The 65,998-nt window shown below is 41.5% G+C and overlaps 1 protein-coding gene across 2 annotated transcripts; it reads left to right on the top strand.

Moving 5' to 3' along the window:
• The first annotated feature begins 6,343 nt into the window (after positions 1-6,343).
• On the top strand, positions 6,344-43,832 carry LOC111151096 (UDP-N-acetylglucosamine pyrophosphorylase 1). Of its 2 annotated transcripts, none has more exons than XM_022508867.1 (11): positions 6,344-7,022; positions 16,224-16,560; positions 25,405-25,609; positions 27,901-28,076; positions 29,474-29,646; positions 34,828-35,021; positions 36,115-36,255; positions 37,062-37,250; positions 38,290-38,340; positions 42,094-42,160; positions 43,256-43,832. In XM_022508867.1, exons 1-11 carry the CDS (start codon positions 7,008-7,010, stop codon positions 43,346-43,348), a joined length of 1,641 nt encoding a protein of 546 aa, XP_022364575.1. In that variant the 5' UTR covers positions 6,344-7,007; the 3' UTR covers positions 43,349-43,832. The 2 variants fall into 2 exon arrangements, with proteins under 2 accessions (XP_022364575.1, XP_022364576.1); XM_022508868.1 differs by lacking the exon at positions 6,344-7,022 and adding an exon at positions 8,730-8,806.
• Positions 43,833-65,998: the final 22,166 nt, after the last annotated feature.

The raw sequence follows: 65,998 nt of genomic DNA, 5'->3' as shown, positions 1-65,998 counted from the left end.
GAGGGGAGAATTCGAGAGATAAGTGACACCATAAGACGAAACAACATTAGAATAATTGGGATTCGAGAAGAAGAGGAAACAGAGAGGGGAGCAGAAGGTATATTGGAGAGAATTATTGGAGAGAATTTCCCCAGTATGGCAAAGGGAACAAGCACCAAAATCCAGGAGGTTCAGAGAACCCCCCTCAAAATCAATAAGAATAGGTCCACACCCCGTCACCTAATAGTAAAATTTACAAGTCTTAGTGACAAAGAGAAGATCCTGAAAGCAGCCCGGGAAAAGAAGTCTGTAACATACAATGGTAAAAATATTAGATTGGCAGCAGACTTATCCACAGAGACCTGGCAGGCCAGAAAGAGCTGGCATGATATATTCAGAGTACTAAACGAGAAAAACATGCAGCCAAGAATACTATATCCAGCTAGGCTATCATTGAAAATAGAAGGAGAGATTAAAAGCTTCCAGGACAAACAAAAACTGAAAGAATTTGCAAACACCAAACCAGCTCTACAGGAAATATTGAAAGGGGTCCTCTAAGCAAAGAGAGACCCTAAAAGTAGTAGATCAGAAAGGAACAGAGACAATATACAATAACAGTCACCTTACAGGCAATACAATGGCACTAAATTCATATCTCTCAATAGGTACCCTGAATGTTAATGGGCTAAATGCCCCAATCAAAAGACACAGGGTATCAGAATGGATAAAAAAAACAAAACCCATCTATATGTTGCCTACAAGAAACTCATCTTAAACCCGAAGACACCTCCAGATTTAAAGTGAGGGGGTGGAAAAGAATTTACCATGCTAATGGACATCAGAAGAAAGCAGGAGTGGCAATCCTTATATCAGAGCAATTAGATTTTAAGCCAAAGACTACAATAAGAGATGAGGAAGGACACTATATCATACTCAAAGGAACTGTCCAACAAGAAGATCTAACAATTTTAAATATCTATGCCCCTAACGTGGGAGCAGCCAACTATATAAACCAATTAATAACAAAATCAAAGAAACACATCGACAATAATACAATAATCGTAGGGGACTTTAACACTCCCCTCACTGAAATGGACAGATCATCCAAGCAAAAGATCAACAAGGAAATCAAGGCCTTAAATGACACACTGGACCAGATGGACATCACAGATATATTCAGAACATTTCATCCCAAAGCAACAGAATACACATTCTTCTCTAGTGTGCATGGAACATTCTCCAGAATAGATCACATTCTTGGTCCTAAATCAGGTCTCAACCGTTATCAAAAGATTGGAATCATTCTCTGCATATTTTCAGACCACAATGCTCTGAAGCTAGAACTCAATCACAAGAGGAAATTTGGAAAGAACCCAAATACATGGAGGCTAAACAGCATCCTTCTAAAGAATGAATGGGTCGACCCGGAAATTAAAGAAGAATTGAAAAAATTCATGGAAACAAATGATAATGAAAACACAGCGGTTCAAAATCTGTGGGACACAACAAAGGCAGTCCTGAGAGGAAAATATATAGAGGTACAAGCCTTTCTCAAGAAACAAGAAAGGTCTCAGGTACACAACCTAACCCTACACCTAAAAGAGCTGGAGAAAGAACAAGAAAGAAAGCCTAAACCCAGTAGGAGAAGAGAAATCATAAAGATCAGAGCAGAAATCAATGAAATAGAAACAAACAAAAAAAAAACAATAGAACAAATCAACGAAACTAGGAGCTGGTTCTTTGAAAGAATTAATAAGACCGATAAACCCCTGGCCAGACTTATCAAAAAGAAAAGAGAAAGGACCCAAATAAATAAAATCATGAATGAAAGAGGAGAGATCACAACGAACACCAAAGAAATACAGATAATTATAAGAACATACTATGAGCAACTCTACACCAACAAATTTGACAATCTGGAAGAAATGGATGCATTCCTAGAGACATATAAACTACCACAACTGAACCAGGAAGAAATAGAAAGCCTAAACAGACCCATAACCAGTAAGGAGATTGAAACAGTCATCAAAAATCTCCAAACAAACAAAAGCCCAGGGCCAGATGGCTTCCCGGGAGAATTCTACCAAACATTTAAAGAAGAACTAATTCCTATTCTCCTGAAACTGTTCCAAAAAATAGAAATGGAAGGAAAACTTCCACACTCATTTTATGAGGCCAGCATCACCTTGATCCCAAAACCAGACAAGGATCCCATCAAAAAAGAGAACTACAGACCAATATCCTTGATGAACACAGATGCAAAAATTCTCGCCAAAATACTAGCCAATAGGATTCAACAGTACATTAAAAGGATTATTCGCCACGACCAAGTGGGATTTATTCCAGGGCTGCAAGGTTGGTTCAACATCTGCAAATCAATCAATGTGATACAACACATTAATAAAAGAAAGAACAAGAACCATATGATACTCTCCATAGATGCTGAAAAAGCATTTGACAAAGTAGAGCATCCCTTCCTGATCAAAACTCTTCAAAGTGTAGGGATAGAGGGCACATACCTCAATATTATCAAAGCCATCTATGAAAAACCCACCACAAATATCATTCTCAATGGAGAAAAACTGAAAGCTTTTCCGCTAAGGTCAGGAACACGGCAGGGATGTCCATTATCACCACTGCTATTCAACATAGTACTAGAAGTCCTAGCCTCAGCAATCAGACAACAAAAGGAAATTAAAGGCATCCAAATCGGCAAAGAAGAAGTCAAACTATCACTCTTTGCGGATGATATGATACTATATGTGGAAAACCCAAAAGACTCCACTCCAAAACTGCTAGAACTTGTACAGGAATTCAGTAAAGTGTCAGGATATAAAATCAATGCCCAGAAATCAGTTGCATTTCTCTACACCAACAACAAGACAGAAGAAAGAGAAATTAGGGAGTCAATCCCATTTACAATTGCACTCAAAACTATAAGATACCTAGGAATAAACCTAACCAAAGAGACTAAGAATCTATACACAGAAAACTATAAAGTACTCATGAAAGAAATTGAGGAAGACACAAAGAAATGGAAAAATGTTCCATGCTCCCGGATTGGAAGAATAAATATTGTGAAAATGTCTATGCTACCTAAAGCAATCTACACATTTAATGCAATTCCTATCAAAGTACCATCCATGTTTTTCAAAGAAATGGAACAAATAATCCTAAAATTTATATGGAACCAGAAAAGACCTCGAATAGCCAAAGCAATATTGAAAAAGAAAGCCAAAGTTGGTGGCATCACAATTCCGGACTTCAAGCTCTATTACAAAGCTGTCATCATCAAGACAGCATGGTACTGGCACAAAAACAGACACATAGATCAATGGAACAGAATAGAGAGCCCAGAAATAGACCCTCAACTCTATGGTCAACTAATCTTCGACAAAGCAGGAAAGAATATCCAATGGAAAAAAGACAGCCTCTTCAACAAATGGTGTTGGGAAAATTGGACAGCCACATGCAGAAAAATGAAATTGGATCATTTCCTTACACCACACACGAAAATAGACCCAAAATGGATGAAGGACCTCAATGTGAGAAAGGAATCCATCAAAATCCTTGAGGAGAACACAGGCAGCAACATCTTCCTAGGAACATCGCCAAAGGCAAGGGAAGCAAGGGCAAAAATGAACTATTGGGATTTCATCAAGATCAAAAGCTTTTGCACAGCAAAGGAAACAGTTAACAAAACCAAAAGACAACTGACAGAATGGGAGAAGATATTTGCAAATGACATATCAGATAAAGGGCTAGTGTCCAAAATCTATAAAGAACTTAGCAAACTCAACACCCAAAGAACAAATAATCCAATCAAGAAATGGGCAGAGGACATGAACAGACATTTCTGCAAAGAAGACATCCAGATGGCCAACAGACACATGAAAAAGTGCTCCATATCGCTCAGCATCAGGGAAATACAAATCAAAAGCACAATGAGATATCACCTCACACCAGTCAGAATGGCTAAAATTAACAAGTCAGGAAATGACAGATGCTGGCGAGGATGTGGAGAAAGGGGAACCCTCCTACACTGTTGGTGGGAATGCAAGCTGGTGCAACCACTCTGGAAAACAGCATGGAGGTTCCTCAAAATGTTGAAAATAGAACTACCCTATGACCCAGCAATTGCACTGCTGGGTATTTACCCTAAAGATACAAACGTAGTGATCCGAAGGGGCACGTGCACCCGAATGTTTATAGCAGCAATGTCTACAATAGCCAAACTATGGAAAGAACCTAGATGTCCATCAACAGATGAATGGATAAAGAAGATGTGGTATATATACACAATGGAATACTTTACAGCCATCAAAAAAATGACATCTTGCCATTTGCGACGACATGGATGGAACTAGAGGGTATCATGCTTAGTGAAATAAGTCAATCGGAGAAAGACAACTATCATATGATCTCCCTGATATGAGGGAGAGGAGATGCAACATGGGGGGGTTAAGGGGATAGGAGAAGAGTAAATGAAACAAGATGGGATTGGGAGGGAGACAAACCATAAGTGACTCTTAATCTCACAAAACAAACTGAGGGTTGATGGGGGGAGGGGGGTTGGGAGAGGGGCGGTGGGGTTATGGACATTGGGGATGGTATGTGCTATGGTGAGTGCTGTGAAGTGTGTAAACCTGGCGATTCACAGACCTGTACCCCTGGGGATAAAAATATATTATATGTTTATAAAAAATAAAATTTAAAAAAAAATTAAAAAAAATGTAGGACAACGGCACAAATGCTGGGACTGGAGATGTGCAAAAGCACTATTGCAAAGAAAAAAGAAAACAACAACAAACCCCAAACCAAAACCAAATAAACAAAAATAAACATTTCTTATTTCTCCTTTCATCTATGTATACTCATGTAGGACATGTTCCTTTTTTTTTTTTTTTTTTTGGTCTTCTTCATGTAACAGTATATCCTTAAAGTTATTCCGTATCAGTCTTTTTTTTCTTCTTTAGGGGCAGCTTTAGAGTAGCAGTCCCTTCCTGTAGAACTTGTATGGTTTCATGCTTTCTGTTTAGATTTCTGATGTATTTGCACTTTATTCTTGTGACTGAGATAAAGTATGGGATCTCGTTTTATCTTTTTCCAAGTGGCTACTCAGTTGTGTCATTTACTGAAATATTGACTTTTTGCTCCAGTGGTCTGAGCCGTGCTGCTCTATGATGCAGTCCTGGGGTCTGTTCTGGACTGTCCAATCTATTCCACTAGTCAGTATGTCCACGTGCTACGACCTCATGGTTTTATTTATGGAGGCTTCACACCATTGTTTAATACGGGAGGTGGGCTTCTTACTGTAGCTTTTCTTCCTCTGTGTTTCAAGCTCTTCTTTCACCTTTCTTTTTCCATGAGAACTCAAGCTGAACTTTTGTATCAACTTGTCTAATTTATAAATGTATAATTTAACCAGGGTGCTTTCCCATTTGATCAAGTATCTTTTGTGGCTTTTGTGTAGGAATATTTTCCAGTTTCTGTCCTACAGGTTTTGCACATTTTGTGTTAGATTTATACCTAATTATCCAATATTCTTTGTTACTATTAAAATGGTATTCTCTCTGCCATCATGTCATCTGTCTGGTTATTGTTTGTGTATATTAGAAACTGTGGACTTCTGTCTGTTCATTTTATGGCCGGTTACCTTACCTAGTTTATGATTTAGCCTAATTGATTCCAGTAGGTTGAGTAAGTCTTGCCATTGGTTCTCTAGGGTTGTCCACGTATATCCTCATCCCAAAGTAGTTCTACTAATTTTCTAATTCTTTTTTTTTCTCTTTTTAAAATTCTGAAGCCTCTTGTGAGTTCTCCTGTCTCATTGGATTAACTCATATTTTCAGTGTGATGTTAAATAATCATGGATAGAGTGGGCATCCTTGCCTTGCTCTCTGCCACTGTCTCTTGAATGACTATATACAGTGGAACCTTGAACAACAGAGGTCTGAACTGCACAGGTCTGCTTATACACTTTTTTTTAAAAAATAAATCCAGTATAGTAGTGTAAATGTATTTTCCCTTACTTATGATTTTTTTAAAGATTTTATTTATTTATTTGAGACAGAGAAAGAAAGCATGAGAGGGGAGAGTATCAGAAGGAGAAGCAGACTCCCTGCTGAGCAGGGAGCCCCATGTGGGACCCAATCCCAGGACTCCAGGACCATGACTTAAGCCAAAGGCAGATGCTTAACTAACTGAGCCATCTGGGCGCCCCATTATTGATTTTCTTAGTAACATTTTCTTTAGCTTTATTATAAGAATATAGTCTGTAATTCACGTAAATACAAAATATGTGTTAATTGACTGTTTATGTAATCAGCAAGGCTTCAGGTCAGTCATGGGCTACTAGTTAAGTTTCTGGGGAGTCAAAAGTTATATATGTGGATTTTTGACTGTGTCTGGTGTCTGTGCTCCTAAGCACCTCGATGTTCAAGGGTCAACTGCGTATGAAAAATACCTTAAAGGACAGAAATACTTCTTCAGTATAAGAAGTTTCTGGATGTTAGTTGGCAAGATGAGATTAAGGCCCTTCTTATGCCTGGTAACTATAAAAAAAAACTAGCAAATGGTAAAAGTAAAAATTTGATTTTATAATAGTTCATTGGAAACACTTGTGCTGGGCCCTGGTGTGACCTTTTATATTTAAAGTCCTCTTTAATTATATTCAGTTCTTCATTCATTCATTGGTGTAAGATTTATGGAATGCCTCCAATACTCCAGATACTCTCTTAGATTCTTTTTCATTTAATTTGTACTATACCCATTGAAGTAGGTATTACCCTCATTTTATATGGAGAATATTGAGGGTAAGAGTTCAGTGGACACACAGTCTCTAAGGCTGAACTCTAATTTTGAATCTGCATCTCCTGGTTTGAATTTTTCTAAAATCTCATATATTTCTTTGTCAGGGAGTAGAAACACAGAAGAGTAACAACCAAGAATGACCCACCCAGAGTTTTCAAACACCCAACCTGTGGGAGGCCAGGCTCCAGCAAAGGAATCCTCCTTTCCTTGTCTGAATGAGGGAGCCTCAGGTAGGTCATGAGCTTCTAAAAGGACACAGACAGGTTCCTTCCCAGAAGCACATCTGATCACCCGGAGAAACTGGCCCAGTAGGAGGTTCCGTAAAGCAGGCCTGAGCCTTCATGAGATCACTGTTTCCAAGACACAAACAGATGGGTGGTAGAGGAACTTGGGCTTTGGCTTCCTGGGACATGAGTACTTTTTCCAGATGGTGATAAGTATGTCAAAGTATCCAGGACCTAGAAGAGCATCTGACATAGAGTAAGCACTCAAATAACAGTAATTAAAGTTTTTTAGTTTTCATTGTTCTACATTCTTGTATTAACTGGTTTCATCCTCATAACAACACTAAGGGCATTTATATTATTGCTGGTATTTTATAGATGAGAAAACTTATACATGAGTTAATTAACTTACCAAGGATCATACTCAATAGAAAAGCAGGAATTCTGTCTTCAGATCCCTTGCTCTTAACCACTACACTATAAATCTTTCAAATAAGTGGATGAAGTTCTGGGATCGTGAAAACAGAATATTCTACCTCCTGAATATGAATCTACCGGCGTTACTTACCAAGTGTACGTTATTTCTGTTACTTAATGTGGTGGGTGATTTTGCAGTCGATTAAGTAAATGAAAAGGCTGTTCTATTTAAGGGAGAGGAAAGGCACCTAAGTGCCTGAAATTCTTTATGTCACGTGCTTTGTTAAAGCTAGGTGTATTTTGGTGTTTCAACATATTGGACTTCTTGCAAAATTGCAAAGCCCAACGCAGCTCAGAACGCAAACCCAGCTTGTACGGGCCCGCACCGAGGATATAACCTGCTCGTGCACACCCACACAAGGCATGTAACAGGGCTGACAGTATGCAACAGGCAATTATTAACACTGGGCCGTGCAAGGGCCATGGAGGTCATCGGGTCCAACCACCAGTTTCGTGTCAAATACTGAGGCGGTAACACAGTCACACAAAACGATCTCTGGGCTCTTTCTCACTGGCGCGCTTTTCATTACCTAAAACCTTTGCTTGTCTTTCTTTGCCTGCCTGTTTGTGCAAAAGTAAACGGGCCTGGCTCCCCGCGTTTGGAACCAAAAACGCCATAAAGCTGAAGATCGGGCCAACCAGACACGAAACCGCCAGCCCAAGGTCAGACGGCGGCCCAGATCCGCCCTCCGGAGTCGGTGCGCAGGCACCGCCGCATTTCGCAACCCTCCGCGCGGCGGGTCGGGAATCCATCAGCCGGACGACGCAGCAGCCCGCCCAGCTCCGCGGTGCGCTTCCGCTGACGGGGCGCTGGGCCAGGGTACGACGAGGAGCCTGGGCTGGCACCTGGCGGGGCCAGCTGTGACGCCAGGGCTCACAGGGGCGGGCCACGGCCACCAGCGAGCCGCTGCGGCCTCACCCCCCCACCCCAGCTGACGCAGCGCACACCTCTCTCGTGCCGCACCGCGCCTGGGGGCGGGGCCCCCGCGGACCGGACCCCCAGAGCCGTCCCCATTGGGCCAGGGAATGAGTGACGCGCCCCGCCCCGCCCCTCGGCGTCCGCCTCGCCGCCGGCGCTCGCGGCGCTGACGTGGCCGGGCGGGAGGTGGCGGCTCCTCCCGGCGCGGATAGCTACTCGTCCCTGCGAGAGAGGGGCGGGGTGGCCGGGGCCGTGTCCCCGGGCCAGCTCGCGGCCCGCCCCGCCACCCCGGCCCCCCGGATGAGGGTATATATTCGGAGCAGGCGCGGGACGCCAAGGAGTGGCCGCGCGCTGGGAGCCGGAGCCGGGCGTAGTCGCCGTTGCACCGAGGGAGGTGAGGGCCTCCCCGCCCAGTCGTGTCTCCTTCCCATGCCACCCGCCAGCCCGGAGGGGACGCCGGGGCCCGGTCCCGCCACGCGCACGCTCCCACGGCCACGTTGGTGCTCGGCGCCCGAGCCTGGCTCTGGCCGAGGAGCCGCCCCGCGCGCCCCGCAGGCGCTTCCCGTGCTCGGAGACCCCGTTGGGGAGAGCGCCCCAGCCGGCCGGGGGCTTTGGGGAGGACTCGAACAGGGCAGTGTGTGCAATCGGGGGTTTGTCGAATGGCTGGGGGTGGGCCTCACCTGGATTGGGCGGGGGACAGGGCCTTGCGGACAGTTTGGGCGAGCTCGGGGGCGTCCGGTGGGGACAAGTGGTCGTTGGAAGTGTCCGCTGGGATCGGGGTGGGCCGTCTGGCACAGAAGGGGGAGAGAATTCTGAGGGCGTCGGCAGGGAGGAGTGGACATAACTGCGGGGGACGTGCGAGGGGGCAAAGCCCCTTTGCCCTTTTTTGTCGGTTGGTTGGTTTTAACCGTGGTGGTGGGAGAGGGTTGAGATTGCGGGGTTTCGCCTGCCTTGGCCACGCAGGAGAATGGGATTGGAGGGCTGAGAGAGCGCCCATGTGCTGAACATATGGCTTCCTGAAGATTGTATTAAGTTTGACCTGATGCTGTTCTGTTTACTTGTGCATTGTTTATGAAATCTGAAATTAGGTAGTCGTGATTAAAATACGAAGGTGTCATTACGTAGTTCTTTTAGTTTAAGGTCTTTTAGGGTGAAATTCTTTAGGTGTGGACAGAAGGGTTTACAGGAAGCTGAAGGCAGTTTCTATTCACTCAGTTGGATCCCTTAGCTAGGATTATGAAAGACTGAAGAAGGCTGTGCTGACAAACATTTATAGGATCCAGTGGTTATGGGTCAACTCCAAGACTGTTTTTCCAAAGTTCTAAGAAGTTTTATCAATTTTGTGGGCATAATATTAGCAGCAGAAAGGGGGGCAGGAGGGAGACCAGGAAAGGAGGGGAAACACTGGAATTCTTTCCTACTGGCGTTTAAATTCTAATAAAGGTATATTTGATCGTGGTGGGCTTCTACTTAGCTTGTCATTGTTTTTGGTGCGGATGTATTAGGCTACGGGCGCGTACGGAATTCTGTCCGCATTTCTAGAGCAGATCCTTGACTTCTTCGGACTTTGCTTGTCAGAATAAAAATCCTGCTCTAACTCTTGTATTCACTGTTGCTTGCTGTTACACATACATGCAGACCTCTTACCAGAATTAACTCAGCATGCGCGACCTTGTCAATCTTGGCAGACCACCAGTGGTCTAAGGCCAAGTATCAGAGTTTAACCTATGTAGGGAAAAATTTAGCATATGAGTTGTCCTATTTGCATGGATCCATTTTCCCAAGCATGTGAAGGTGGATGGGTATCTAATGACTTCTTAGGAAAAGATTGATTTTTATCTTACATGTTACAATACCACATTTGCATTTGTGTTTTAGTAGGTAGGGACTCTCCACCCTTGACTCTCATTTGAGGATGTGTCAGGAAGGCTGGTTGTATTGTCTTTATGAGGAAATGTGTACAGAGGGAGGTGGAATGATTTGTGCCAGGTCAGTTGATGGGGAGCGGGATGGAGAACTAGACTGCCAGTTTTTCAGTTACCTGTTTGCCTGATGATCTTCCTGCTGTAGTATTCTCCTTTAAATCTGGGCAAAAACAGTAATATAGAATGAGACCTTAGGAAAGACCCAATTCTTTGGAAAGTAGTTAATAGAAAACTTTCTCAACTATTTTTTTTACATGATGTATTTTTGTAATTAATGGTATCATATCTCTCTCTTTTTTTTTTAAGGTTTTATTTATTTATTTGACAGAGAGAGATCACAAGTAGGCAGAGAGGCAGACGAGAGAGAGGAAGGGAAGCAGGCTCCCCGCTGAGCAGAGAGCCCGGCTTGGGACTCAATCCCAGGACCTTGAGATCATGACCTGAGCCGAAGGCAGCGGCTTAACCCACTGAGCCACCCAGGTGCCCCAGTGGTGTCATATCTCTTGAAATCTATATAAATCAATAGAAATACCTTTTAATATCCTAATGTGTGTACAAGGCTCAGTCTTCTAACGTCTTTGCTTTTTTATCCATGGGGCTCTCATTAAGTTCATAACTTAATATTATGTATGCTGATGACCTTGAAAGTTTTCTCTTTCGCTCCAGTATCCCCTTTGAACTTTGGACTACTACATCCTGCCTCTGCTTGCATGTCTAATAGGCCCCTCCAATTTAACATGTCCAGAAGTGGAGTGTTGATTCCCCCACTGTCCGTGCGTTTTTCTAAGTCTCCTGTCCTAATGTTTCCCCACCTCAGTAAACGGCACCACCTCTTTGCTTGATTCCTATCTTTCTCTCTGTCTCCCCGTCCCACACATAGGATTAGGGTCCACATCCACCCCCGCTCTAAGCCAGTATCATCTCATCTGGACTACAGTACTTCCCCAACTGCTGGCCTCCATGTTTCCCTTCATTACAGAATTTTTTCCAGACAACAACAAATGTTCCTTCTGAAACCTAAATCATACCGTGAAGCTCCTCTGGTCCACATTCTCCAGGGGCTTCCCAAACCCCAGAGTCTTAGACCGAAAGCCCTACTTGATCTGCTCAGTGGGTGCCTCAGTTGTAGTCCCGCAGGTGCAGTCACTCTGATCCAGCTGTGTTGGTCTTGCACATCCCTGTGTCAGAACTGCTGCACTTGGAGCATCCTGGTCCTAGAATGTTCGTCTCTGAGATACTGACTTGCTTGCTTGGGATGGATTGTCACATGTCTCAGAGGCCCCACCTGACCACCACTTTTAAAATATCCACCATCCCCCGCCCCATTGCACATTCACCGCTTCGCCCACTTTCTTCTTCTCCTTGACATTTTATGTGTTTGCCTGTCTCTGGTACGGAATGTGGGCATGCGTGTTGTCACTTTGTGCATTGCTGTGTCTGTGTCCCCAGCATCAGCACCTGGCAGGCAGTAGGTGCTCATTAAATGTCAAATGGATTAATGGCATGTGAAAGTTAAATAATGTTCCTTAATAAATTGTCTATTGATGTATCTCTGCATGTGAAGAGGAAACTTTGAGCAGGAACCTATTGGCAAGAGTGAGGTTGTGGGCTCATTTGTCTTAAAACCCAAGTAGCAGCACGGAAACACAACCAACCTCCTCTGTGTCCACTTGCGCCCAATTCCCAGCACTACAACTTATTTCTTGAATATATTTCTTTACCTGAACCATTTTTGGTGCCGTTCCCACTGACTGGGTTTTCTTTTACTTCTTGTACCTTTGGCACACTTATTTTCATCCTCAATTGCCTGACTCAGGTAGTGGCTCTTCTTGTGTTCTGGAGGCTGTAACTCAGTGGTCTGAAGCACAGATTTCACTTTTACAGTAGTAGCTGATAACATTCCTGGCGGGGATTTTTATGTGCCAGGTACTGTTTTAAATGCTTTTCATTTTAATTCAGTAATCCTCTTACCCTTAGAGGTAGTACTGTTTTTATCCTCATTTTACAGAAGACAAAAATTGAGGCATAGAAAGGTTAATTAACTTGTTCAAGGTCACAGAATTAGGAAAAAGTGGTCCTGGGGTCTTAGCCCAGCCGGGCTGGCTCTGGAGCCTTATGGTGACTTCCATCAGTTCTCCTGCCTCTTAAATGAGATGTTGGGTTGAATTCTTAGTATTTCTTCTGCTTATGAGAGTTATTGTTTGATGCAAAGATCATAGGCATCAGAGTCAGGTTTATCTGGGTTAAAATTCCTGTTTTTCTGTCTACTAGGTACATAGCCTTGGGCAAATTGCTGAATCGCTTTGAGCGTCCTTTTCTCATTGGATGTAGTTTCTCTTATGCCTCAGAATCTGGTGAAGAAAATTTTATTGTTGCCGTTTTGCAGATGAAATTAACAGAGTTGGAGGTATCTATGACTTGGCCCAAGGATTAGAGCCAGAAATAAAAGTTCTGTTTGATTCCTAAGCCAATAAAGATTCAATTGAAGCTAGAGTGTGGGAGGCAGGCCTTTAAGGGTGAATGGCATTTCAGTGGATAGGAGGGGTTAAAGGAAGTGCTTGGAGGAAAGGACGGGGGCCTTAGGTGACAGCAAGGTAGAACTGTGTCCCACCCTGATAATAAGGTTTCATTTTTGTTTCATATGGAAGCCTTAATTTTGTTAGGAATCATCAGTAACTCATAAAAGGGATTTCATAAGTCCTACCGTTGGATTCACACTTGAAGCATTACGTCCCTGAAGTAAATCTAAATAACAAACCAAAAATAAAAGTTGAGAATATAACACACTGGCTCTTGTGTGCTCATCTAATTTGAAGTTGATTTTATAAGAATAATCGTGAATCCAGTCCATCCCTTCAGTTCTAGAGAGCACCTTACTTAAAGAAAACAATTATAGAAGCTGTGTGCCTGTCTCTATTGTTTAATACCTTTCCTGAATTTATTTTTGAGTGGATGTTAGTTAAAGTTATTTCTGAGCAGTATCTGATTTGGATCAATATGCCCAGTACCAAAGAAAAAGTAGTAATGCATTTTAAAATGAAGTATTTACTCATCCTATGAAGTTCCTCCCCAGCCTATCCTGTGCGTTTTCTTTCTTTCTCCATTCTGTTGGCGTGTGAGCTCATTTCTGCGAAGTGAGTCAGGTGTCAGAATATCAGTTGTGTCTCTATTTCTGAATAAAGTATAAATAATGTGCTCTCTGTCACTGCTCCTTTCTTTTACACACTCACACATCCACCCACACCCACAGCCTTTCCTCCTGAGAGCCAGTGTAGCGTAATGGGTAAGCGTATGACTCTTAGAGTCAGGTTGTTAGGGTTCGAATCCAGGCTTTGTCACTTCACTAGTTTGGGACCTTGGGTGGTATCTCTGCGGTGCACTATCTTCCTCTGCGAAGTAATCCCAGCAGCAGGACCTTAGCATCGTTTTAAGGATTACCTGAACAAGTATCTGTAAAGCAGTTAGAGTCATACTTTGTCATACACAGTGATGCGGAAGAGATAGGTCTTCTTATTGCTGCCTCAGGGAGCAGATGTAGGTTCTCTTAACCCGAGTTTGTAAGTGGTGTTTGATGGTTAGTAGTCCTGATGAGATGCATGCTGTTACGAATCCCACTTTACAGGTGAGCCACAGAGAACTCCGGAGTATTGCTCCCAACTGCCATGTCTGTTACTTCCCACTATTCTTATGGTAGGAGATAGCAGGCCATTTCTTTGGTTCCTTTTTTGCCTGTCCTTCACATCTAAACAGTTAGAACGCGGTGGTGAATCTTTACAGTGACCCTCAAATTTCTCCCTTCCATGCTATTTCCTTTGCAACTAATCTGATTCAGAACTTTGGCTTTTCATACCTGCAATTGTCTTTGAACTTGTTTTCCTGCTCCTGATTGTGCCTCCTTACCATCTACGTTATACCATTGCTCCTTCTCTCATCTCTCTAAAGCATGGTGACATGGCCCTGTTGAGTAATCTGCTGTGGCCTTCTTATTACTCTCTTAGGTCTAAATTCCTTGGCTTGGTTTTCAAGGCTCTTCCTGGTCAAGTCCTACCCTATATCACTTCCCATCATGCTACATAGAACTTCAACTTGCTGAACTGCGCTGAGTCCGCAGGCCAACTGTGCTTGTTTTCTGATCTTATCTGTGTAATCCGCTCAACCCTTGCGGCACACACACCGCTCTATCATGCTTCCTTTGTGATCTCTTTCTAGACAGCCCTACCTTCTCCTGCAGTTACCTAGAGTAGACAAGTAGATTTAATATTTCCCTCTTTCTCTTATTTTTGAAATGTAGCAGTTTAACATTTTGCTGTATTGTCTTATCTGTTGATTGTTCTGTGTGAATTGCTTGTTCCTTTAGGGTTCAATTCTTGGTAAAGGTAATAGATACTTTTTTATTGCTTCTCTGTAGAAGTCGCTATTGAAATAAAATGTATTTTTCTGGGTTATAGGTGTTCCTGTCTTTTTGTATTTTGTTTTATTCCGCATACAACATGATCATTTTCATCATTAGCACTAAAAGGAGAACGGTTGTTACTAAGAAGTCAAGTGTTCTTTCAGTGGTAGCTCATGGCCGGAGGAGTACTACAGAGGCAGCAAAGTGGGGTAGTCAGATGTGAGCCCCTGAATTGGACCGCCTGGTGGGCTCACATCCTAGCTCCTCCAGGTGGCCTGGTTTTGTTGCCTCTCTGTGCCTCAGTCTCCTCAGAGTAAAGTAAGGAAATTAATATTACTTATGTTGCAGAGTTGGTGAACATTAAATGAGACCTTGTAGGTCAAGTCCTTAGTGCAGTGCCTGGTTTATAATGCTAATTAGTATTACAATTAGGAATATTAATTGTCTTACCCATTTATTTTTTAATTTTTATTTATTTTTACTTTTTAAAATCTTAATTCTGGGATATTTAACTGACGGTGTTATAGTAGTTTCAGGTGTACAGTACGGTGATTCAGCAGCTCTGTACATTGTCCTGTGCTCCTTGTGGTGAGTCTTCTTTATCCCCATCACCTATTTCCCTCTGGTAACCATCAGTTTGTTCTGTGTAGTTAAGAAGAAGTCTGCTTCTTGGTTTGTCTCTTTTTTTTTCTTTTGCTATTTGTTTTGTTTCTTCATTTCCACGAGTGAAATCATATGATATTTGCCTTTCCCTGATTGACTTATTTCAGTCTTATTTTAGCATAGTACGCTCTGGTTCTATCTGTGTTGTTGGAAATGGCAAGATTTCATTCTTTTCTATGGCTGAATAATATTTCATTGTGTACACACACACACACACACACACACACACACACCCCTTTACCCATTCGTCAGTTGATGGACACTTGTGTGGCTTCCTGACTTGGCTATTGTAAATAATGCTGCAGTAAACATAAAGGCGCATGTATCCCTTTGAATTAGTGTTTTTTGGAAGGAGGGTAAATGGCCAGTAGTGCAATTACTGGGTCATAGGACAGCTCTATTTTTAGCTTTTTGAGGAACCTCCATACGGTCTTCCACAGTGGCTGTACCAGTCTGCATTCCCACCAACAGTGCATGACGGGTCTCCTCATCCTCGCCAATAGGTGGTGTTTCTTGTTTTTTATTCTAGACATTCAGACAGATGAAAGATGATCTCTCATTCTGATTTCGATTTGCATTTTCCTGATGATCTGTGATGTCGAGCATCTTTTCATATGTCTCTTGACCATCTGGATGTCTTCTTTGGAGAAACTTTCTTTTTATGTCTTTACAAGTTGGATCTCTCACAGATCTTGTGAGGGGAAAGGCAGAAGTTAATTTCCTTAACATCAGGTTTTTAAAAAAGTGTACTTATTTGTAGTAGGTAAAGCTCAGGTTTTGAGGTTGGAATTTGACCTGCTGTTGATTACTTTTTTTTTTTTTTTTTTAAGGTTTACAAGTGCAGAAACTACACCTCTGTTTTCACAGAGCTTGGCTACCAGAGCATTATGAATGTTAACGATCTCAAACTCAGGTTGTCCAGCTCTGGACAGGAACACCTGCTGCAGTTCTGGAATGAGCTGGATGAAGCCCAGCAGGCAGAACTACATGCAGAGCTCCAGGCCATGAATTTTGAGGAGCTGAACTTCTTTTTCCAGAAGGCCATTGAAAATTTTAACCAGTCCTCTCAGCAAGAGAAAATGGATGCACGAATGGAGCCTGTCCCTCGAGAGGTGTTGGGCAGTGCCACCAGGGACCAAGATCGGCTGCAAGCCTGGGAGAGTGAAGGTACCGAGCATGGGATGTTCATTTTGAAGTTTGTGGTGAGATGTACTGGAGGTATTAAAGGAGCTGGACCATGTGATGGGTATTTGGACCCTCATACCTTAAACCAGGTGCCTGATCAGAAAGCGACAGATGATGGCGTCGGAGCTTCTGCAGCATCTCCCTTGCCGGTCCCTACGTGCTCTTTTCATCTGTTCTCCAGTCAAGGTTCTTCTCATTTAAGTCTTCTGTAGTCTCTTTCCTCGCTCATTGCCGTACTTCTGCCAGATTTCCCACCCTGAAGCCCAAGTTAAATATTTCAGTTTATGCTGGCTTCATGGAAAAACCTTCCCTAGCCTGTATTTCCAGTCTGGTCTCCTCCGTTTCCCTCCAGTCCTACGGTCTGTCCCATGCATTTTTGCGGGACCAAATAACTCACCCTTCCCTGAACATTACGTCTTTCCTGCCTTTGCTCATGCTTATCCTGGGCTTGGACTGGCTTTTGCCTCTTCCCTGCCTAGCCTGGGTCACTTTGAAAGGCGATCTCCCAGGGTTGTGCTCTGTAGTGCAGTGGGGCTTGTGGGGAACGTATCCTCATTTCTTAAGGTTCTTTGATCATGATCTTTTCTTCAGTGTCCCAAGCTGGAGTTACTTGTCCATGCGTGGCTTCCATTCTTTCTTAGAAAAAGAGCCGTGTCTGTCTTCATCATGACATTGTGGACTCCTGAAGAGCGGCCCATGGCCTGTGTTCTGTGTCACAGGGCATTTGGAACAGGGTTTTGCAGATCAATGTTGAATTGCCCCCATGTTTTTTCTTCTAATGTATCATAAAATCTGTCCCCATGACCAGTTGTAATTAGTGCCTTTGAGAATAGCAGGATAGCTCATATGTACCTTTTCTGGTGGATTTCAGAGCTGTGGTTTGATAACCCACTACTTCTCTGTAAGTAATAGTGACTAAATAATTGCAGCTCAGGCCATTGAGTGTTTGTACATGGTCCTTGTCTATCTGGACCTCATGTCCTCAACCATAGAATGAACAGATCTGACTAATACTTTTCTTCCCTTTGTAAAAAATGTTACTTTATTATAGAAATAACATCAAAGTAACAGAAAAACTACAGAGAAGTTGCCCTTAACCAAGTCATATCTTTTTATTTGCTCACATTGCCACCTATTACTTGATTTTATGTATATTTACTTTTATGAATGTGTAATAATAATGATATAGAAGTAACCTTAGTCTATTTTTGTACCACGCTATTGCTGTTTTTATTTTGTCTTTCATTCTTTGGCTTCCCTGTCCCCACAAAAAGGACAGATAATTGCCATTATCAGCCTTCTGTATGCTGATGTCTTTCTCTGGGCATACAAATTTGATGATTTTCAAACTGTGTTCCAAGGAACCCTAGGGGTTCCACTACTGGGGAGACAGTCTGTCTCACCTAGGGAGGAGGGATAGATACTAAACATCTTTGCCTCTAACTACAAGAGCAGTGCTGGTTTGACATGCTTTATGTATTTGATCTTTACATGAGGTTTTATTTAAAAGGTTTTTATTTGAAAGATTAAAAAATGTCAAAAATAATTAGATGATCTCTAGGAAGTGCCCTTTTAGATCTCAAGTGCTTGATAGAAGCTAATCTAGCTTCTTAGAATAGGGCTTTGCCATTAAACTGTGAGAGATCCAGATGGATCCTTTTGAGTGTAGAGCTGTGGTGATACTCGGACCCTTGCTAACTTTTGATTCATTAGTCCTCCCCTCTATCCCTGGGATTCAAAAAGGCTACTACAATACAGCAAAAGTCACACAGGGCTCTTCATACCCTCAGGTATCCCGGCTGCCTGTATTTCTCCTTGTGATTTTATGTGAGGAAGTCTTCGAGTGAACTCTTAGGGAAAGCCGAAGCTTTGACCTTGTATAATGGGGACCATGGGCAACAGTCAGAACCTCCTATAATTGGAGTCTTGATGGCCTTTTTTTGAAATTCGTGGAACTAGTCTACCTTCATGACTTTTCATTTAAACTGAAATCTTGAACTGTTAGAACCAAGAACACTACAAGAGTGTACAAAACAAACTTCCTTTTGGCTTATTGTCAAGGGAGCAATAATATTTGTGGCTTAAACAGTAGGGATGAAGGAGACTTTGTAACTTGTCATTTGCTTAGCCAGAAACTTCCGTGTGTATGCAAATTCACAACAAAATGAGGTTTTTCAGTAAGTTATCAAGGGGAAGAGATTGCCATTGTGAAGATTCTAATTGTTATATTTCAGATAGGAGGACAGTCCCCAGAGTTCTATCAAAGACAGTGCCCCCCCGCAGCCCCCTCCTCAGGAGGGGGGAAATGAAAGCATTGTATGTTTTTTTTAGAATGTCTGGTGGCTGTTGACACTAAAATGGACATTTTCATTCCTAGGGTGGAAAATTATTTCTGAAGGGTAAATGTGTAAGTGACCACTGTGCTCCTTGTTCTGGAGAAATCTTAATTTGATTTTTTTTTTTAAAGATTTTATTTTTAAGTAATCTCTACACCCAGTGTGAGGCTCAAACTTACACAATGCTGAGGTCAAGAGTTGTATGCTCTACCCACTGTCCCTTAGTGCCTGCCCCTGCGAGTGGGGTGTTGGGAGGAGGTAGAGGGAGAGAGAGAATCTCAAGCAGACTCTGCGCCCAGGGGGGAGCCCGTTGTTGGGCTCGATCCCACAACCCTGCGGTCATGACCTGAGCCCAGATCAGGAGTCTGATGCTCAACTGACTGAGCCACCTAGGCGTCCCTAATTTAATTCTTAATGTGTTCTGGCAAGTTGTAGAAAATGGAATGCAGGGGAACAACTGAAAAATTTCTATCTTACAAAGCTGAAATCTAGAGAGAGAAGTAATTAGAAGCTTTTATGAGAATATCATTTTAGAAACTTCTATGAGACTATCATTTTAAACACCATCTTTAGCAAAGAAAGGCATGCTTACACCAATTATAAAATAGTCTTCCAATTTTATAATAACATATTAATATCCAGTATTAGGTTCTTTTGTCTATGAGACATTTATAAAATTAATTTGAATGTGCTTCTCTACCATATAACACTGGTAGAAAAGTAAGTGGATTGCTTAGAAAAAATGTATTCAGGGCGCCTGGGTGGCTCAGTGGGTTAAGCCGCTGCCTTCGGCTCAGGTCTGATCTCAGGGTCCTGGGATCAAGTCCCACATCGGGCTCTCTGCTCGGCAGGGAGCCTGCTTCCCTCTCTCTCTCTCTGCCTGCCTCTCCATCTACTTGTGATCTCTCTCTGTCAAATAAATAAATAAAATCCTTAAAAAAAAAAAAAGAAAAAATGTATTCATAACATTATCTCCTGTACATTTTCTGGGATCTAGTACAGTGGTTTTTTTTTTTTAATTTTTTAAGATTTTATTTATTTATTTGACAGAGATCCCAAGTAGGCAGAGAGGCAGGGAGAGAGAGGAGGAAGCAGGCTCCCTGCTGAGCAGAGAGCCCAATGTGGGGCTCTATCCCAGGACCCTGGGATCATGACCTGAGCCGAAGGCAGACACTTAACTGACTGAGCCACCCAGGCATCCCGTACAGTGGTATTTTTAATAGATTTGTTTTATTTTAAAAGTAACACATATTTTAGAAAAATTGGAAAAATAACTGGAAATTACAAAGGAAAAAAAAATCTCTAGTATCCCACATTTCAGAGATAAATACTCAGTAGTAATATAGTATTTTCTTAGATACACGTACACTCTGGGATTATGGTTTGTGTATAATTTTGTAGCCTACTTATGAATTTGTTATGAAAAATTTCAAGTGTATTTTGAAACAAATATTTAGAGATAAAAACAGTATAATGAATCCTACATATATATCACCTTGTTAAATATCAAAATTTTGCTACTTTTGCTTCCCCTGTCCCTTCTTTTCTTTTTCTCTGCTGTAGTACTTTAAGATAAATCTCAAACATCATGTTATTTTTACCTTTTTTGAGTTCAGTATTCATCTCTACACATATGGATATTTTCTTACCATTCAAAGTGCTATTATTATACCTCATGAAATTCACAGTAATCCTCCAGTATCTAAAACTGGTTCAAATAGTGATTTCCCTTATAGTCTGCTTTTTGTACTTGGCATTTTTGAGAGATAATAATAGTTTTACCTGTACAATAGGGTTAAACGTTAAAGACTTAAAATAACTTTTCTGACTAACTTTCTTGGATAGTCTTCATTTCCACCAGTTTAATAGCTGGTTTACTTGACTCAGGGTCCTGGGAGTGCTGACAGTTTAAATTGAAAGTTCTGGCAGAGCTGTACTTCAAACGCACCTGTGCCATCCTTCCTGTGTCCAGCACACGCCCAAGTCAGAGTGTGTGAGAGGCACTAGTCCAAGCAGGAAGTTATCCAGGAAGCATTTGACCTATTTTAGGCCACTGTAGACTCTTCTCTTTGTTTCTTATAAATGTTATCAGGAAAAGTTCACAGACACTGTTGGTCCTATGATACATGACTCTCCAAGGGGAGAAATGTTCTCCAGCCCTGGAAACTGCTCACTCTGGCTTGATTTTTTTTTTTTTAAACCTTTGATTTGGCCTCTGTTCGGCCGCTCTGTAAGTAAGCTGTGAGCTGTGAACTCTCCCTCAGTGGAAGGATGGAAAGGGTGAGAATAGTGCTGTACTTTCCATTTTTTTTTTTTAAAGATTTTATTTATTTATTTGTCAGAGAGAGAGGGAGAGAGAGCGAGCACAGGCAGACAGAGAGGCAGGCAGAGGCAGAGGGAGAAGCAGGCTCCCTGCTGAGCAAGGAGCCCGATGTGGGACTCGATCCCAGGACGCTGGGATCATGACCTGAGCCGAAGGCAGCTGCTTAACCAACTGAGCCACCCAGGCGTCCCTGTACTTTCCATTTTTATTTCTTATATTTTTGCAGAAGTTTTGGAATAGGAGTAGCCTATAATTTCCTAATTGCCACATGGGTTAAGTACATTTATAAGTAGTTAACATTTTTCAGATAGGTGCAGTGCTGTCCATATAAAGTTTGTTATGACAAATACAGGTTAAAGTCAGGTATTACTGCCATATAACTAAATAGCTTACTGAATTTTATTGGCCCCTTTAATTTCAAGCAGTATTTTATCTGTCATTATAGGACAGATACTAATTTATGTGTTACACACTTATTAAACATTGCCGTTTTAGGGCAGTGACACAGATGGGGCGGATGAGTGCTTCACCAGCGAACACACAATCTGATATTGTTAACATCTGTAGCTGCACTGAAGGCTTGAAATGCAGCTGGCCTTGATACTCTAGGGACTGCTTTCTTTCCTCGTGTTTTTCTCTGGTCGGTAAGTGAGATGCGTAAGTAGGAAGAGGTCAGTGCAGAAACCTTTTCATTGTAAATACTTGTGGATCGTGTTACAACTCATTGTGGTAGTTGTGGTTAGAGGTGTATGTGTAGGTCTGCCTGGAATTGGACACCTGGTAGGCACAGTCTCCTTGCTTCTCTTACGATGTAGTGATTGGATGGGTCCTCAGGTCCATAGATGGGAAAAGGACTGAAGAAAGTATGGCAGACAGGGGCTTAGGGAACATTTATTTGCATAAAAGAAGAGCCCCTGTGAGCTGCTGTTTTGAGAGCCAGAAAACTGAAAAATTGGGAAAACCGGAATGAAGCCATATTGAGGGAACTGCCTGTAGGAAGAGAAAAATGTATACAGTGAAACTGTGAAAACTGGTTAGAACCTACGGAAGGCACTGGTTGGTGCTGGGTGGCCATCAGGTGAGCTGGAACCCGGACATGGAGCTGACCCCGGGAACAGGCTCCTCCCTTTTCCAGGTAAGGTGGCTGTGGGAAGTCACTGACTTTTGCACTGAAGGTAAATGAAGGACATCAGAAAAGATGGCTGGAGCCACAGTAACAATGAAACAACTTGGGGTGCCTGCGTGGCTCAGTTAAGCGTCTGTCTTTGGCTCGGGTCATGATCCCAGGGTGTTGGGATTGAGTCCCACATCGGGCTCTCTGCTCAGCGGGGAGCCTGCGTCTCCCTCTGCTGCTCTGCCTACTTCTGTGCCCCCCCACCCCTGATCAAATAAATAAATAAATAAAAACTTGATAAAAACCACAGCAAAACAACTTAAAACACATGTGTTGGGTGAAGAAAATAAATAGTACAAAGAGAACAAAGGCCTCTGTGTCCAGAATATTTATCTGGGACTTTTTTGGAAGATGTTTAGAAATATTTCCGGTTCTAACACCTCTGGTATGTGAGGGTTCAGACACCAGACTTATTTCTTCTGCAGTTTTGAAGCAGTGCAGACAGAGCCTGTTTTGCAGCAAAACTGAACTTGGACATGTTCAACAGGAGGCTTTTGGCGACCTTTATCCCACGTAATGGGATTGCTGGGTCCTGCCTCAGCTTTGCTGGAGATAATGTATAACACACACACACACACGTGTGTGTGTGCTCTGTTTGTTTTCTAAATTGTGAAGAGTTCTGCCCTCAGAAACAACTCTGATCCATGGGGTTAGGTAAGGGATTACGGACGTATGTTTTCTTTAAACAATGCTTTTTGGGTTGATGACAGCAGAATTAAACTTACCCGTAGAAACCAGAGTTTCTGTGATAACTCAGGGGGTAACCAAATGGAAAGCAGTTTTCAGAACTGCCTTCTGTCGTTGCCTGCTCCCTTCAGAATGCTTCATTTCGTCCCAGTCACTTTGTTGCTTGGTGGTTACGGTGCTTGCTGAAGGGGGTTGCGGATCTGAAATGCCGTGCGAAATTTCAGTGTTCGGCAAGTTTTGGAGAATGTGGACAGTACCCAGCAGCTCTTCCTTGTAGAGTGGTAGGTAGGAGAGATTAAAAAAAGAGGTAGCACAACCTCTCACGAATTCAGTGGAAAAGAGAAGAAAGGGCAGGAAAGAAATAGAAAGGAGAGTTTTTACCCCTCAAACCCCTGGTGCTCCCGTGGATCTGGTCAGTGTTCGGGTGTGAAAAGAGGCTGCTGGAGGCGGTGTGGTGCACAGCACATGGGCCTGGAGTGAGTGTCTGACTCTCGTTCACATTTACTAGTGCTGTGACCTTGGGCAGGACCTGCAAGGTCTCTGAGGCCGTTAACCTCTCGCATGGGGGAAATTATACCTGCCTCTTAAAGTTATTAGTTTGGGGTCTGTTTTCACACTTTGATAAGGCACAGTGAGATGCTCTGGAGAAAAATCACGAAGACAGTTTTGGCCTAGGCAGGAAGAAAGAGAAAATTAGGTGTCAGGGAGCTAGCTAACCTTCGCTTCATATCAAAGGTGAAAATTATGGAAATATCTATTGTGCTTTTTTTCGTAGCTGGATAGTTGCTGGATCATGTCCTTGGGCTATACTTACTGACTCCGGAAGATAGATTGTAGAATTAGGACTGGAGAAGGTTCTGAGTTTATAATGGGTTTAGAGTATTTCTTTCAAGCGCTCAATGTACTGGCACATTAGCTTCAGAAAGCCTAACACATCAAAAACACAAGGCACAGAGATGGTAAATTAGACAAACCCCCATTACCTCACGATATAAAAAAGAACAACAATGGCTACTGGCCACCACTGCCCCCTCTGGGCTGGCGTTCAGTTCTGGGCGGTGGCCAGTTTCCTTCACAGAGTGTCTGAGGATGTCAGAAAACAACAGCAAATCCCGTCAACCATCGCCTGATCTCGTCTGGCATTTTCCAGCTTTTCTGGCTTCCCAGAGACGCAGTTTCCACGTTGCCTCTCCCCACAAGCTACTGTGCCCTGGGAGGCTGGGCTGGTCCAGCTCTGCATGATAGGGTGATTCTCAGAAATGGTCTATGGCAAAATTTTTGTTTTTTAAATCCAAACTGAGAGCCTCTGTTAATAATATTTACAGTTTTATTTGTTTGCATTTGGGCCTTAAATCCATCTTGAATTATTTTGATTCAGAAAATAATATTTTGATTCAAGCATTATGTTTGGCTATTACTTATTGCTGAGTATTCAACTGATGACGACTGATGGGCTTCCCAGCAATGGGAATACATCAACAAAAGGACCGAATTTCACATCCTTGTGAGCTGGGACAGATGGCCCTTTGGCAAAAAGACAAGCAACCCCCCCAACCCCAAACACCCCTGCATTTTAATCCATTCTATTGACATATAATTACATACAATAAAATGTGCTAGTTTTATGATTTTTTGCCATATTTATGCACTCATGTAACTACCACCCCAATGTTCTAGAGCATTTCCACACCCCAGAAAGACTCCTCCTGCCCTACCCTTTTGCAGGCAGATTCCCCAAAGCCTTTGCAGCTGAGTTGGCTTTCGCACCCAGGTACCCTGACCTCAGAGCCTGGCTTCTTGACCCGTGTACTGCATTGCTTTGCTGAGGGTTTCACCTCTCTTCCTTCTCTGGATGGTAGCTCGTCTGTTTGCGCGCTTGTTAACCGACAATTTTGTGTCATTGATGGATTTACAGGCTGGAGGTAATTTAGAAGCTTATCATCATTTATCCTGAAGCCCAGGTGCCTTTTATCATGTCTTTCTCTTGAGGCGTCACCTCTGATAAATAGTCAGACACCTGTAAAACGTTTGTAACATCTTTTTGGGCTTTGCCTTCTAACATTTTCAGAAAAAGAACTCTTCATTAAAGCATATTATTCATGGCTTGGTGTTTGCTTGGATTATATAAAATTTAATTTTTTAATAGTAAAAATGTTTTTATTAACAAGGTAGCTATCCGTGATTACACGTGATTTCTTATTCTTTATGCCTTATGCAGATAGGGTGACTCATTGCTACTTTTTGTATGTGTAGTCCTAAAATGTTGAATTGCAGAGGTTTTGTGATACAGATGTTTTCTCTTCTAGGACTTTTCCAGATTTCTCAGAACAAAGTGGCAGTTCTTCTTCTAGCTGGCGGGCAGGGGACGAGACTCGGTGTTGCGTATCCCAAGGGGATGTATGATGTTGGTTTGCCATCTCATAAGACGCTTTTTCAGATTCAGGCAGAGCGTATCCTGAAGCTTCAGCAGTTAGCTGAAAAATACCACGGCAACAAATGCATCATTCCATGGTAAGACCTGCCTCGTTGTGGGAGAGTGTCTGAACTTAACGCCGGTCTATAATAGTCAAAATGCATGTATACTTTATTCCTAAGCAGACATACTTCCTGTTACTAGTGATTTTCCCAGGAGCTATAATTTACTGTGTGTTAAAATAATCTGTATTCTAGCTAGCTAAATGATCACAATGGTCTTATTGCACGATGTATATTCACCTCAGGCTTCTACATCCCTCCCTGACTACTTCTGGGGACTCACTGGGGTCTGTCAGTGTAGAAACTTTATATTGATTGGCAGTTTGTCTGTTTATAAATTTCTGATTGGAAGTCAGTTTTCCTCTCAAATTTGAAGGCATCGTTCTCTTGTTGAGTGGTCCATAGCTGTTCTGATTCCCAGTCTGTCTGTCTCTCTCTCCCTCTTTCCCTTTCTTCCTTTCTCTCCCTGCCCCCCCCCCCCCCCCCAGCATCTCATGTCTCTTCTTATCATTGGCATCCGAAATTTCACGGCAAGGTGCTACAAGTCTATTTTTAGTTCACTCTGGGCAGCAAGGGAGTTCTCACAGTCTAGAAACTCCTGTTCTTAAATACCAGGTTATCTAGCTCTGCCCCACACCCGACCCTTCCATACACACCAGCTAAAAGCCCCACTGATTGTCTGGTGTGAGCTGCACTCGGATCCCCAGGCTCTAGTAGAATGCTGTGTTTTCAGGGCCTCCTTTGGCAAGTGTTGGTATCCTGAGCACCAAGAGATTATGGGAAATTCTGCTTTGTTTTTTAAAAGTTTTTGATTTAGCTCTTAAATCTCTTTCCCAGAGCAGCTTTGGAAATTCTGTTTTGAGGGGGAAACCAGCTGTGTTTGAGATCCCTCAAGTCCCTGATCTTGTTATTTTAGTCCCATATGACCCACAAAAGCTCTGCTGGTTTCTCTGTCCTTCTGCCTGGTCCAAGCCCAGAGTCCCTACCACTATACCCCCAGGAAAAGGCAGCTGCATTTCCTTAGCTCCTCTTTGAAAGATTCCCACTGTCTTGAATTTTAGTTCCAATCCATGTTGCTTCTATAGCTCTCTGATGCTTTTAAAAATAGGCTTTTTGTAAATTTCCCAGCTTTGCTAGCTTTTCTCAACATGAGTATTGGCGGGCAGGAAACTGTTTTTTCAATCTGGATTCCTTTGGGGATGTTTGAGGGACATCTGTGCTATAAGCAGCCAATATATTCTCCTTACAGCCCTGGCTCCTACTATCATGTTGAATTTTCTTCTCTTTTTCCCTCACGACTTAGAATCTCTGTGCTTTTCTTATGCAGAGCAGTCCAGCCCCCTCTTTGTACTCAAAGCTCAAAATCCCCAGGATAATTTGTTAAACAGATAACTAGTATGGTGGGAAATTATACCACTTTCTTCGTTTATTCATTCAACATAATATGAATGTCTGCTTCTGGGTACTGGGGCTGTATCAGCAACCAGAACGGACAAAAGTCCCTAATTACATGTGGCTTAAATTCTAGTAAGGGCAGTGGCTACTGTAGTCACTAACTGTGGTTTTTATTTTTTATTTTTTTATTTTTTTAAAGATTTTTATTTATTATTTATTTTATTATTTTATTATGACAGAGAGAAATCACAAGTAAGCAGAGAGGCAGGCAGAGAGAGAGGAGGAAGCAGGCTCCCTGCTGAGCAGAAAGCCCAATGTGGGGCTCGAACCCAGGACCTGGGATCATGACCCGAGCTGAAGGCAGCGGCTTAACCCACTGAGCCACCCAGGCGCCCCCACTAACTGTGGTTTTTAGATAGAGTTTTTGACTCCTTTGCCACACTAGCATGGTTTGGATTTTTGTGAGAACAGAAAATATAATTACACTTTTAAGATTTTAAACAGATGATGAGCAGAGCCCAGATTACATTTCAAAACTTTAGTGGAAAGAACCACGAGAGATGATCAGAATATTTTATGTCTACCCTTTTCTCCCTATTTATTTATAATGGCAGTTTTAAATTCAGAGTACAGTTTTCACAGAGTTCTAAAATGTTGTTTAAGCCAGTTATATGGGCTCTCTGTTGCAGGAGGTATGTTTACTATTGTCACATAGATTTATTTTATATGTAGGATTGATGATGTTACTGGAGGGAAGGCACTTGGGCAATAGCTAATGCTACCTTATCCAGGAAGAGGATGAAGGAAGTCAGAACAAAGAGGCAGTGTGCTCAATGATTTTCTTTCTTTTTTTTGCTTAGAAAATAGACAAGTTTGAATTTTGCCCTAATATCCAGAGCACTGTTGCTTAGAATCTACTTTTCTCTTGCAAGGTATATAATGACCAGTGGCCGAACAATGGAATCTACAAAGGAATTCTTCACAAAGCACAAGTACTTTGGTTTAAAAAAAGAGAATGTAATCTTTTTTCAGCAGGGAATGCTGCCTGCTATGAGTTTTGATGGGAAAATTATTTTGGAAGAGAAGAACAAGGTTTCTATGGCTCCAGGTTTGTAACCATGCTTATTTAGGGGTGACTAGAAATGGGGGTAACATTCCATTTTGATTTTCTTTCTGATATGGTGATTTGGGTGTTACAAAATTAATATTTAAGATTTTATTGCAATTTGGCAATGACCTAAAAACAAAGAATATGCCCATGGGCGGAATGGATACACTTTTGTATTTTTTGTGGATGCCTGCCCTTGAGAACGACCTGGGCAGCCTGTGGAGTGTTCATTCTCTTTACCCCGCATTTTATATCCGCGGTGTTCATGGCTGCATTACTTCTTGCAATGAAAGATCGGAAGCCATTTGCTATTTAATAAACAAGAGGTAAATTACAGTTTATCTGTAGTATTCTCAAACTGTAATAAAACAATTGATTGGAGATACTAAATGACAAAGAGAAGTAGTGTCAGTAGCTAAGTGAGAGAATGGGAGGCGTGAAGCTGTGTGTCTGGCGTGGTGAGGGCCACCGCCCTGGATGGTTGTTGGAGGTGCACGCGCGTTGTGGTGTGTTAAGGGCACCCCTGCCCTTGGGTGGTGCACGCTGTGTGGCCACACGCAGCAACCCTGGTGAGTATGAACCCAACTCTGAAAATAAACGTGTCGACAGATTCTTATCTGTGTGAGTATTTGGAGGAGAGGCTGACAGGAAATAAATGAGCGTTAACGTGGTAGCCTCCAGGTACAGGTTTTATTTCATTTTAAGCCCTTTTTTCTACTCAATTCTTTCTCATTAATGGAAGACTTTGCTGTTTTTAGGTCTATTTTTATGAAGTTGTCCAATTTTTTTAAGCTGTGGCTGCGGGTGTTGGCAGATGAAGTACATTAGAGCAGCACTATAAATAGATGGGAAAAGAAGAGGCTTTTGCTTGTATTTATTTTAAATCTGACCTGATACTAATCTGGTTTCCTAATAACACATTATTTGGTATAAAATGCTCATGTATTTTTTATTTTTGAGATGAGTGAAATTGTCAGTGTTGGGGCTGTAAATAACAGAGCTAACTTGAATCGCATAAATATTAATAAAACTTGAAATGTTATGAAATAATCATTGCTTGAGAATGAACTTTATATTTTATAATGTATTATGGGCTAAATTGTTAAAAAGCCTGAGTTAAGAAGAAAAACATGGTCTTTGGGTTGCCTGGTCCTACATCAATTAATAATGTTATTCTCTTGACACTTAACACTAAATTACTTTGAAAGTCATGTAGTATAATTTTTTTGACACCCGAATTCTTCCTTCTGGGTATTTACTTTTCTTGGCCCTGTGATATAAAACTGCTTTTCAGAGATCTTCACCCCACTTTGGAAACATGAACCCTGGTAAAGCAGTTTTGGGTTACCTTCATAATGGATTTTGGTGCACTTCTAATGGGCTGTTTCATTTCCCAGATGGGAATGGTGGTCTTTATCGCGCTCTCGCGGCCCAGAATATCGTGGAGGACATGGAGCAGAGAGGCATTTGGAGCATTCATGTCTATTGTGTTGACAACATCCTAGTAAAAGTGGCAGACCCACGGTTCATTGGCTTTTGCATTCAGAAAGGAGCAGACTGCGGTGCGAAGGTAATGCCTTTCTCAGCTGTAGTGAGGTCGGCAGCTTGCCCTGTCAGCTCGTTTGTTCAGGACTTGAACTGGAACCGTCTGGGTGATTGGAATGTGATTGGAATGCGTTAGAGCCATTTCTCTCTCTCAGGTAACGGAGCTATCCCCGACCTGCTCTTTCTCTTACATTGGCAGCATTTGATTCTAGAAATAATGCACGCTTGTCCGTTGCAAGTTAGAGTTCAAACATACGTGCACATGGGAGGCTTGCGTGGCTCCCTGGGTTGAGTGTCCGATTCCTTATTTCTGCTCAGGTCACTGTCTCGGGGTGTCTGGCTCAGCGCTCAGCGTGAGGCTTGCCTAATGTTCTCTCTCTCCCTCTCCCCCAGTTCATGTACACATGTGCACCCCTGCTCTGTCACTCTCTCTCTGTCTCAAATAAGTAAAATCTTAAAGCAAAATATGTGTGGATGATTTGTAAGTCCCTGGGGAAGTGAATGATTGTCACTAGGCCTGGGATGGGTTCGTTAATATCAAGTCGTATTTGATCAGATTAGCCTCTTTCTTCCTATGACAGAGTTGCTGGAGTAGGAGGTAAGAGAAATATAGAGGGAACAGCAGATCGAGACTTCAGCAAAGCATTTGACAAGCAACCTCATGATAGTCTTACGATTAAGATGGAAATGTGCAATTAAGGGCAGGGCAGTAAGGAGATTAGTAATTGTTTGACCACAAATATACTGATAGGAAATTGGAGGGAGGTATTCCTTTTCAGTATTTTTTTAGTTGCATAGATGATGATGTAGGAGACTTGCCTGTATGGTGGCTAATGAAACGTGTATCTAGGAGTAGAAGAGAAAATGAAAACACTTCAGAAGATTTGAAAATATTAATAGAAATACTGCTTTTCTGGAAATCTGTAAAACTATCAGTTTTTACCAAATTAAAGTAAACATAGTTTTGGTTAAAGCTCCAATGAGACTGTTTTAGGGACATTAACAGAATGATTGTAAAGTTTAGAAAAAAACATGTAAAGGTGGCAGGAAAATGCCAAGAAAAGGTGATACGGCAGGAAGAGGGTTGGAGACGGTCTACCAGGTACTAAACTGGGTTGTAAATAAAAGATAATTAGGAGTGTAGTACAGAAACCAGGAGAGAACGGCAGATTAGTGGAACTGTGAATCAGTCAGAAGTAAGTCCATGTATACATAAAGAATACAGTATAGAAAAACAAGGCATTTCGAATCGGTGGGGGAAATGAATGAGATACCTGGTGAAAAATAAAGTAAGCGGTCTCCTTCAAAGCTCATACCAAAATCAATTTCAAATGGATTACAAAGTTCAATATAAAAAACCCATAAAGGTGTTAGAAGAGGGGTGCCTGGGTGGCCCAGTGGGTTAAGCTTCTGCCTTCGGATCAGGTCATGATCTCAGGGTCCTGGGATCAAGCTCTGCATTGGGCTCCGTGCTCGGCAGGGGGCCTGCTTCCCCCTCTCTCTCTGCCTGCCTCTCAGCCTACTTGTGATCTCTCTCTCTGTCAAATAAATAAATAAAATCTTTTTAAAAAGAAAGGTGTTAGAAGAAAAGTGAGAATAATTTTACAATATTGACATGAAGGGAGGACCTTTCTGCCAACAACAAAAACCATATACAGGTTTCTGACAAAAACAAATTAGCCTAGATATAAATTTGAAATATTTGGATTTAAAAAGGTGAACTGCCATTAAAGTCATACCATAGCCTTGGTTGGAGATTTTCTGTTATAAAAATGTCATTTCTCTTAAAATTAATCTGAAATCTATGGCAGAGTCATAGAAGCTGGAGTTTTAAATTTACCAGTGCAGGTTTTGTGAGATTAAGCTGGTGGACCTCATAAGACTCTTCTGGACTCAGAAAATAAAAAAGTTGGTTTGGTTATTTAAGACCTCTCTGCTCTAATACTCTATACTATAAATAGCTGTTAAATTGTAATAGAAAAATAGTGCATTGTAAATAGCTACTAAGCTTTAAGGAAAAAACTAGACTGTATTTCTGACTCTGCTCCGCTTGGTGTCACTCTTCATTCTAAAACAGAAACTTAAATTTTACTGCTCTGAGCTTCAGATCCATTTAAGTACTAGTTGATCAGAGCGATGAACCTGGAAGGAACCTCAGCAACCATCTGGTCAACCCCTATGATTTCAGAACCGAGTACCCTGAGTTCTGGTTCTGAGTAAGTTCCAGACTCAAGGTCCTTCATCACACTGACAGAAGCAGGATTAGAATTCATGTTTCCCAACTCCTAGCTTTAGTATCCTATCACATTATAAAACTAAGCTCTTTCGATTGATGAGGCTTTTGCTGACAGCTTAAAAAACTTCCGTGTGCTAACCTTTGTGAGTTTACTAGTCACACGGAGACAAGGGTGTGACCAGTCACTCTTCTCCATCACCTGTTGGTTCTCCAGGAGCCTCAGGCTTCCTGCTCACTCTGTGTCTGGCACATAATGTAGAAGTCACTCAGTAAGTGACTACATATTCAGATGGAACCCAAATATGACACGAATGGTATGTGTTAAAAACTTTCAGAAATGATAGAAACCGTCTATGTGATCTGTCCTCCCACCCTTTTAATTTTAATTGCAGAATCAAGATATCAAAATACATTTTTAAGAACACTGAAGTTAGGGAGTTATTCATAGTATGGTAGTAGAATAATTTGTCTTACTTCTTTAAAAGGCTCTGGTCTTTGTGAGTTAAGGAATTAAGTATTTTTTATGGAGTGACAGGCTTGAGAAAAGACGGAGACTGCAGTGGTTTACAGAACTACAAAGCTAAAAGGGTAGGAATCACTGTTAATTAAAGGTCACTTTGTAAAGCACTTACAGTAACTATGACATTAAAGTGTTATTTGAACTGAGCTTTTCAGGATTGAAGCTGGAGAAAATCAAGCAAACTTTTAAATTTTGTACTGTCTAACTTTCTGTGGCATATAAACTTGACTTCTGGTTTACACAGTTCACAAACGCTTTCTTTTGTAATCGAGACTTAAAATATTTGGAGGCTCCTAGTTGCCATAGAAGGAAATCTTTCAGGGGCTCCTGGTGGTTAAGCCTCTGAGTCTTGATATTGGCTCAGGTCGTGATCTCAGGGTCCTGAGATGGAGCTCTGCATTGGGCTTTGTGCTGGGTATGGAGCCTGCCTGGGATTCTCTCTCTCTTCCTCTGCCTCCCTCCTCCCCAAGCCCTCCCCCCGAAAGAAAACACACACAAAGAAGGAACTCTCACTGACAGATGAACACTTGGGCAGTGGAAAGTGTGAGTATGCTTAGTTTTGTTTCCTGTGGCTGGTCAGGAGTAGGGGCCTATGGAGGTGACTGGAAAAGTGGGAATGAGAGGAATCTTCCAGTTTCCCTGTCTAGTGAGACCCCCACTGAGGAATATGTGAAGTGAGAGGTGGTGAGGAGTCGGTAGTTGCAAATAGGCCTGTGATAGATTTAAATCATTTGGTTGTATGTTTCCCCCCAACGTAATTCACTTCTTTGGTAGAAGGTTTCTTTTTATGGAATACTGTGCTCCTTTCAGGCTGGCAGACAGTGAAAGCACACAGCAGCCCTGCGTACCCAGGAGCCCTGCCTCACTGAGCTAGACTCGGGGCCCGTAGCTCTGACTGCTGGGTCTGTGTCGTGGGCAGTAGTGGCTTTGGTTGTCTGGAGGAAACTGCTGCTGGCTGGATTTATTTTAAGAAATCAGTTGCTGAAGAAAAGTTTTAGCTTTATTGATGTAATTTCTTAGGATCTTTTCAAATTGAGGACCAAGTTTTCAGACTACTCTGAAGCATGCTGAGTTGGTCACTGAACAGGGCAAACAAAGCAGTTATTTGTTTATTCCGTTGGATACTCATCTCATCGGAATCTTGATTTTTTTTTTAAACATTTTATTTATTTATTTGACAGAGAGAGATCACAAGTAGACAGAGAGGCAGGCAGAGAGAGAGAGAGAGAGAGAGAGAGGGAAGCAGGCTCCCTGCTGAGCAGAGAGCCTGATGCGGGACTCGATCCCAGGACCCTGAGATCACGACCTGAGCCGAAGGCAGTGGCTTAACCCACTGAGCCACCCAGGCGCCCCAGGAATCTTGATTTTATATTAGTGTATCACACCCAGTTGTCCGGTGATTTTCTTCTAAACACTTGATTTAGGTCATTGCTGTGTTGGATTAGGGTGGTGAGGTATCAGAGTCACATGTGAGGGTTTTTTTAAAATTACATACTCTATATTTCCCTGTGATATCTTCTTTGAACTTCTCTTTATTTTAGGGGAGATAGAGGGAGAATGTGAGTCAGGGGAGAAGCAGAGAATCTCAAGCATACTCCACACTGAATATGGAGCCTAATGGGCTCGATCTTGTGACCCATGAGCTCATGACCTGAACCGAAATCAAGTCAGTCGCTTAACCCACTGAGCCACCCAAGCACCCCTGTTTTTCCCTGTGATTTTGATATACACCTTTCTCTCAGCCACCCCCACCAGCCTAGAGCCATTGTTAGAGTATCAAATCACAGGTTTTCAAACTTTTTTTTTTTTTTAAAGCATAGAAACTCTTCTAGCATGCGAAACAGTTAAATATCGTATGGGCTTCTCTGACTGAAGTTGGAGCCAGACCCCAGTGACTTGCCTGCACTCATGCCCCCTACCTCCTGGCCAGGTCTCTGAAAAGCAAGGAACATGCTGTATTCGTGAATGAAAATGAAAAAAAAAAAAAAAAACAACCTCTGTTTTCAAATGAAATGATTTGGACAGTACCAAATGAGAGGCAAGATGCCATACTTTTTGTCGTGTCTCCCCGAGAAATTTCATTTATTCTGGAAGCAGGTTAGTGTAGTTAAGGATAAACTGATTAAAATAAAGCATATTTGGAGGGAGGTAGACTCCTCATTTAATTATTCCCAGTCCAGTGTGACTTCCTCTGGGCTCTGTGTATAGGATGGAATTTCTGTTCCACAGTTTCATGAGGTGATAAATAGGAAGGAGATAATTAACTTCATTTCCATTTGGACAGTAGTCTGCCAGAAAATATAAAGATGGACAGGTAGTTGTCTACACCTAAAGATTCCTTTGCTTGAAGACAATATAAGCAAAACTGCAGATGTGGCCTTTGCAAACGGCACATGTCCAGTGTAGCATTTGACTCTATTTCTTCTGCTGCGCTGTCTTTCTTTGGGCAGGTGGTGGAGAAAACGAACCCGACGGAGCCGGTGGGAGTGGTTTGCCGAGTGGATGGCGTCTACCAGGTGGTGGAGTACAGTGAGATCTCCCTGGCAACGGCTCAGAGACGAGGCTCCGACGGACGCCTGCTCTTCAACGCGGGGAACATCGCCAACCATTTCTTCACTGTGCCGTTTCTGAGAGATGTTGTCAAGTATGCGCGAGACGGGGGCTTTTAAAATTTTTCTTGTACTGGTAATCAGGAACTGAGTCACTTGAGAAGTAGTAAGACACCCCAAGTCCAGATTCTACAGAATTCATCTTCTCCCCTGAGGATCACTTTTACCAAATGGAACTTTTTCTCACGTTGTAGTTGTTTCTTGGGAAGGTGCATTACAGGGGTAGATTTGGAGGACTCTGTCCTTCAGTGCTCTGCCTGCCGTCCAGAGCACCTCCCGTTTACTTCCTCTTCTCCCTCTGACTGTGTTAGGTTCTGGGGAAGCGGAGAGTAAGAGATGAAGTATGGTCTCTCTACCACAATGGGAAGCTTTAAGAAAAAAAGTAAAGATCTGCCCTACATCTACCGAATCAGAATTTCTGGTGGTAGATGCAGGTCACTGGTATTTTTGAGAAGCTGCCCAACAATTTTAGCCAGTTCCCAGACTAGCATTTAGGAACTAGTGCATTTGAGGGTCAGGAAAAAAGAACTTGAGCCCTGGATGGAAATTAGCATGGTAGGATAAAAGAATATAGTAAGAGCTACTTTATTCTGGAGGTCTGTTAAATGAAGGGCATTCTATCTGTTTCTTCATTTGATAGCTTTTAGACATTCACGATGACGATCTCCTTTTAAAACAAGTTACTTAGCCTTACTTTAGCATATTGACTCCAGTTCTGGAATATTTCCCATTCCACTGTGCTGTCTGTAGCCGTGCTATTAATGCATCCATAGTAACTTATTAATACTTTTCCATTCCACACTTTAGGGGCTCTCAGTTGGGAAAGTTGGGGCAAAGAGAACCATTTTCTGGAAGACAGGGGAATTACGGGAAAGACATTGGTGTGAGCTATGTGGTATATATTCTTTAATGTGGAGATCATGATAGGAGTTTTTAAAAAATATAAGGAGGTAAATTGGGAAATCTATTCATCTAATGTTTAAATACGAACCGAAACTTAACAGATGCACTTTGCTTTGAAAATCTTAGTACTGGTTGTTGATGCATTTGTTCCTGAGTGTGATTATCAGATTTTCTGGCATTTTAACTTTGGAAAGTGATTATATCTTTTTTTTTCTTCCTACTTAGTATTTATGAACCTCAGTTGCAGCACCATGTGGCTCAAAAGAAGATTCCATATGTGGATTCCCAGGGGCAGTTAATTAAGCCAGACAAGCCAAACGGAATAAAGATGGAAAAATTTGTCTTTGACATCTTCCAGTTTGCAAAGTATGTTCTGAGCAGCACCAGTAGGGTTAGAGACAGGTCTTGAGATGTTGCTTTTTACTCTGTTCAGCAGGGCACTGTTTTTAGGAGACACTGGGTCGCATATAGTCAGGTATGGCCTTCTGATTTGTGAGTGTCCTGTCTAGGCTCATTATCATTATCTAGTATGGCACCACCAGCCCCGGAGTGTGGTGTGAGTTGCCTGTGAGAATGTTTTCTTTAGGTCGGTTAGTCCATTATCTGAGTCCTGCAAAACTGAAATTTTGTTAAAATTGTCACTTCTTTTGGCTAAGAGACTAAAATGGTTGAGCTAGAGAATTGGCCCAGTTTGTATGTAGGATGCCTTCCTGACCTGTGCGTAAATGTTTCAGGGAACGTGGTTTTAGATTGTATAGCTCTCTGTCAAAGATCGCAGTTGGTGTTGAGGTATGTGTCTCAGAATTTGGCCAGTATGAAAATGCACAAGACAGATGAGCTGTGTAAGATTAATCTTGCCATAAGCATTTCTCAGTCATCCTTTTTTTACCCCTCCCCCAGAGCTGATTCTAATGTAACTGACATGAAGATTTCTGACCTTTCTGACTTAAGAGGAAGTGTTTTATAGTTTGGGATGAAAGTAATTTTCCATTTTGCGTTGGAGAAGGGAATTCCAACTTCGTTTAGTGCAGGGACAAGCATTATTCCGGCTTTCATCTGAGAGAATGCCTGTGACTAGGGACCAGGGGCTTAGCCCCGTAGAGAGGGGTCAGAGCCCCCGTGCTTGCAGTTTTCCCTCCTGCTAGAGCGGTCTCTGTGTGGTTCCACTCTAGGAAGTTTGTGGTGTATGAAGTGCTACGAGAAGATGAGTTTTCCCCACTCAAGAATGCAGACAGTCAGAACGGGAAGGACAATCCTACCACTGCAAGGCATGCTTTGTTGTCCCTTCATCACTGCTGGGTCCTCAACGCAGGGGGCCACTTCATCGATGAAAATGGCTCTCGCCTCCCAGCCATTCCCCGGTAAGTCAGTGTCACTTCTCTGGCGTGCGTCACTTTCTGGACTTTTCTTCTCGGACTTTTCTCCTCTCTCTCTGACCTATTCCTAGATCTTTTTAAAAAAGCATAGTACTGACGTGGGCAGTCCTGGTGTGGTATACCGACCGCCTGGTCCATTACAAAGAGAACGATCACTTTCCTTCCTGTTAAAGAGGAATCCCTTGTTTTGGACACACGTCCACCACGCCGTGGACGAGTCTCGCTGAGGAATGGTCAGGAGGGAATCCTGTTGGTGTGCCGTGCGGTAAAGGCCATCAGGAGCACACTCTCCCGGGCACTGCCACTCCGTTGTGTGTGTGGAACCCCCACTCCTGCTGCAGACCCACTGCCCCCAGGCCGCGAAGGAGACGCGGGCCCCTCGTCCTTCTTTCCATGGTGCTTTCATGGTTGCTGAGGGAGATGCTGGCAGGGGAGGGGAATGGCACTTATATTCCGGGTACTCAAACTTTAGAAATGTTTTGGGATTTTTAAAACTTAAAAAAAGAAGGTACTTCTAGTTATTTAAATCTGAGATAAAGCATTTTTAAGCTCAGTCTTCTCTTTTATGAGAAAACCTTTGTTGGCACCTAGAATGGCCCCCTTCTAAATCATTTGGTATTTATGTACTTCTGCCAAAAACGTTCTGGCCTATCATTTATATTCTTGAGGGTAGAATGGCGGGCTGCGTGCACTCAGACGCTGGCATGCCTCGGTCCGTGTCAGGGCCCTGGGCCTTGGAGCTCAGTGGCCCAGGACTGTGTTTTCCTGGGAAGGAGCCGCGGTAAGCGGCCAACAGAGCCGCTTCTGGGCTCGGTGTGGTCAGCAGCCCTGCTCTGTAGCATGTCATGTCCTCGTGCTTCATCGTTGGCCATTGAGTTTGTTTTTACCCTTCAGATTTCCTTTGCCAAGTTTATAATTTACCATAAATACATGCCTTTGCGGTCAAGTATATTTTGCAATTCATTTCATTGCTATTGTTTGATTTGTTTTCCATTCCCATTAATGCTTATTTGTTCCTACATAGCAGTGCTACAAATGGAAAGTCAGAGACCATCACAGCTGATGTCAATCTCAAGTAAATATCCCAGCCTGCCTGCAGTGCATGGTGACGGGCCGCGCTTCCCTCTGTACTAACTGGCATCGTAGTCGAGCGCTCTGCCTCTCGGTGGTCTGGGGGTGGTGGATGGCCGCAGCTTTGGGGGGGGCGGACTGTGCTTCCTTGGTGGCAGGTGTCTGTCTGGATGACATCAGTGTCTCGGTGCATGCTGGAAGTGGGAGCATGCTTTACTGAAGACCTGACCGTGGACGTTTCAGTCTGCAGGGACAGCTTGACGAGCGACAGGTAGGGTGTTGGGCAGGCTACAGGCCAGGGAGAACAAATTTGGATCCCAGCAGAAGCTAGAGGAGCATCACCTGTGGAAGCTGCGTCGTCCTGGGTTGGATGTGTGTTCACAGCAGAAAGGCTGACTGCCTCTGACATACCTGATGGCTCCTGATACGGAGGAAACGGCTCTCTTAATGTTTTCTCATACTAACAGCTCCCTCTTGGTGTTAGTTTTAGTCCGTCATTATCCTGCTCACAAAGAAGGAAGCTTTTTTTGTCTGAATGGCAGATAATTTTTAGCTAGAAGTAGCACCGTATCCTGTCTTACCTCAGTGCTGACAGAGTTTGAAAAAAACCATTATCCTTACAGCTAAAGAGACAGCTTGATGTTCTTGCTACATTTGAAAAGTTACTAGTTTAGTTTGAATTTTAAGTTTTGGAGATAATTTGGGAAATGTGTGCAGGGCAAAGGATCTGGAGATGGGAGTTACCTCAGAAGTAGAGCAGCAGGGATGTCATTTCCATCCCTGTAGTTTTTTTTCCCCCTACCTTTGCCACTCACTTTTGCCCCATGGAGAGAGATGCTTGTGGGTAGCGATGTTTCCCTGGTGTGGCCCTGTCTTATAGACAAGGAAGTGGACTTAGAGATGCGGGAGTTTCTCAGAGGAGCCGTAGGTGACTGTGGGCCTTCGTGCCGTGAGAACTGGATGCAGACTGCTTTGTTATTTTCTGCCCCTTCCATCATTTTAATATATGGAGGCAAGTTGCTTTTAGAATTTGAGAAATGGATTTTTGACCCCAAATTTCTCTCACTGAACCATGCTTTTAACCTCAAACGTGAAATAGTTTCTTAATTATGCAACTGAAATCAACATCCGGCTGTCTCAGGCAAGACACGAAGTGTTTCAGACATTCTTGTTTGGCTTCTCTTATTTAGTCCATACCCCTCGGTCCCCCTCATTCACTTCATTGTAGCCACCTGTAGACTAATTAAATAAATCAAAGTTTGGCCCCAAATGAGATCGCAGACTTAATTTCAGCAGGAATGATTTCTGTCTCTAAGTGATATCCTCGAGAGTAAAAAAAGATTATTGAAAAATGAGAGATGACAACGAAGTACTTTGTATAAAAGGGGGAAGAAACAGCTGGGAGATGATTCTCAAAGAGCGGAAGCAAGGATGCTGAGTTTTGACCAAGTGACATTATTTTTATTTTTTATCTCAGCACTTACAGACCAGTTAGTTACTGAAAGTCCGCTTGGCTAAAGAATTGGGGGATAATATGTTATTGGTTTAAGTTGCATATCTTCTGAGATTTTGCATTTGGTGACAGTAGCTTCTGTCTTCCTTCTGGGTATCCAACTTTGTTTATTAAGAGTGACTTTCTTAGTTTCTTGCAGTATCTTTGTGGTACTTTGACGAGAAGTTATATTTTAGGTCAGCCTTGTGTTCCTTGGGTTCAAATCCACCTTCTGATCCTGGCACAGCAAATCTGGGAGGGATTCTGGTGGGACTGGACTATCTTATCAGTGGACTGGGTCCTTATTTTTCCCATTTGGTTTAATTTGAGTCCAAGCTGCCCCAGAGAGTCTGGACCAGATTTCTTGAACTCTTTTAGAATCTGACACATATCTGGGCAGATGTGTGGCACATCTTTAATTTGTCTTTTCTTCAGGTTAGTCCGTTACCTGTCTGCCCCCGCATAGTCCATTTATTCATTCAGCCAACAGACGTTTGTAGGTCTGCTCACGGACCTGCACGTGCTGCTGGTGTCTGGGTGCTGGAGTAGCTTTCACAAGAGAAATGAGTCCTTTCTGACAGCCTGCTGGGAGGGCTAGATGCATGAAAGCCAAGTAACATCAGGCAGTATCTGTCTATGTGTTAATGTATGGTATAAATATCAACTTACTATGATTTAAGGGGCAGCGACTTGGCAGATAACTATTAAAGTTTTTTTATGAAGTAAATGAGAGCAGTCACTACAAAATACAACAGTGAAGGGAGGAAGGGGCTTGTGCCAGATCTTGGAGGAAGGCTGTAATTTGGATAGTCCAGATTTTTCTTTGACCATAGTTGCAAGTGACTTGGAATAATCCAAAGTGTGTGCAGCTGGTCTGTTTTGAGTGGAAAGTAGTGGGATAAGTAAGTGGGAGTAGGATATAGAGCACCTTGAATTTAAACTACCTAGTTCTGTTTAGAGAAGTTTGGGCATCGCTAAACTCAGAAGCCCTGTGATTTTATTGACTGCACCAAAGCCTCAGATGCATATTTGGTAAAACAAAGGAGAGCAATGGGTTGAGGCTGTAAGAGACTAATTGATTGTTTGTTTGTTTGTTTGTTTTAAGAGAGAGAGCGGAGCAGGAGGGGGAGGGGCAGAGGGAGATGGAGAATCTTAAGCGGGATTCAACGCCCAGCCAGCATGGAGCCCAATTCGGGGCTCTATCCCACGACCCCGAGTTCATGACCTGAGCTGAAATCAAGAGTTGGGCACAACTGACTAAGCCACCCAAGCTCCCCGAGACTAGCTTTTCTGTGCTCTATATCCTACCGGTGGAAAAAGCTAGAGGTCTAGTGCCTTTATGCATATTAAAAACATTATTTATTGACTTTTATATTAAAAACTTAGAGACTTTTAGAAACTCAGGATTGACTGGCCATGTATGTTAGAATGTGGCCTGGAGAGAGCAGATGGTGACTTTGGCCTTGCCTTTGCTTGGGTAGCATTCTGTCTTAGCTCTTTGAAAAGAGACTTTGGCAAAAGTAGCAGAGAAGCACTTTGAAACCTTGAATAAATCAGCTCAGCTAATCTAGGAGGTGTGGGTTGTATAGAAAATCTGTATTGGGAGATAACTGACCTTTAGAGCAGTACTGTCGGTAGAACTTCCCGTGGGGAAGGAAGTAATCTGTGGCTGCCGTCTGATTTGGCAGTTGCTGAGCACTTGAGATGTGGTTTTAATGACTGAGGAACTGAATTTTAAAATTTTTGTTCATTTAAAAATTCCTAATTAATTTAAGTTGAAGTAACCACATGTGGCCAGTAGCCAGTGTATTTTGGCCAGTGCAGTTTTAGAACATTTGTCCGTAGTAGTACTTACGCTCAAGGTTGGGGCTAGGATTGATGGGAAATAGGAAGGATTCACAGTACCTAGCAGTGGGCCTGAACTGTAGTTTATATTCCATAAATAGTCCACCCTTATCACAGTAAAAGTTGGAAATGATAAAAAATGAGATGTGCATTAGCAGATAAGCATATCAATATAGGTGAAGTGCTTTGAAGACCTACTGGTAATTATTGGCACTTGCCCCAAATAGTGTCATCTGGACCATGACAAATTCATGTTTACGTAATCTGCAGGGAATTTGGTGACCTTCAGGATAGAGGCTGTTTGTCTAACTGGGAGAATTTGATTATCTGCAAGCTTCTCAGAGGAAGGTGATGGTCTATACTTTCATTCTGGCAGTAACGTGAGAAGCAAAACCTTTAACATGCTTGTTTTTTTCTTAGCTTGAAGGATGCCAATGATGTACCAATTCAGTGTGAAATCTCCCCACTTATCTCCTATGCTGGAGAGGTAAGTTTGATTTGCTTTTTTCCCCTCTTTTTTTTAATGATAGGATCTGATCTGGAGACTGTTTCATATTTAAGTAGAGTTGCCTATTTCCCAGTCCTCTGCCCTGCTTATCCTGGGAGTGAGCAAAGAAGTTCATTTGTTCTGAATTTTTCTCTTTGAGAATTCCTGTTAATGGCTTTGCATCTGTCCCACAAGTAGTTAGTTGCCACAAATAGAGTGTTTCGTAATTTAATCCATTTCACTGACACATCAAAATGCAATGGTCTTTCAGAAAAAAAAAAAAAAAATCAACCTTGTGTTTTAGATAAATCAGCCACCTCTTTTTTTTTTTTTTTTAATTGAAATACAGTTGACCCACAATGTTAATTTCAGGTGCACAACATAGTGACTCACCAAGTCTACACATTCTGTGCCAACCACGAGTGTAGCTACCATCTGTCACCATACAATGCTATTACAATGTTACTGACTATATATATTCTCTATGCTGTACCCTTTGTCCCCATGACTTACTCATTCCATACCCAGAAGCCTCTGCCTGCCATGTTCCTTCACCCATTTTGCCCGTTCCCTTACCCCTCCCCGCCACCATCAGATTGTTCTCTGTATTTGTGGGTTGTCTGGCTTTTGAAAACAGGGTCATTTTTCCTCTCAAAGGGTTATTTTGTTCATATACTTGGTACTCTCACTTTTAAAACTGGGAGATTTAGGGGTTACTCTTCTAATATGGAATATTTTTTCTGGAGATCCTTGTCAGATTGCTTAATTTCAGCATCAGAGACAGCCACATTGCTTAGAAAGTTAACTCTCTTGGGTGATGGTTAACCAAAGAATGACTCACATCGTATTAACTTTAGAAATTATAATCAGAGTAATTTTCCTTTCTTTGTTGTTTTATGATTCTATAAATTGGTCATTAAGCCCAGTTTAAAAAGTATATGAAATAGATTTTTATTGACTCAGATTCTACATTTACACCCAACTTTTTGGCATCCATGCTTTCTATCTTCATTCTGGTCACGAAGACCAGCCTTGTAGGACTAGTGCCCACTAATTTTCTAGCTATGTTTCGTTTCATTTCCTCTGTTCTTTCAGGGAATAGAAAGCTATGTGGCAGATAAAGAATTCCATGCACCTTTAATCATTGATGAGAATGGAGTCCACGAGCTGGTGAAGAATGGTATATGAACCAGAAACCAAGTTCACCACAGTAAGAATAGCTTTTATTTTTGATAGACCAACTGTGAACCTCAGGACCTCTCCTGCAATACTCGTGTTTGAATAGCCACAGGGTTTCACCTTGCTTGTTGAACTCTTAGAACTACTCCATACTCCCTAAGATCCAGATGACCGAGCTTCAGAAGGCATTTTTATGATTCTTAACTCATTGAAGGTCTTATTTATATTTTTTAATTGTATGATTTTTTTTTCCAAGCCAAGGAAAACATTGGCCATCCAGGAAATTTCCTACAGCTTGGGTATAGTCAAGGTGTTCAACATCACCGTACTTAGAGCTGGAAACATTTGTTTTTGAAGTTGTACATAGTAATAATATGTCCTCGTTTGTGTGTGTCGAAAGGTTTCTATGGTACTAAAAGTTTGTTTTATTTTATCAGAAATTAAATTTTTTTAAGAAAATAATTGGATGGTAAAATAAACGTTTCTTCTTGTCTCTGGAGTGTCATTTGTACCTTGAGGAATTTATTCCACTAGGAAATAAGAAACTTGGGAGAAACTTTGAGATAGTATAAGAAACCAAATTGGCGCTCCAGGGAAATGATGGCCCCACAGGTTTTGAACGAATCCCTATATTTGGACGTTAGCCTCCTCTATCGCTTTATAACAGTGGCTCTGAACCAGAGATGATTTGCCCCTGCGAGAGGCATTTGGCAGCGTCACAACCAAGGTGGTGGGATGGTGGTTCTGACGTGTAACGAGGAGGCCAGGGTTAGTGATCCTAGACTTCCTGTGGAGCAGAGGGCAGTCTCCCGTAGCGAAGAATTCTCTGGCCCACACTGTCAGTACTGTTAAGGTTGAGAAACCTTGTTTTGTATCATTGGTTTATTCTCTCACCCAAATATTTGGTGCTACTTAGGAATTCAGAAGAGCAAAGTTCCGGCATTTCCCCAGGCAAGTTAATCACTCCCACTTCAGGTTTTCTTTGTTCATCTAGAGGATGAAAAAACAGAGTGGGGTGGGGGGGCTTCCTTAAAATATGTGCCGTAGATCGTTGGCCATTAGTAAGGGTACTCCATGTCTAAAAATAGAGTTTGCATGAAGATACTGAGTTTTATAAGTGCATTTTATATAGCATTTAAGTGTTGACCAAAGCATAACATTTAATATCTGGATAAATGAAAAATTCTAAAAATTATGTCTAGAGAAGAAATTAGTCAATTTTATCTTTCACTGACCAGTTGTCACTAGATGGAATGTTATAGGTGGGTGTTTCTTCTCTAAAAGTATACATTTTAAGGGTCACTTTTTTAAAAAGTATGATATTTGTACCTATCTAAATTTATTTTTTGTGCTAAGGTGTAGGTAGTGTGTCTAGCATATTTTCTCTTTTATTTCAATAACAGCCCAGTTTGCTGTTGTTGTTCATTTCATTTCTCAAAAAGACTTGTGAGGTTTGAGTTCCCCATCAGAGCAAGCTCCGAATGGATCATGAGGACAGAACCACAGGGTCGTAGCACCTGAACGGTACGCTTCATCTCCTTTTTCTGGACCTTCCTCTGCGGTTTCCCCACACCCCATCTTTAAGCTCCTGCCAACACCAGGAAGGGGAGGCTGGGTGGTGTGGAGTGGGGGTTGTGGCTTTGCTGGAGAGGAGTGGTGGCCCAGGCACGTTGGATCCAGTGAGGGTGGAGAGTCTGGGAGCCCGCGGCTGTGAAATTATGAGGTGGCAGCATGATGCACCTTTAGGAGTCCTTGTTAAATAACCATTCTAATTTGGAAAATACAGAATTGGGTAAAATGGTTATAAAAATATGAATTAGAATCATTTGAGAACAGTGTGGTGGAGTTTATATGAGAGTCAGTAATCTCTTTGAGTCTGGTTGAAATCACCCTTTAAATGTGTCAGGAACCTCAGTTTCCCTCTTGCTTCTTGAAATTGATCCAGTTTTGACATCTATAAAGGAATTACTAGGGACATTTACAGGAAGATGAACAAAAAGAATTTCATTTTCCAGTTTCTAGTCCTACCGTCCTCTAAAGTTTGGGCTGTTACTGGCAACAGTGTGGGTTCACTGCTAACCCCAGCTTGCTATCTGCAGTGTTTCCTCTTGATGATTCGTCATGGTGTGGTCAGATCTGTTATCCAGGTAAAATGAGGCAAAGAAAAATGCATAATCCAAGAGAGTGACTAAAACACCCATCAGTCTGTTGGCTTGGAAGTCTGTTTTCCTACTGGCTGAGACTGTTCTTGCACTTCATGGCCCTCTTGGGAGCCCCAGTTAGGAAATGCCTGTTGGGAAGTGATGGGGTGAGTCAGCCAATGGGGGCTGAGTGCTGATCACATGTGCGGCACTGCGGGCGCACATAGCCCTCTCTTCCACAGCCTGCATTCTGGTTCAGGGGATAAAATGAACCCACTTAAACAAGGCAAAGATAACTTAGTACTAAAATGTAAGGAATCAAGTTCAGTGGAAGTTAAACAAAGGCCATCATTATGAGCTGGAGTTCGGTAAAGCAGAACTTCTCAATAAAGAACCCTGTCATTTTGAGAGCAGAGCTACTATGCCTTTCTCAAATTAGGGTCAGAGGTTTATGTTCTAACAAAAAAAATGTACCTTAATAATTCTAACATGTAATATGAAAAACCATGTTTTGCTCATAGTAAGTGCTCAAATAATTGAGCTCTGATCTATTGGATTTGGTTGCCTTGAAGTCAGATGTGTATTGTGACTTAGATACGGATTATTAAAGGGAGTCTGGTTGTTGTGGGGGAAGGGCTACTTAGCAGCATCGAAGCTGCCAGGTGTTGCCCAGGTTGTGGGATCAATGAGCAGACCTGCAACAGTGATTTTCTGACTGTATCCCCCTGACTGGGTACATCAATGTCATCGGAAACTTGTTAGAAATGCACATTTGCAGGATCCTTGCATCACACATTTGTGAGTGAGGCCTAGAAACTTGTGTTCACATGAACCCTCCAGGTGATTCTGATGCACACCAAAGTTGGGGAACCACTGCTCTAAGAAGGCCAACCAAAAGGTTCATGGATGTTACAAAAAAGAGAACATACATTAGAGGAAAACAGGCCAGTGTTCCTGAAGCAAGGAATAGGGTGAGCTGGAAACCAAACAGGTATGTCTTATGTGAGCTTTACTCTTTGAAATACCGAGGCAACGGTACTGACGGCGGTAAGGGTGAGGATGGCACTAGCAAGACCTGACCAGCACGGTTGGTGTTGCTGGCACAATGGTATCTAAATCCTTCGGAGTCTCTGGATCTCTTGGAGCAGTTAAACCAGCACCCAGTTCTGGACATGGTGATCCTCAGTCTGGTGAAAGCCGGAGTAGCTAATTTTATAAACATTAGATGATTCCAGAGCACAGCTAGGAGAGAGAATCATGACTTGGTTTAGAAATCAGCAGCCAAGGATGATGGGGAAAGGAGTTTGGATGTGTTCTGGCTTTGAAAAATCAGACAAGGGAGGTGAAGAGTGGAGAGTGTTTCACTTAAGGAGAAGAGCACACACAGGGAAGGCGGCGGGGGCCTGGGTGCGCGCATTCTGGGGTTGAGTCCATCTTGTAAAGACCTCAGACTGCAGAAAGAACCACCCTAATTGGGCTCGTTCTAAATTGTATCCCCTCCGATTCATAGCATTTCCTACAGCTAGAGTGAGGGTGGTGTAGGGGAAAAGAGAAAGTTAATGAATCATTTGGCTTAAAAATAGGAATTTCAGGTTGAATGAGAAGTAAAAAGGAAAATGATGTGGTAAGGTGATGGCATGATGGGTGGCTTTTTCCTCTGTATTTCATAAATTTTTGGATGATGCATTCTTACTAATTTTATGATAAAAAGTTGTATTTTTCGTAAAGGCTCAAAGGATAAATAAACCAAGGGTAGTCACATTAACCAGTTAGGTGCAGCTGCAAGAGAACTTGGAGGTGAAATTGGCTATAGTGAGGTCGGGGGGAGGGGAGTGCAGATGTACCTTCAGACAATGGAATGTAGACAGGGCAGTGTTGGAGCAGGAGACGATATAGTCTTATATGCTGTTATCTCTGACCTTGGCTGCTACTTGGAGTGTCCTCAGTTGTGACCTATGATAATGTCTTAATTTGGAGGGACGTACAAAGCAAATATACTGTGAATTCAAGGTAATGTGCTTTGAGAGAAAGCCTTTCTGCAGGAGGTTTAACAGGAGTTCTCTGGTGGAATATATGAATTCAGGATTACGTTACACTCTCTTAAAGATGAGAGGCCCAAGAGGCTTGCCAAAAGTTCAGTGAGTCAGTGGTGACACCAAATATGTTTATATAGACAGTGTTTTCAAAGTTCTGAACCAAGTTAGAAGGACAACGTAAGAACAGAAAGTCTATTATTATAGTTTCATGACTCACTGTTTCCACATAAGTGCTCATTTCCATCTCGGTGATTCTACTTCTCAGGAAGTGTTCCTTTTCAGATTTTCTTCTACTGGGCAAGTTTTGTTTGGTTCTACAAAATGATGTGTAGAACTCATAATGTACATATTTTACACTGCAAAACAGAGTAACATAGGTGATGTGTAGGACATAGAAATGAGGCTTGATAAATTTCCTTTTTAAAGTTTAAAATTTCTCCTAATTCATATACTTCTAAAAGGTCTGAAATTCGACAAAGAGAGTAAATCTCATGAATATAACATAATGAGTATCAAGTAGAGATAACTGTGGCCAATATCTTAGGGTCCTTAACCATGGGCCAGGTACTGCTTGAAGCACTTTACCTACATCGTCTCATTTAATCCTTATTACTTCCTCTGAGGTGTGAACTTCTATTGTCTAGTCCAAACTAGTAAAAAGCTGAGCTGGAAATTGAACCCAAAGTCTGAATCCAGAGACCTGTTCTTTTTCATTTTTTTACTTAAAAATTTAAAATATATACAGTGGTAGAGAACATAATAATGACCTGTTCTAACAGCTAACATGGGCTAATCCTGTTTCATTTCATTCGCACCTCCAGTGCCCAATCAGTTCTGTGTGTTGGATGTAATACTGCAGTATACATCTAAGATAGAATCGTGTGTGTGTGTGTGTGTGTGTGTGTGTGTGTGTGTGTGTAGACAACTTAAAAACCTTAACAATTAATGATTCTTGAACATCATCTGCCCTGCACTGAATGTTTGTTACCCACCCCCACCCTGCCCCATTCATACGTTGAACTCTAACCCTCAATGGGCTATTAGGAGGTGGGGTCTTTGGGAGGTCATGAAGGTGGAGTCCTCATAAATGGAATCAGTGTCTTTATAAAAGAGACCCCAGAGAGCTTCCTTAATTGTTTCCACCATTTGAGGACACGACAAGATGACGACCGTCCATCTGTGAACCAGGAAGCAGACGTTCACCAGACACCAGATCTGCCAGTGCCATGATCTTGGGCTTCCCAGCCTCCAGGACTGGGAGAAATAAAGTTCTGTTTAGAAGTCACTCAGTCTGTGGTGTTTTTGTTACAGCAGCCTGAATGGACGCAGAAATCATCGAATAAGATCCAGCAAGTGTTCAAATGTCCCCGAGTTCACGTAAATTTCTTTTTTTTTTTTTTTTAAAGATTTTATTTATTTGCCAGAGAGAGAGAGAGAGAGAGAGAGCGAGCGAGTACACACAAGCAGGCAGAGGCAGCAAGAGAAGCAGGCTCCCTGCCGAGCAAGGAGCCCGATGTGGGACTCGATCCCAGCACCCTGGGATCATGACCTGAGCCGAAGGCAGCGGCTTAACCCACTGAGCCACCCAGGCGTCCCCGTAAATTTCTTTTTAATATCCATTTGAATCAGGTGTTAAAGTCCACATGTTGCCTTGACTGTTCTGTCTCTTAAATGTTTTTTAACCTGTGCAGGTCCTCCCTCTCTCTATATGTACTTATTTATTTGGAAAAACTGGTAATTCTTCCAGTCTTGTCTTAACAGATTTTGGATTTCATTTCCATGTTAACAATTTCCTCTATTTTCCGTATTTCTTGAAGACTAATTGCATCTGAGGCTTGATCAGATTCAGGTTCACTTATTTCCCCATAAAAACATTTTATAGATGGTTCTGTGTATTTCCTACTGAATCTGACTGTAAGGCATGTAAGTGTCTTGGTGCAACGAAGGTTGATTTTTTTTTTAAGTTTTTATTTATGTATTTGAAAGAGCGAGCACAGAGGGGAGAAGCAGAGGAGGAAGCAGGCTCCCCGCTGAGCAGGGAGCCCAACATGGGCCTTGGTCCCAGGACCCTGAGATCATGACCCGATCCAAAGGCAGATGCTTAACTGACTGAGCCACTAAGTCGCCCCGATTGGTGTTCTTAATGTAGGCCTGATCCAGCCATCATAGAGTCCCCACCAACCTTTCATCTGGTGTCTTAGCAACTCCTGAGGCCCGGTTCCAAGATGCATTATTTCATTAGGGTCTGAAAAATGAGATTTTCCTATCACTTTCTTTTGTATTTATTAGCAAGCATTCTTTATAAAGAAACACTTCCATCAATTGTTTGACTAGCTAGGACAGCAGAAGCAGGATAAATGCTTGAATGTTTCCTTTTACCAGTTTCCAGAATAATGCGCTCTGCCCCGGCAGTCTTCAAAGCTATGTTTGATGTGTTTCCATCCATTACAGACATTATTAGTTTTGGCCAGTAAACCCCTCCGATTTGGCTCCTGTGTCCCTTCTGACATAACTCTAGTATTCCTTTGTAGCTTCTTTGCCATCTTATGTGACAAAATGTCTCAGGATCAACTTGAACCCTAGACAAAATTTTTTTTGAATACAGTTTAGATATTTTATAAAATATATTTATTAACTAATTTATTGTGACATATTTACTTTTTTCACTTTATTTAGGGGAAATCCTTGCAATGGAAATTTAGATTTTTAAATCCAAACTTGTGTGATGAAGTCTGCACTCTAGGACCACAGGGCTGAGACCTCATTCTAGAAAGATCCAGTCCTCTGAGATGAGAGTGTAAATGATGACTGAAGTCAGGGAATGCGCCAGGAGTCAATCTCTGGGAACCATGGTATCCACACTCTTCTCTCCATGTTCCCATGTTCCCGAGTCTGTGATTCAACCTAGTGCAATGGATAATTGCTACAGACTTCAAATAAGACTGCAAGCACTTTCAAGAGAGAGGTACTCAGTGGTGCCCAGCACTGGAAAGAAGTCCACCTTGCCAAAGGAAGCCATTTCTCCAAGAAGCTTTGTTCCTTATAATACAGTATTTAGATGCTATAATCTGGACACCAGGAATCTTCACTGCTAGAGGTTTCAGGCCTTTTTAGAGGACTGAGCTTGAAAATACATCTTGTTTGTTTTGAAAAAGAAAAACATGATGCAAGTTTATACTGGTTAATTCCAGTTTTTAAAAATAAGATACTTCTTTGGGTCTATGTTTATGACTCTTTTTGTCCTGAGCTGAAAATCTTGGTTCCTAATGATCAATGTAATGGTTTATTTTTCAAGATTTTATTTATTTGAGAGAGGGGGTTTGTTTGGAGGAGAGGCAGAGGGAGAAGCAGACTCTCCGCTGAGCAGGGAGCCTGATGATGTGGGGCTCAATCCCAGGACCCTGAGATCATGACCTGAATCAAAGGCAGATGCTTAACCTACTGAGCCACCCAGGTGTCTCTGTAATTATTTATGTTTAGAATATTACCGTGATGGCTAATTTTGTGTGTCAACTTGGCTGGGCCATGGTGCCCAGGTATTTGGTTAGGCATTATTCTGGATGTTTCTGTGGGGGTCTTTTGGGTAAGTTTAACATTCAGATTGTTGGGTTTTGAATAAAGCAGATTAGCCTTCATTGTGTAGATGGGCCTTCTGCAATCAGTTGAAGACATTAGTAAAACAAAGACTGACTTCTCTTGGACAAGAAGGATTTCTTGTCTTAACAGATGGCCTTTGAACTTGAATTGCAATATTGGCTCTTCCCTGGGTCTCCAGCCTGCTGGACTACCCTACAGATTTTAGGCTTAACCCGTCCTCATAATTACAGGAGTTAATTCCTTAAATTTCTACATACCCACATCCTTTTGGTTCTGTTTCTCTGGAGTTTAAGAGAAACTTACTGGAACTTCCATTTCTAATGAAGGATGGAATAAACAGAGACTAGATTTGCTGTTCCCATCTGGAACAACTCATAAACCAGATAAAATAAATGAAACAGTGGTACTGAAGACATCAGACATCAGGCAATGAAGGTCTGTGATCCCTGAAAGATGGCACAAATGAAATAAGCCCTGTGGTTGTCATGAGTTGCTTCCTGTAGAGAATTTTTAGGTCATACCGCAACACAGAGGAACCAGGAAATATTTGGCCATCTCCTTGAGTTGAGAGGATGGAGTTTGGGGAAGCCAAGGTGGCTAGAATTCTTAGGGTATCATACTAGAGGAGAGAGGTGCTTGAAAAGGCTGGAGGTCTCCAAAAGCACCCCTTACAATAGTTGAGTATGAACTGCATATATGTGTGTAAAGAAACTATTTGATTCCACATACAAGTAAAATCATGTGACATTTGTCTTTTTCTGTCTGAATTGTTGAATGACTAAATGGTGCACCTAAAAATGGGATATTGTGTGTCAGCTCTACTTCAATATAAAAACAGAAAATGAATGGTGAAAAACAAAACACTTGAGGCTGAAGAAAGAACTGTCTGAAAAGACTGAATAGTGTCGGGAGTGGCAAGCCTCATAGTTTCTAGGTGTTGGATTAGAGTACCAAGAAGGGACCTGCCTAGACAAAATGCAATTCCTGTCTGACCTAGCAAAGCTTAAAAACAAGACCTGAAAGGATCAAACTGTTTCTGTGTAATTTAATGGTGTCTGTATTATTAATTTTTTTATTGCTACGTACTACACATTTATTTTCTTACAGTTTCTAGGGATTAGTAATCCATGGAATGCTTTAGCTGGATGGTTGTGGCTCAAATTCTCCCGAGGCTGCAAGAAGGCAGAAGATTCAGTGTTGTTCAGATGTAAATTTTCCTCAAATTGATCCGTAGATTCAACTTAATCCCAATCATTGTCCATCCCAGCAGCGTTTTTTTGTTGTTGTTGTTTGCAGAAATGAACAAGAAGATTTTCTTTTTATAAGATTTTATTTATTTATTTGACAGACAGAGATCACAGGTAGGCAGAGAGGCAGGCAGAGAGAGGGGGGGAAGCAGGCTCCCTGCCGAGCAGAGAGCCCGATGTAGGACTCGATCCCAGGACCCTGAGATCACGACCTGAGCTGAAGGCAGAGACTTAACCCACTAAGCCACCCAGGTGCCCCGAACAAGAAGATTTTAAAGTATATATGGAAATATAAAGCCTCAACAACTTTGAAGAGGAAGAAAAGGGTGGAGAACGGATAACTGACTCTAAGACTTACTCTAAAGCTACAGTAATCAAGATGGTATGGTAATGACAACAAGGTAGACAAATAGTCAATAGGACAGAATAAAGTCTAGAAATAGACTTCATATATAGTCAGTTGATTTCCAATGAAGTGCTGAGGCATTTCAATGGAGAAAGAATAGTCTTTTTTAAATAAATCATCCTGGAAAAATTAGTATCCGTAAGTAAAAAAGGTGAACTTTTATCTATTCTTCGTTCTATGTATAAAAATCAACTCAAAATGGATCATAGGCCTAAATATAACACCCCAAACTATGAAACTTCTAGAAGAAAACAGAAGGAAATCTTGTGATCTCTGGTTAGACCAAAATTCCTTAGCTATAGCACCAAAAGCATAGTCCATAGAAGAAGAAGATAAAAATTTATTAAAACTAAGAACTTCTGTTCTTTGATAGGCAGAGAATGAAAACACAAACCATAGATCATTAGAGAAGGTTTGCAAATCACTTATCTGGCAAGAACTTGTTCCCAGAACAAGAACTCTCAAAACTCAATAATAAGAAAACAGCCCAATTTTAAAAATGATAAAAAGCTTGAACAGATACCACACTAAGATATATTATTGATAACAAACAAGCACATGAAAAGGTGCTGCGCATCATTAGTTATTAGGCAAGTGGAAATGAAAACCATAATGGGGTCCCATGACATCTATTAGAATGAGAAGAACTGTTGGTACAACAGTTGGCAAGGATGTGGAACCCTTCTACACTGCTGGTGCCGATATAAGATGGTGCCACCATGTTGGAAAATAGTTAAGTAGGTTCTTAAAAATTTACACATAAATTAAGCCTATTGCCTAGGAATAATGTTGGAAGAGAGAAGTCAGACCCAAAGAGTACACACTACACTGTTCCATTTACCTATGATGATCAAGAATTAGCAAAATGAGTGTGATGAAGAAGGTCAGAAGAGTATTATCTACGGAAGGGATATCTATTGAGTTAAGAGTACAGGGAGCCTACTGAGTGCTGGAAGTGCTCTACATTTTGACAAGTGGTGGTTATAGATGGGCATATATTTGTAAGAATTCAAGCTGAACCCTTAAGATTTGTTCATTTCACTCTCTGAATTTATACATCAAGAAGAAAAATCGGTATTTTATTCTCCTGTGTATTTTGAGGTTTTAAAATACATTTAAAAATAATCCACTGATCAAAGAGAAAGTTTAAATAACTTACCTGTGACTCCATAACTTAGTAGGTGGCACAGTAGGGATTAAAATCCCAACTCAATCTGACTCTAAAATCTGGAGTTTTACTTACCATGCTCTGCTTCCTGGCCCTCCTCCTCCTGACCCCAACAGCGTTCTGAAAAATGCCATATCCACCAGCTATAGCTTTTGAAGGAGAAGAGGAGTGACAGAGTCGTGTGCTGCGTCTTACGCTCATCAGAAGGAGGAATGGAAACAGCTCATACGACAAGGGGGGGGGCAGTTGCTTTCAGGGAACTTCACAATTAGCAATTCAAGTGAAAGGCGACTTGGTACGAGATTGGTTTGGCCCGCAGCCCCAAAGGAGGAAGGGTCATAAGCACCACGAGAGAGAGAGAGACCCAATGATGACCAGGACCAGATGGCTGTCACCAGGGCCATGCTCAAGTTAGTGTGAGATAAGGGGAATCACAACAAGGTTATGCAACACCAACCCCAAATCAGTCCATGTTCTTGAACCTACGCTACATTTCCTCTTTATTTATAGGATTGTGTGTGTGTGTGTGTGTGTGTGTGTGTGTGTGTGTGTTTGCAAGGAATACCAGAGCAATTCTGGGAATAACTAATCAACAGTCGAATTGGGCTATATTTAGATAAGTGTAATTGTTTCAGTGGAAAACTTTTTCTCATACAGTTCTCCCTCCCTGTACTGTGTTCTCAGCACACATTCTGTCCACTGTTCATAAAAGACAAACGGAGGGGCAGTGAGTGCATCTGGCAGGCCGCATTTGGCACTGGTCAGTCCTGGCAGAGAAGGGCCTCGAGGACACTAAATTCTGTTCAATCCCGTTTATTGAGCTGTTGGGAAATGGGATGGGAATCTTGATAACTTGTCTCTGGGGACTGAAAAGAAAAAGGCACGACCATCGATCGGTGCCTTGGGCTGCAGGTGGGAGTTGAAAACTCCACCCTTGCAGAGAATAAAGTTGTAAGACTAACTCTTGGGCTTGGCGATCTGTTCTCAGAGAGATGACAGTATCCGAACGGTGATCAAATGCAAAGACCCGTAGTACTTGGTTAACTTAGCTTCTACTGGAAAGAGCCGTTTTTGCCTCACTCTTCTATCCTTGTATCCATACAGTGGCACTCTGGGGGACTTCTTTCTGGAGCCGTCTGGAGACCTTTGGAATGTGGCAGCAGCCCTTGGCCTCCAGGAGTGTCCTACCTTAATCTGCCCTACTGTCAGGGGGGCTGGAGTGAGCAGGACTTGACAGGAACGATGAGGTCATATCTGAAGCCCCGGAGCAGAATGTATTTGCTTAAGCAGATTTTTATGGCTTGATTTCTCACTTAGTTTCTGAGCGCAGTATAGCAAGTTCCTGTGAGTCAGCTGCCTCCCTGGGGGGCTGTCCTGGCCCTGCTGTAGTTGCTGGAGGCCCTGGTAGCCGCCCTGGTAGCCGCCCTGGTAGCCGCCCTGGTAGCCACCCTGGTAGGCTTACTTCTGTACAGCAGAGGGCAGCAATTTCAAATGCTCAGGCATTCACACTAAATGGGGAACTGGAGGTTCTAGAATGTTGGGATATGTATGTTTATCCCCGAATGCCAGCTAGAGAGCTCTGTGAGACCTCTTCCCACTCAAGGTCAACTTTTCCGGGGCGGTCGTGCCCCAGTTTGGCCCACACAAACGTGTCTCTGTTGTCACCACCTCCCATGCGCAGAAGGCCTCTGCTATCACTTTTCGGAGCATTTCATTTTACAGATGAGGCAGCTGAGGGCCGGAGGGGAGAGGTGACTGCCTCAAAGTAAGTCACAGTGCTAGTTAGTAACAAAGGTCAGGTTAGATTCTAGGTCGGAGCTGGAGTTAGAATTTAGGGGTCATTCATTTACTGAGAGTAATTAAAGGTCTAGGTGTGGATAAAATGGTAGAGGCCATAGAGTAAGGTAAGGATGGACAGGGTAGGACAGGGCCCCGGACCGCGTCCTAGAAATATTGCCAACAGCATGGATTATAGAAATTAGTGAAACTTTCTTCATATATGTGTGTGTGTATATACCATATACACAGTCTTCAGATTTCACACCAACAAAAGCTTTTTAGAAAACAGTGTCTGATAAATTCATTAGTACTAAAATGTTACTTGATGAATTTAATCTTGACCTTGCTTGATGTGTTTAGAAAATTAAGTGATACCCAAAGGATTATTTAAAAAATACCAATCCTCTGCCCCACCCATACTCAACCACTTCCCAGTCCTGTTCTCTGGAAGTGACCACTTCATTTTTATTTATTCATCTGAGAGAGAGAGAGAGGGAGGGAGGGAGGGAGAATGTGCTCACGCACACTGCGTGGGGACAGGGGTACAGAGGGAGAGAGAGAGATTCCCAGTCAGGCTCCATGCTCAGAGCAGAGCCCATCATGGGGCCCCATCTCATGACCCTGAGATTGTGACCTGAGCCAAAATCAGGAGTTGGATGCTTAACTGACTGAGCCACCCAGGAACCCCTGAAGTAGCCACTTTACATTCTTGAAGTTTTTTGAGCATCAGCTTTGGCTCAGATCATGATCCCAGGGTCCTGGGCTCCTTTTTCAGCAGGGAACCTGCTTCTCCCTCCCCCTGCCCCTCTCCCCGTTTGTGCTCTCACTCTCTTTCTCTCTCTCAGACAAATAAAAAAATAAAATAAAATAAAAACATTCTTGTAGCTTCTTCTTCTGGTATTTATTTCCATATTTTCATATCTATGTATTTCTATATATAGATACAGTCTTGGATTTATTTGTCAGTTTTAGGCATTGTTAACTTTCTGTATGGTTGTAAGGGATTCTAATACCTTCCCTTACAGTCTCCCTCTGCCCTTCTGATAACCTCTCGGTATGATTATAGCACAATAGTTCATCAAATCAATACTGGCATTTGCAGTATTTTCATATATAAATACACCCCACAATTGCTTCAGACAGTGAACTATGATTAGGCTGTCTTTGATATACAACTTTCTGGTTTAAATTGGAGTTAATTTCCTCATCTTTTCCTCCTTGCTTAGCTTTCTGTTTACCTGCTGCTATTTTGTGCAGATGCTCCAAAGGATCTGTCGGATGTGCAGCAATTGTGTTTTCAAAATGTTTGAACACATCAGACATCCCTTCCGCCTCGCACACGGACTGGGTCTCTAAGCCTGCTTCGTGGCTTTTGTTTGGTTTTGTCTCTGACGGCTTTACCATGTTGACTCTGCAGCTCTTCTTTGCCGGCGTACTCCCTTGCAATGACGGAGAGCACACGCCAGGACTTTTGGAAATAAGGGTGCATGACACATAAATTTATCGAGCCCTTGCATACTTTAAAATATTTCTATTTATTGCCACACTTGATAGATGGTTTCGTTGGGTACAGTCTTCTAGGTTGAAAAAGATTTTCCTGCAGATTGGGAAGGCATTGATTTCGTTTTCTAACTTCCCGTATGGCTGTTGAGAAACCCAATGCAAGGTGGATCTCTGCGTGTACTGTTTTCTCTCTATAAGCTTTGAGGTTCTTTTATCTCTATTGTTCTGATTTCATAAAAAAAATTCTGTAATATGAGACAGTTCTCATTAATTTTTTTGGCTTCTAGGGGATGATATCAAACTTGGGATTCATGTATTTTAACTCTGGGAAATCCTTCATGTTATTTATTTGATAAATTCCTCCCCTTCATTCTTCTTGCTCCTTTTTTTTTTTTTTTTTTGAAAGTCTGGTGAGGTATTGGACCTGTAGAATTTATCCTCTAATATCTAACAAGATGTCCTCCAATATCTAATATCCTTTAATACCTAATTTTTAAAAGAATTTTTATTCATTTTTCAGAGAGGGAGAGAGAGCACAAACAGGGGGAGCAGCAGGCAGAGGGAGAAGCAGACTTCCTGCTGAGCAAAGAGCCCATTGCGGGACTCGATCCCAGGATGCTGGGATCATGATCTGAACAAAAGGCAGCTGCTTACCGACTGAGCCACCCAGGTGTCCCTTATCCTCTAATTTCTCATGTTTCCCAATTTCTTTTTTTCTTTTTATTCTCCTTGCTGGAGGATTTCCTTATATTTAATTTATAACCCCTTTTCCTGAAGTTTTTTTTTTTAATCTTGTCTATCACATTTGTAGGAACTCTTCCTTAACCAATTATGTTTCTTTTTAAAATATAACATCCAGTTCTGACTTTATGTATAGTGTCACTCTTATGTATAGTGTCACTCTTCTGTATAGCTCTCTTCCACAACAAGAAAATTTATCTTGAGGGTTTTGTGTGTTGTGCAGGAGCCCTTTGTCTCATCCCTGCCTGTCTGGCTCCACAGGGCTTGTTGGTCCTACTTGAGGGCCTCATGGGGACAATGTGGCCCACTTCTCATCCATCTCTCCCTGTGCAGGCACTTTAGTTTTAATGAAACTTTTGCCCTGCTAAATGAGTTAACAATCCTCAATCTAATTGATCTCGCTAAAGTTTATTGAAATTCTTGTTCACTGTGCTTCCTTTCCCATGTGGTCAATCCGGCACATTTAATCAGGAAGCATTGTGTTTATATTTTCGCAGTAGATGGGACTTTAAGTCAGAGAAAGAATTCTTAATCATGCATTTTCAGAAACAATAAGATTTGTGTGTGTGTGGGTGGGTGTGGGGAGTCTGTAAAGAAATATTTATTGAAAACACAAGACAACATAAAACACTTTTGTTTGCTACTTCTTAGTAGTTTAGAAAGAAAAAGAGCATCTTCTCAGAGAAACCAGATGAATGAGTGAGAGCAGTTTGACTCAGAGAGGAATTAGGAGTGAATTACATATGAAGAATGTCATATGCCACCTTTCTAAGAAAAAAAAATTAAGTACAAACAAAATTTCTTTGTAGAGAAACAGTAAGGGGTAGCAGCTGGTCATAACATTTGAGAAGAAAAGTTAATATTTACACTCATCGGAAAATAGAAAGATATTAAAAAATAGCTTCTCAGTAGCAACTGCAGAGAGCTTGAGGTTCTATAAGATCTTGAGTGGTTCCAGAGTTGAGACAAAGATTAGAGTCTTTTTAAAGCTGTAAAGAAAGCAAATATGTAGATACGTAAAACTTATAAAAGTATAGAAGACCCAGTAGTAATAAGCACACCCAGTACCCAGATCTTGGTTTCCAAATACCATTTTCTAGGGTTCCTTGGGGCCCCAGGTGCTGTGGCTGGGGCAAGGAATGAGCCTGAAACATCTTGTGGTACCAGAACGTAAGGAAATGCCCAACCAACCAAAAGGAGGGGGGGCGTATCAAAGGAACATGAAAGTCAACTTGGAATAATCTGAGTACCTAAATACTGCAGTATTGTATTATAACCTCAGATATGAAATGACAATACATGAGTTCATACTGATATAAACAAATGAGTAAATAAGTATATAAGTAAGTAAGTAAATTAAAAAATGGGGAGAAGAGACCATCTTCCTTGGAGAAGAATTTCAAGTAAAATATATCGATATTCCCTCTTCCAGGAGGTGAAGCTTAATTACCACCCACCTCCTCTTGAATTCCTTGCTCTGTCTTTCCAGACCATCTTTTAGTTAGATGTTTTCCCTTCTGGACTTTGACTTAAGTATTTACTTATTTTATGTCTCTGCCTTTTGGCTCTGTGTTCACAGTTTCCTTAACTTTAGTATCTATAGAGATCTTCTACTGAAATATATTTTTAATTTATAAAAGCTTTATTCCCATCTCCTTGCCCATTCCTTTCTGCTGTAAGATCTGTACAAATTATATTGTTATAGACTATAAGTCCCTCAGCACATTTTTGTAATTCTTACTTTATACAGTTGTGTAAATCAGGAAAAGAAAAGTGTTAAAAATAGAAATACATTTATACTGTTTTCATAGATACTTGTGTAGTTAGTTTTACCAGTGCTTTTTATTTCTTCATATGGATTCAAGTTTTTATCTAGAGTCCTTCCATTTGAGCGTGAAGGACTCCCATCACTATTTCTGGCAGAGAACGTCTGCTAGAAATGAATTTTTTGTTTAAAAAAAATATCTGGCAATGTCTTAATTTTTTCCTTCATTTTTGAAGGATGGTTTTGCAGGACATAAAATTCTTGGTTGCATCCCCTTTGTTTCAGCACATTAAATATTTTATCCCACTACCTACTGCCATCCATGGTATCTGATAGGGAGTCAACATTTAATCTTAATTTAGATCTCTTTTTAATGTTGGGTCATTTTTCTCTTGATGCTTTCAAGATTCTGTTTTAAAAGTCTTAGGCATTCAATAGTTTGACTGTAATGGATCCATGTGTAGATATTTTATGGTTTTTCTCCTTGGAGTTCTTATTTGTCATCAAATTTGGCATGTTTTGGGGCACTATTTGTGCATTTTTCTTTTTGATCCTTTCTCCCTCCTTTTCTTCCAGGACTGCCATAATGCGTATGCTAGTTCACTTAATAGTGTCCTACAGGTCTGAGGCTTGGTTGCTTTTTCTTTGTTTCTCAGACTGGGTTTCACAGTTGATCTGTTTTCAAGTTCACCAGTTTTTACGTCTGCCAGCTCATATCTTCTGTTTAGCCCTTCTAGTGAATTTTTTATTTCAGTTATTGTACTTTTTTTTAACTCCAGAATTTCTACTTAGTTCTTTTTTTTTTTTTTAATAACTTCTACCTATTTATTTATATTCTCTGTTTGGGAAGACATTATTCTCATACTTTTAATTCTTTGAGTATGATTTTTTTTAGTTATTAGAATATATTTATAATAGCTGATTTAAAGTCTTTGACTAGTAAGTTCAACACATGGTTTTTCTCAGGGATGGTTTTTATTGACTGCTTTTTTTCCTTGTGTAAGCTATATTCTCCTGGTTATATGTATGTGTCTTTTTATTTTTTTAACTGGACAACTAATGCAATGTTCCAATCTCAAAATCAGGGTCCTCTCTCCTCCAGGGGCTTGTTGTTGTTTTTTGTTGTTGCTGTTTTTTTGTTTAGTGGTTTTTCTCGACTAATTCTGCAGTCTGTATTCTTTGCATGTATGGCAACTGGAGTCTCTGCTGTATTAACTTAGTGGTCCGTTAATGGTCAGAGAGATTTTTAAAAAGCGCAGGGCTTTGTCTTGGGGCCCACGTTCAATGCATTGCTCAGTAGTTTACAAGTTTTCCTAGTCCTCACTTCCTACTTGCTCAAAACTTCAAGGTTGGCCAGATGTGAGAGCTTAAATCTTCCTCAGGTCTTTCTTGAGCTTACTTACAGGTATATGTGTGGCCTTCTACATCCCTGGAAATACACTGGACTTTTCAAAGTCCCCTATTTGCATAGCATACCCCAGTTTTCCTTTTAAGTTTTTGGGCCAGCCTTTTTTTGTCCCAGCTGTCGTTACTGCTTTACATCACTGCAACATTAAACCATTGCCATTGATTGTTTTTGACAATTTTCTTAGGAATAGGGTCTTTTTTTACTGAGTGAGATCTGAGATAAAATCCTGTGAGTGGACCTTTTTCAGAGATTTATCAGATAGGTAAGAATAGCAGCAATTTTCTGGGGATGTGCCTTGTTGGGAAGCTCTAAACCCCTCTGTCTTATATCATGGTTTTGAAGCTGCTCATTTTATTATTATTTTTTAAAATTTATTTAAGTTATCTCTACACCCAGTGTGGGGCTCAAACTCACAACCTGAGATCAAGAGTCACATGCTCCTTCAGCAAAGCCAGCTAGGCACCCCGAGGCTATTCGTATTAAAGGCTACTGTAGAGCTCGGCAGAAGAGGATGAGACTAGAGCAAGTTAAAATTCCACAAAGCCCACTTAGTTTCTTACCTAGTTTTAGCTATTTTTCTTCAACAAAGACTCTTCAGATGTTATAAGCCTTTGCTTAATTTCCAGAGTTTTGAGAAAGTTGATTTTGACTATTTTCCCAGTGTTCTTTTGATTTTATGGAAGAGCAGACTTTTGGAGGTGCTAATGCTTACTCCACTATTCTGAGAAAGTTTCTCCTTTTGCTAACATTGGGATGCAAACTCAGGTAGAAAGAGATGAAGTGCATGTAAATATGTCATTTTGAAATGGCTAAATTGGTTTTTAAAATATTGGCTCTCCACCTTACTATTCCTCCTGGCCATAACACGTCACAACACATCTCACACAGGCAAATTATTTTATAATCATGTCTCAAGGTTTATGAACATAACCTCAAAATGTGGTTTTAGCTTTAAAAAGAACACATCCCATGACTGATCCAGAGACTCTGATTTTTGGAGAGAAAACAAACTAGTGGATGGCGATGCATCCATATTGTTTATTTTTAAAGGATACCATTTAGAAGATACAAATATATTTCTGCATTGATAGCTCCATAAACATATACAGACACTGTTTTTACAGGATGCTATTTTTATTGGTAAAACTGAAGTATCAAATTTCATGGTTCAGGCCAGAATAATTTATAACCAATAGCTAAGGACCATGATTCTTTGAGCCTGTGTTCATCTTAGTTGATTTAGGTGAATGAACCAAAAAAAGGATTTAATGAGTGGTGAAGTTGGAAGCAGAACTTTGCTTTACCCTATGGGAATGAAAGAGATGGGACCCAGAGGCCCCAATCTCTGCTGTCATTTAAAAATTTCCCATACTCTCTAGAAGATTCTCTGTAGGAAAAAAAAAACAAAAACTATTTAACTCATGGAGCAAAACTCTGCCTAGTATTTACAAATAGACCTTTGACTGAAAGGATAATGAAAATATCAATTTTCAGTTGGCAGGCCAAATAAGAGTTCTATTTTAGACATTTTTTCCTTATTTTTTTTAAATGTGCAATTGAAATGATGATGATAGTTTCACATTTCTATCATCCCTTTCTTTTTTTATATTGGGCTGTTTAGGTCCCCAAACCGAGAACACCAATTTTATTTTGATTTGATTCTTCTTTTCACTGAAAACTACAAATTAAGTCCCTTTATATTATTCTAAAAACAGACTTCCTTTCTTTTTTCCATCCCTGGTTTCTCAAATAATTGCTCCTTTGTGAAGAACCGAACAATAGCAAACCACTGGTAATCTGTTGCTGGTTTAAGTCCTATATTTAACCAGCAAGTTGTTTAATCAGAAACATAATCTGACATATTGGGTTACCAAATTTTGTTTAATATATCTGAGAATGATTTATCTCAATCCCTGAGACAGTCTCATCTAGCTTTCCATAGACAACAGAGACTTTAGTACAAAATAGGACACACTGAAATGATATCATTTGATGAAATTTGAAAGTGGAAAATTAAAAGCTTAGCTGATATTTTATTTTATTTTTATAATTACACAGCGAGTGTGGTTTCTTTTTTAACTTTTTTTTCATTTTCTTTGAGACATTATTTCCAAATGTACATTTTAGGATATGATTATGATTATACAATATTGTATTTCAGATTTGGGTACTTTGTCAGTGGTTTCTAGAGACAGTGTCTTTTTTTTTTTTTGTAAAGGTTTTATTTATTTATTTGACAGAGAGAGATCACATGTAGGCAGAAAGGCAGGCAGAGAGAGAGAGAGGAGGAAGCAGGCTCCCTGCCGAGCAGAGAGCCCGATGTAGGGCTCGATCCTGGGACCCTGAGATCTTAACCTGAGCCCAAGGCAGAGGCTTAACCCACTGAGCCACCCAGGCGCCCCCTAGAGACAGTGTCTTTAATCCAATTTCAAAACAGAAATAAAAATGCAGGAGAACTGAGTGAGTTAGTTCAGTTCAGTGCAGTTGGTCCTCAAGAAGCTTCACCCCTTAACTTCTCTGAGTCTCCCTCTTATTCTTTCGATAAATCACTTCAGATTTTGATCAGGTGGTTGGGTCACCTTTACAGCATTTTTTGTGAGATGGTTTCCTTCCCCTGAATTGGGTCCTCATTCTGTCTTGTTATTGACAAGAGTAACTTGGGACCAGATTACTTATTCTTTCTGAGTCTCAGGTTTCCTCCTCTATAGATTGGAACAGAGTGTGTGTGTGTGTGTGTGTGTGTGTGTGTGTGTGTGTGTGTGTAAGGGGGAAGATGTTGGGCTCAATGAGCTTCAGGTATATTTTTGTATGACTCAAAAGAGAAATACTTATGGTTTTGCAATATAAGTCTTAATTGTGCAGTGCTTTTGACTTTTCCTAGTTTCCTTGATCGTCAGTCATTTTCTATATATAGGTGTCCTCTACCTGAGAGCTTCCTATGAAATCTGCAAATTGAAGTGGTGTAAAGTGAAGAAGCAATCACCATCAATTTATATGAAAAACATGTTGAGCATCCTCAGATGCAAAAAATAACCTCTCTTTGGCTTTTCTGATACCTTAGGACACATCTTGCTAATGAATGCAGAAGATAAATTGATGTAAAGCAACAAATGCTCACACACACATTTCCAAGCTATGGCTGCTTGATGCTGAGATCCCGAGAGTAATTCTGGGGGAAGGGGCTTGGCCATGCCACTCTTGCTGCTCAGGGTGTGTACTTCTCTGTAGCGCCTTCCTGCAAGACAAGTGCTGATCGCTATTTTCACTTTTTTTTTTTTTTTTTTTTTTTTTTTAAAAGAAAAAATCCTCTTTGGTTTTTTTTCAGTTAGCAAAAATTGGTATTAATTTAGATCTTTCTTAAAAGTGAAGTGGTAGAATGGAAACTTTTGAGAAGCAGAGGATACCTGTATTTCCATACATATACATGGAATGGAATATATATGAAAATATATATATATTACACTCATATGCACATGTTCAGTCTTCTATATTCTAGCTAGTTAACATTTATCAAGTGGTTAGTATAAGCTAGATACTGTTGTAACCACTTTACATTTCTTAGCTCATTTATTCCTCACCACAACCATCTGAGCTACATATGAAGGAAATGGGGCACAGAAAGGCTAAATAAGTTGTTCAAGATCACTCTGATAGCAAGTAGTTGGAAGTAAGATTAAACTCTAGCAGCCAGATACCAGGGTCAGACACCACACTAAACCACTTTCTGTGTAAAAATTCTATATTCCAACGTAATAAAACCTTAAGCTACTATCATTTTATTCTTTGCTTCTCACTGCAAAATTGTATAAAACATTCTTTATTCACCATTTTACTTTTTTCTGCATACTTATTCCTCAACACCTTGCAAACTGACTCTTCATTCCCATCTTTAAGTACTGTAGCACCTAGGGGTGCCTGGATGACTCAGTCAGTTAGGTGTTTTCCTTCAGTCCAGGTCATGATCCTCAGGTCCTGGGATCAAGCCCTGTGTCAGGCTCTCCACTCAGCATTGAGTCTGTCTCTTCCTCTCCCTCTTTGATCTCTCTCACTTTTGATCTCTCTCAAATAAATAAAATCTTAAGAGAGAGAGAGAGAATTGTAGCACCTAGGTCAATATCTCTCTCTTCCACCATCTTCTATTATCTTCTCTGATCACAGGGAGATCTCTGGTTCTTACTTTTGCTCTGCCTTACCAACTATAATTGCCTTTCTCTCTGTTCTGTTTCAGATGCACACAGGTACCAACATTTGAGATCCTGTCACCTTTTCTTTCCCCTTCTAGGATGTGGTATTCATTTTCTGGCCTTGATACATTTGCTGGCTTGGTTCTAAGTTCCTGGAATTCCAAATTGTATTAGTTCTCCAAGACCTTGGACAATGCTGTTTTTTCCGTGGAGACTTTGTGATCCATCCAACAGGATGTCCTCTTTCCCCTAGAATATTATAACATTTGTTCTAGACCTCACTGATGGCATATATTTTCTACCATGTACTATATAATTTTGTTGTCATGGATTTAATTCTGCTGGCATATATAGGATGTTCTATCCAACAGCAGCAGAATATAGATTCTTCTCAAGTCACACAGATCATTCTCTATGAATGAGCTCTCCTTCTCTGAGCTGAAGACACTGGGGCTGCAAAAATGGTTAGGGCATAATACCAACTTTCAAGAGGTTTTAAGGCTGGTGGAGGAGATACTCACTTGAATATTCAGTGTGGAGAGGTGGGAGGAAGGGGGCAGGAACTATGTTAGTCAGAGGCACTGAAACAAGCTTCACTGCAAATGCACCTCTGTGGGAGGGTTTCCTGGAGAGACTGGTGGATTCCAGTTAGTCATCATGCTCTGTAACTGTACAGAAGGCCTT

The sequence above is a fragment of the Enhydra lutris genome, unplaced genomic scaffold (genome assembly GCF_002288905.1).
Source record: "Enhydra lutris kenyoni isolate GAN:26980312 unplaced genomic scaffold, ASM228890v2 scaffoldscaffold25, whole genome shotgun sequence".
NCBI classification, from domain to species: Eukaryota; Metazoa; Chordata; class Mammalia; order Carnivora; family Mustelidae; genus Enhydra; species Enhydra lutris.
This window is presented reverse-complemented; position numbering and strand designations above follow the sequence as displayed.

Coding starts and splice junctions, on each gene's coding strand:
- LOC111151096 (XM_022508867.1), top strand. Junction 16,561..25,404: donor GCAAGCCTGGGAGAGTGAAG/GTACCGAGCATG, acceptor TTTCTCTTCTAG/GACTTTTCCAGATTTCTCAG. Junction 25,610..27,900: donor AACAAATGCATCATTCCATG/GTAAGACCTGCC, acceptor TTCTCTTGCAAG/GTATATAATGACCAGTGGCC.